Below are 72,089 nucleotides of genomic sequence, written 5' to 3' on the forward strand. Positions count from 1 at the left end.
TTGTTTTGAGCTTCTGGTACCCCCAGGTGTCTGCTCATCAATATATATTTGTATTATCTACCTTTAATAAATGTCCAAAACATTTGGTAATTTTGCATTGCATTTCATCTCAGTCATCACTTGTAGCCATTGTCAAAAATTGTGACTCAAAATTTTGCTTTCATGATCAGTCAGATAAGTCATTCCAGCCCACATCTTAACATCCATTGTAACTGTTCTACTAATTAATCTATGATGAAGGTATGTTAGTTGAGCAATAGGAGACCTCAGTCCATTTTAAACAAATGTATAATGATCAGTTCAGTGAACACATTTAAAAGCAAGCTACAACTGATGTCAAGTAGGCTGCAACACTGACTTGCTGAACTTTCCTCACATGCAGTCAGAACTTCAGCGTCAGGGCAAAGATTTTGTGCAGAGTGACAGTGCACGTTATGAGGAGCAAGTTCAGACAATCTTGTCAGAATTTGAGAGGCGATTTAATGACTTTGCATCCATCGAGCCTGCTGTTGCCAGCTATATGTGTTTTCCATTCAGTTCAAATATCGACGTGGATAGTATTGCCTCAAAATTAGTATTACTGTTCCACCTGGAGAGCTCTGCTGTTGAGGATGAGATTCTCACTTTGCTAAATTACATTGAAATCAAATCCAGGGCAACACATGGCAAGAATGGAGAGTTCTGGAATCTACTGCTAGGAGGGAAGTATCACAACCTAAAAAGATGTGCACTGAGTTTGACAGCACTTAATACGTTTTTCATTTGACGTATTCTAGGTTCTATAGCTTTGTTTACATCTACCTGGTAGGCAAGGGACAAGTTGAACCCATTGAACATCGTTGTCTGCAGCTGCCTCTCAGTACATCTCTGTATTTCAGGAATGTCAACATTTCAGGCATCAATAAAGGTGATGATGAAACGTTATCCCATTGTTCAATATTTGATAGCCTGTCACAGGAACGTTATTTCGCTAAAATCGCCCTGATTTGGTGCATTGATCTGTAGCCTATCGATAACGTTATGGGAGAACCTGCAGCCTATGGTAGCCTAACTTTTTTTCTCTGTTCAAAACTCGGTTTACACGAAGACGATAGACTTTCTTAGAAGCTGTGAAATTTGGCCAGAAAGGAACATGTCTTCCCTCTGAAAGTTGACACAAAATCAAACAATATTTGATCATTTAACTTGAATTGAACAGCGACAGGTTTTGGTAGGCAGTAGACTCAGCAGACGTTAAAACGGTAGCCTACATAGCCAGCGTCAGTCAGCATTAACATTAATGTCGTTAAAGTCATGAATCCTGTAACATATTATAACATATTGTAACGTTTTGATAGCGAACCACACAGTTGTCCAATCAAAAGGTTTATTCACTGGGAACGAGAGCCGGAACACAGCTAGACCAAGACCAAGACACAGAACACAATGCAAACAGGGCAGGTCAAGCACGCACACACACTACACATACAGGGGAGGACGCAGCCTCCCACACAAAAAGGATCACACACGAGGGAGAACTAAAAGGGAAACATGTCACAATAAAGACGCTAACATTACACTTATAACTTAGGAGAATAACGACATAAACCCCCCAAATGTTCACCCTCGTGTCCCAGCATGCCTTTCGCTGGAGAACGCTAACACAGTCTTTATGCGCCGACGTTACACAGCTCCCCCAACAAGCCATTGCCGTCCTCGGCAATGCCCACGAGGTAGCCACATGCTAACGTCGGCGCCCGCCACTCAGTTCAGTGCGACAGTTCCGCCAACTCACGTGGGGTGCACGCGCCGCAGGAGCTCACTCAACGGGGCGCCACGCTGCTAGCAATCCAGTTCGGGCGTGCTAGCAGCCACGTGGCCGACCCGCTCGTCACCAGCTCCCTCTCAGCAGCCGCCCTCAGGCTACACTTTCCGCGGCGTGTCACCACGGCACTCCTCCTCTCCAGACGGGGCCCTAGGTGGCCTTACAACCGTCGACACTGTACCAAGCACCGGGGTTCGAGGGGGGCCAGATGAAGCTGCACCAACGCCACTCCGCTCCGTCGAGTCGCCGACCGGGACAGACAGGCACCGACTCCACAGCAACCGGACCGCGCTGAGCTCTCCCGCTGCAGCTACCGTCTTCGGCGTCCCTCCTCGTGTTGCCATCTCGCAGAGCCGTACTGCTCTGTTCCCGGCCCGTTCCACTCCTTCGCGGCCTCGGCGAAGGCACGACCCCCGAGATGGTCGTGCTATCGAACTCCACACAACGAACTTTTTTTCTTTTTTAAAAGGCGCCAGCCAACAGGCCAACTAGAACTAGCGCCTAGCACTGCACGGTGCCCCTCACACGCACCCAAAAGTTAAAGCACACACCAAAACAGTCACACACTAGAGGGCCCTTCCGTCGAAGCTGCCCCACCGTCGTGAGTTCGCTGCCCTCAGCGGCTCCGCCAACCGTCCATCGTCTAGGAACCTCTTCCTCGCCGCACTCCCTCTCTGCTCACGCGTCGCGGCTCGCCGTGGAGTCAGCGCCCAGGCCATCGCCGTCCTCTCCGCGAACGCTTCTTCAGGCTCCCCTTCCGGCAAGAACTTCTCCCATGGCCGCAGGCAGCTCCAACCGAAAGCTCCTCTCCTCCGTCGGCAGTAGCGATAGAAGGCCCCGAGCTTTTTAGTAGCCCTTACAAGGACTCTCTCTGCATCCTCTTGCGTGGGCCTCCACCCAGTGATGAGGTCTCCCGCTCCCAGCTGCTCCCGCTGAGTGGAGGCCATGCTCGAAAGTCGCTTCTGACACCAATGTAATGTTTTGATAACGAACCACACAGTTGTCCAATCAAAAGGTTTATTCACTGGGAATGAGAGCCGGAACACAGCTAGACCAAGACCAAGACACAGAACACAATGCAAACAGGGCAGGTCAAGCACGCACACACACTACACATACAGGGGAGGACGCAGCCTCCCACACAAAAAGGATCACACACGAGGGAGAACTAAAAGGGAAACATGTCACAATAAAGACGCTAACATTACACTTATAACTTAGGAGAATAACGACATAAACCCCCCAAATGTTCACCCTCGTGTCCCAGCATGCCTTTCGCTGGAGAACGCTAACACAGTCTTTATGCGCCGACGTTACAATATATAGTGCGGCAGGTTAAGTCCATATTCCAGGACAATCGTTCACTTTGTGATACAAGCACCAAAATTGGCATGAATAATCACTAGAACCTACTTTTTGAGGAAAGCACATTAGCCACCTGAAAAACCAACATGGCGGCCATTTTTCAAGATGGCCGCCATATCAAATGTAAGAAAAACGTTTTTGCTGTAGAACTTTAATGGCTGGACGTATTTACATGATCTAGGCATCAATTTGTATGTATTTTAACATGGCAAAATAAATGGTGCAAAGAAAGAAATCTATTTCAAGGCTAGTTCCCAAGATGGCGGTCAGAAATAGTTGGACTGCACTTGAAAATTGTTTATCAAAGCTCACTCTCGAATATCGTTGATCCTCTTTCTCACTCGAATATCATTTATTCTCTCTCTCAAATATCGATCAAGGCCATACTTCTTTAAGTTGGGAAGACTGGTGTGAGAAGAGGCAGATGAAGAGTCCACAGTTTCAATTCTGGGAGCTTGTGATGTCAATGCAATTGGTGATCTCTTTGATCAGGTCTTTCAGAAAAGCAAACTTCACTTTGTATTGTCAATCATTGTCTGCACTCATCCCCTTCCTCTTTGCAAACAATAATGTCAACTATGCTAGATGGCTTTCCATACACCTTAGAGACATGGTCTCTTTACAAGACATCCTCAGTTGGCCAATGAATTTCAGCAAGGGAACTTTGTCGTCCACAAGACCCACAAAGAGTTTTCTGGATTGGCTTTTGATCAAGCCCATGAACAGGCCAATGCAATTGTCAAAGGTGATGGTGGTGCCAGAAGTTGTTTGGTGTGATGAAGGACTTGGGCAACCCTTTTTAGGAATCCAGAGATCTTCTCACGCTAGAGTCAAAAGCCATTGCACACCCTAGTGCCGCTGAGCTTGTTGGCCCTCATCTTGAGAAAGGTAAGGTTTCTTTCAAAGACTTTTTCAATGGTTTGGGTGATTAGGCTTCCTTCTACAAAACAATTAAAAAGAACAACACTGACTTCTTTTGCCAAGAGTCAGACTCAGGTACAGGTGACTGTAAGAAGCAAATTCTTTAAGCATGAAAACCGGTCTTTCCCTGCATCATTGAGCGGATCCGGGAAACTCCACATTGGTCAGAAGTCGAAGCTTGTCAACATTCTGGAAACTCTTATTTCTCCTCCAGACAAAGGATGAGTCTTCTCTTGTTTATTCATTGTCTCCAAAGGCATCAGTGACATTTGAAGAATATGCTGTTTAAGAGGTTATTCCAAAGATACATGCCTATCAAAGTATGCTAGTACAGACATCGTATTTGACGTCTACTGCAATTCCAGTCTGAAGGCTGAAACACGATCAAAATGAGGCAGGGCGGCAGACGTAGAGTGTCTGACAAAACCAAAGTACCACCTAACTGGAAAAGCTTCCTGCGAGACAATGACAAAAAGACTGAACTTTTTGGGTTTCTAGCTTACCTAATAGTGACCTGCTGTCCAGACAATGTGGTGATTGTGACCAAAGAAGAAAATGTTCTTTGCATAAACCTGACAGCCTGGAAGGCGTAAGTCCTTGTAACAATGAAGAGGCTGATACTAGAATCTTTCTGCATGCCCTTCATGCAGTTGCGTGTAACCTGGGTTGTGTTGAACCTGCGTGATTCAGCCCTGCACACGCCCGGACTCGAACCTGCGAACAGCAGCACCTTGGATTTGAAGTCGAGCGTGCTGACAATTGAGCTAAAAGCCCAGGCTACTAACTCGCATGCCAGCAGCACTCTTGAGGCGTCGGGGAGTGAGGTTTCCTAACGTTCCACACACACAGCTAAGGTAGCTGGCGTCCGTTACATGCGCAACAGAAGAAATCTGTGTTGATTAAGGCCTGTGACACGGATATTCTTGCTATTGCACTCAGTGTTTTTGGGACTTTACGGGATGCAGGCTTTGAGGAGCTGTGGATTGAATTTGGTCATGGTAAGTCTGTCAGATGGCATGCTTTTTGTCCATTCCCTCACTGGTTGTGATGTTGTGTTAGCCTTTCGTGGTAGAGGCAAATGGACTGCCTGGCAATCCTGAGAAGTGTGCCCTGAAGTGTCTAATGTCTTTGAGAAGCTCAGTCAATACCCACCAGTAACAGATGATGTGGATCTCAGCACACTTGAAGTTTGTCATAGCAATGTACAGAACAGCACTGCTGATGGAGTTGATGAAACAAGACTTGACCTGTTTGCACGGAAGCAGAGGTCCTATGATGCTATTCCACCAACAAGGACATCTCTTGCTAAGCATGTGAAGTGTGCAACCTATCAAGCTGTCTGTATCTGGCGTCAGGCAAGTATATATCAAATGAATATGGAGAGTCCTGCCAATTGGGGTTGGAGGAAAGAAGGTGACATTTGGCAAGTAGTGTGGATGACACTCCCACCAATTGCTGCGAGCTGTCAACAATTGACTAAATGTGTCAAGATTGAATGTCTGGGAAGATGTAAATGCTACTGCATTAGTCTTGAGTGTAATCCGTTGTGTGCCTGCAAATGCAATGATTAAATTAATTTGTAATGCAGACATTCTGATATGGCTAGCTACAGAGCAGAGACATCACTAGACGTTACTGGAGCTCTCTGTTTCCCACACATTTCCTGTTAGTCTTTGTTGTTATATTGAGGTAATATATATATATATATATATATATTTAATATATATATTAACAGAGGCGAACTGAGCTAGCATGCTAGTTGCACGTTTAAATCCTCACACCCCTAACCTTAAGAACGCTTCTAACCACTGAGTTGGAAGCCTGGGCTTTAAGCTCAGTGGTTAGAGCGTTCGACTCCCATGCCTGCCGGTGTGTGTTGAGGTGGCGGGTTCGAGGGCCGTGAGCGGCGGACAAATTATGACCTCTGTTACAGTGGTGCCGTAGACCCGGATTATGGGAGTGAGGATTTAGGGAGGTGAGTGTAACGAAGGCGAACTGAGCTAGCATGCTAGTTGCGTGTGTAAATCCTCACACCCCTAACCTTAAGAACGCTTCTAACCGCTGAGTTGGAAGCCTGGGATTTTAGCTCAGTGGTTAGAGCAGTGGTCCCCAAACTACGGCCCGCGGGCGGGATACGGCCCGCCACCTCATTTTGGGTGGCCCCCCAAAACATGTCTGTGGTATATAGCATCTGGCCCGCACGGGAGTACGACATGTCAAACTATAACCTCCGTAATTTCCCCCATTCATTCTCTATGGCGAGTCTTAACAGTACACGTGTAATACTCTTTTTGTCCACTGGTGGTTGTTTTGGCGCTGTTTCGCGTTTACCATCGAAAACGGAATGAAATGTAGGCCTATACCTGCAAACAATGTAAGAGGCCTATGCTGACTGCATCAGTGCTCAAAGTATTCTAAAAGTTTATCAATTAATTGTTAATAACTAACTAACTCCTATTCAAGTCATATTTCTGGGACTTATTCACTCGTTAAAATGTTCATCCAAATTCACAATTCACAAAGTTCTCATCAGGTGAGTGAAAGTTAGAATGGTGGTCATTCCAGATGTTTTTGGCAGCATTTCATAAAACTCTCATAGTTTGAGAACTTTAAATTATTTATAGGATATTGCTTGTTCACAACTTGAGCTGTGTATGCAAAGACACAGAGTTCAGAGTTCACACATTTTAAATAAAATATACTTTTGGGACTCCCTGCTAATACTTTTGGGAATGCTATAGTCTTTTTATTAGTATTATTTCATTTGAGCTACATTTTACATGGCATGATGGCAATATAAACACAGCTAACAATGGTATTAAATTGCAGTAGCCTATGATTAAATGTAATGGAATATTCAACTAAGGTAGACTGTTGTTGTTCACAGCACTAATCTATTTATGTTTACTGATATACTCCGAGTCTCTGGCCCTCTCTTAGAGCCAGGCATAATGAGCTGGCCCTCGGAAGAAAAAGTTTGGGGACCACTGGGTTAGAGCGTTCGACTCCCATGCCGGTGTGTGTTGAGGTGGCGGGTTTGAGGGCCGTGAGCGATGGACGAAATACGACCTCTGTTACATATATTTAAACAAACACATGCACTAACTTAGCCCTCCTGCCCCTGCTGAAGGTCAGTTTAAACTAGTGATCATTTCCCAACCCAGCCCTGTCTTTCTTTCCTGCTAATTTCCTGTAGCTGCTAATATAATTAAAGTACATATATATATTAAACTGAAAAAAGAACATGCACTTACTTAGTCCTCCTGCCCCTGCTGAACATGCACTTACTCAGCCCCCTGCCCCTGCTGAAGTAACCTAACCAACATATGTTTTATTAACAAAAAACAATTTAATTATGCTAAAATTAGTACTAAAATGTGCTATGATTCCCATTAATTGCGTCTATCTTCACAATTTAACAAATTTTTTGACATTTTATCGTAGAATTGGAAAGTCCAGACCTAAGATCATTAAAATGTGATTATCCAATCCTAATCCAAGTCAAAAACCAAGTATAATGGCTTTCAATGGTGGCCATCTTGGAAAATGGCAGCCATATTGGATTTTTTTGTGTGGCTAATGTGCTTTTTGGATAAAGTGGGTCCCAAAGAATATTTGTGCCAAATTTGATGCTTGTATCACAAAGTGAACGATTATTTCACTAATCTGCCGCACTAAACAGCGATGACTCATTCGAAGACGATCTGCATGGATATATAACCACCCAGAAAAACTCAGAATGTGAGTGATAAAGTTCATTAATTGTATGAAACTTTTTTACTAGTTCATTGCAGCATCGGCTATATTAGGCTGTTATGCTAGCTCAGCCCATATGCTGTTATTTTAGTCATGTGGACTTGATTAAACGGGTAAAGATAATTCATAAACTGCTTATTTCTTACATGACTGAAGCATGTAGCCTAGGTTCAACAGTGTTTGAGGTTGCTGTGGTAAGTTCAGCTCAAAAATCAGTTTATTTTGACATACGGGAGTTAGCCTAACTGAGCTGTAGGCTATAGCACATAAGCCTATTCTGTTTTCATTTATTTTGTGATTATATAATCAAATGACACTCATGATAACTTGAAATAGAAGGACAGAAGATTGGTGACTGATGTCCACAAGCACGAATTTCACGAGACAAATTAGAACAAACTGTTCCAGTAAAAATAATCTTGCCATGTTTAAAATGCTGCACTTTTTCCCTTCATAGCCTATCTCTGGCAATTCATTTTTGGATGACTGTAGATAGTTGTATTTTAGCCTACATCTTCGTAGACAGTAGGCTACACCATTAGGCCATCTTGAGAATAAAACACTTCACAGCTGCTAACGATCATCCTCCACAACCATGAGGATAGGTAGGCTAAACGGTTGTTCATCGCCTTTTTGCTTCTTATTGTAAAACCAACTGTTAGGGCCTACACAAGTGGTCGGCATCCCGGTCAATATTTGATATTAAAATTTCAATTTTGAAGCTATTTGTAGCCTATGCAACCCGACTGTTGTAGGCTTGCCTACCACTCTCTGCAGTGCCTTGCCTACCATTCTTGCCTACCACTCTAGTTGTAAACAAACGGTCACATGACGTAGGTGCAAAACCTTAATACATTAAAATTCCATTTAACTTGACGGCCCATTCTAGCTGAAATCGCATTGGTAAAACAGGCTACCACGTTCAGCTAAAATGGGCCACGCATTTTTTGTAATTTTATTTCAATATTTTAAGATTTTCTACAACAATATAGCCATTTTTAAGAAGATACACTTGATTGAAAGATATTTTGTGAGTTAAAAGATGTAGTAGGCCTATAATATGCACGTACAAATAGACATGCTATAGGCATATCATGGGCTAGCATAGGCTAGCTTAGCATAGCATATCATAGGCTAGTCACACACACTCTCCTCAAAGTAAGTTGAGTGTATATAAGATGTATTCAAAATGTATTTAATTATATTGCAGAGAAAATGGCCAGGAGAAGTGGACTGTTATCAACTGGCCCATCTAACATGCGGCCCATTTTACCTGATTGTGATCTGTTTTGCCCAGAAGGAGGCATCTGACATTTAAACACTTCTAAAAAATATATCTATTGACAAAATGAACCACTGTTACCATAGAATTATAGCCAACAAGTACATTTAGTGAAACAAAACTGTTTTGGGGTTTTACATTTATGTTTATTATTATTTGTATGGCTCTTTCTAAATTTTGCTAAAAAGTGGCCCAATTTACCGGAGTTCACCCTACACACTGGACTCTGTTTTTACAAAGTTATTTTATTATTTGTTACTGTAAGCTTATACTATGTACTGATTACTGAAGTATCACACCTACACACAGGACTCAAAAAAAAATCTCCTGTTTTACAATGCAGCCCACTGTGGGCTGCCATGAGATGTATTTATGCTTACACTTTCAGTTGAGATTTATATGTTCATGTTCTTGTTTACTATGAAATGAAACAAGGACGTCAAGGGAGGGATCAACAAACCCAGGACATGAGTTTACATTACTATATTATCTGGATTATTTTTGTGTTTGTTGTGTGCATATTAAATATTATGTAAGTACCGGTACTGCTTATGGTTTTATATTTGGCTTGGTAGACTTCAGGATACTGCCAACTTTAAAAGTAGATCTTGGTTCAACAAAGGTTGGGCACCCCTGTTTTAAAGTTTTTGAATTGATCAAGCTGTGCACATAGACAATGGTTATCAGAGGTTTTCCTGATCCAATACAAAGAGTTTCTTTACAGAAACAGGTTTGGTTTAGATGCAGTGCTATCTGAGGTCCAAAAGACCACAGCCATCCAATATTGTTTTTCAGCTCTATCCCCCTTGTTTGCAAAGATTTCTCTGGATTCTCTAAATGTTTTATGTCCTCTAGATGAACTTGACAAATACTTCACAATGTCATGTTAAGAAGCAATAGAATTACACTGTTTCATAATTTGTGCACACAGGTTTACATAGAGTGATGAATACCCATATTCACTCCTACAGTAAGAGACCCTGCATCTCTGGGATGCTTTTTCATGCCCAATCGTGTTGCCAGCTACCATAATTAGTTGTGAAACTAATTTTCCCTCTTTCTGTTGTCTTTATCATTACACAACTTTTACACAGCATTTTGTTACTCCCGTCGCAACTTTTTCTGAAACATGTTGCTTGTATCAAATTCAATATTCACATATATTTTCCATGAAATAGTCAGATTTGTCATTTTCAACATTTGATGTTGTCCGTGTCCTTTTTGAAACTAAATATGAGTTGCAATTCAGTTTATCAGATTATTACATTCTGTTTTTATTCACATTGTACACAACGTCCCAGCTTTTTCTGATATGGGGTTCTATGACCAGTGCAGTCATAGATACGCATCATAAGTTAGTATATACTTTATATTTATTTTCTTATCGATGAGGTCAATAAGGAAGAGGAGTCGGAGTACATCAGTCAGTCAGGGTGCTGATAACCATCTGCCTATTAGAAGGGTCACTAAGTCATTAACGTTTAGTCATTAACAGCTCTCAGTTTTTGTCTCTATAGCCTTAATTATGTACCCATCCATAAATTTTGGTGCCAATCAATACTGCCACACCACCTCCATTATACACTTCCTTATACAGTAGATGGGCACATGGAAGTACAATAAATCAACATGTCACTTATTAAATAGTGATACCCTGCAATGTCCTAGCAAAGGCACAAAGACACAAACGTATACATATGAGACCTATTAAAACTCACCATTTTATTATGATAATGTTATTTTGATATGTCAAAATTACAAGTGTGTGATGGAACATAAAAACAGTTACAAACATATGTATGCATATTTACATGACATTTATGAAAAGTAACACGCTACATCTGTAATAAAAAGAAAATACAACTATGATATGAGTTATTGACTATAAATTTTACATCGTATAGTTGGTATTTTCAAAAAAAGGGTGATAGAAGTACCTAGAATGCATATAAACCGTTATAACCGGAAATCAGCACTGTTAAAGTTTAGATGAACATTACAATGGATGTGAGGCACTTGTTGAGGTTGTCAGGGTGTGAGAATGAGCAGACAGCACTGCAAAGAAAAAGAAAAGATGCAGAAAAAGAAACAAAAAATCAGGCAGTGTTTATAGAAGAATTATCAGAAGAGTACCATTTATACTGCATTTTTTTTTTCCAAAAACACAAATGTTTTTTTTCCACTACCAAGAACTAACCACGGGATAGTTACATCATCAAGCGCTGGAAGGAGAAGAAAGAAGCTTAGCTACATACATCAGTGCACCCAAGCATCAGAGAAACTGGATAAAGAAACAACTCAACTGCTATGAAAAGTAAATTCTTTTTCATAAACAATACACTCAAGAAACATGTTTATATATGCATTTCTTTTCTGTTTTTTTTTTTTTTTTAAACCCAGACAAGTCAAGAATGTATGTCTTTCTGCATTCCATAGTTATGCACAGTTTCCAAGATTGAAGGAAGATAGACTACTGTATAGCAGCAAAGTGGTTAAAAACTGAAGTCATGTTTATGCAAAGTTAACGGATAGGTTTATAATAAAGACAAAATAAAAAAAGAAGACATGAAAAATCCAAACAAAAGTAGACATCTTGCATATAAAATACAGTACACGACATGGAGTTGCACTGTGCTAGATAATGCAGAATGAAACTTTGTGGCATTAAATACAGATTCTGTATAAATATTGGTAGTCCTATGGGTGTCCTACGTTTAGCTTCTCAGCCAGCAAGTTTTGTTATGGTTGCTTAAACCTTGGTTTAGGGTGGATGAAATATGAAAAGCAGTCCAATTCAATCTGGTGCAAAACAAAAGGCATGGGGAAAATGTATGCTCAGAGATGGGTGCACATACAAAACAAACATATCTAGACAGACAAAACAAAAACAAAGAGACAGATTTGTGATCTCAGGTTATATGGTATCAGAGAACTAGGTAATGTTTTAACAGTCTGAATTCTGTATTTTATTTTTTAATATATATATTTTTACCCTCAACATAATAAAATTAGTGATTGTTTCTAGCAGCTTCATATATCAAACTTTTTAAAAGTGGAACTGCCACTGCTGTACCCCTCAGTGTCCCCTTCCCACCGCTCTCAATACAAAACTAGAAAGAAACTCTATTTAAAAGCTTACTCCTCTTCTTCAGCTCCCTCTACTTTTCAATGTGAAATAATACTAAAAGGTGACCTATGTACATAGTGCTGTCAATGTCAGCTACAGTAATATACTGACAGCAGTGATAAATACAACTCTATCTTAAAAATTTAGACTGGGATTATTATTACGGTTTAAATATAGTGTTACTTATTTACATTACAAAAAAAAAAAAGAGAGTTTGGTACCTGGGGTAACTTTTAAAGTGTCATGTTACTGACTGCGAAAGAGGTTTCTTTTCTTTAAGTGATCATAGTTGCATAGAAAGTAAAGAATGTTGTTGCTTAGGACTGAAGGGGTCTGAAAATAGCAATTTGGATTTCCCCATGCGCAAGTTTTTAAAGAGTCATGGTCGCTTCTACTGTTGTGCAGTCAAGAACAGAAAAATTCTAGAGTGAAGATAAGCTCTGCTGGTAAATGCATCAACGGTGCTAATGCATCAGTGGGTTTTGCTCCTGGAGTTGTGTACTGGAGGCTGCAACGAGGTTCACAGAGTTCACATTTAAAGCTTTTAGGCGATCATGAAAACGGCATGCCAAAATCATAGACCTGTCTACTGCACTAATGAAAGAATACCATTATGATCAGAAAATGGTAGCGACATTTCTGAACCAAGGATTACTTTAAGATTACTAGAATAATATAGTTCTATTTAAATGTACAAAATTGAATTACTTAATGATTCTTCTTTTTAAAGATTTTGCCGCTTCAAAGATTTTTCATTAAACAAAAGCCAAATAGCTTTTTGCCATCTGTTGCATGATGCTTGCATGAACTCCAATATGCTTCCATCACTTGTAATATATCTTACAGCTCCAGTGCAAAACTAGGTGGTAAATGTTTGTATTCCAAACACTTTTGGGATAAACTTAATTTAAATTAGAGATAATGGGATTTTATTTGTCACTGAACTATTCCTTTACATTACGATTCTATTACTGGGAGAACATCCATTACTGAAAATGTTTTCACTTATGCGTTAGACCTCTGGTAATCTATACATAACACAGACCAATCTCATTGGATTTTTTTCCTCATCCATTTTGTGTAACTGTACATGACAGTTGAGAGGGGTACTTTTAGAGAGGTTCTCAGGAGTGAAACTGTTGTCCCTACACACAAGGGTTCCCACACCCGAGTCATCATTATGCTTTATGTGTGTGTGTGTGGGTGGGTGGGTGGTGGGGGGTTCTGTATGACACACAGTCAAACACAACTCACATATCACAAAAGAAGTGCAACACACATAAACTAGACATGGAAAAATTAACGTTCCGAAGTACTGGGTGACTCAACAGTGGGGTTCAGGAGATGCATTATATAAGGCTATACACATTTCAAACTAAGAAATGTTTGTTTAAAATTACAGTTGTTTATTCTTCGTAATGTGTATGGTATATTATTGTTAGGTGCACAACCAGGCACAGACAAACCATGAAGGTGTCCACAACGGCATGGAGTACTTAGATTCTCCATTTCAATCTAGGTGCTTTGATGAGGGGAGATTAGACTACTTAGAAGATCTACCATCAGCATGGCTAATGCTGAGGGAGCAACAATAGCCAGATTCTCTCACATAAGCCTAATTGTAAGTGCCTCTTTTACAACAAAGGGTGTGTGAGGGTCTCCTCATCTTCACCCAAACAATAACAATGACAAATAAAAAATAATAATAATTACTCCTACAAACAATTTGTTCAAATGAAAATCTAAAATTAAAAACTTGCTGGTTGAGCCAACTTTTTGTTTGGAAATGGTCTCTGAGCACAAAAGCTGAGGGAGAAAACAAAATGTTGTTTCATTCTGAAACGCACGCGCAACGGGGCAAACAACACTGACAGCACGGGGCAAACAACACCAGGAGAGCTGCAGCTGGGAGGTTGGTCTTGTGAATATTGGGCAACGGGGCACTATCTTCATTCCTGACAGTAGGACATAACTTTTTTTCTTTTTTTTATATCCCCCTTAGTCTTCTGAGGGAGGTGACCAATGTGTTACCAGTTTCCCTTCAGGATTAAATAATCCAATCATACTCCACTGGAATGCAAGTAAATGGTCCAAAACTATGTTGTCAATACGGGGATGGAAGTCCATTCGACATCTAAGAACCGTCAAAAAGCTATTTCAGACGACACCCTTCAAAAACAATGGTGTTACTGTACTTGAACGGTCATTGAAAAAGGCGAAACAAGGAAACGTATGTACATCCACCATAGACATAAGAAAGGATAAAACATCTCTGCACAGCTAAAACACAAGAAGGGACTTCCTGTTAATGTATCACTAGAAGCCATTTGGGTTACCTTATATGGAAGGGAAAAAAAACATACCTAGTGCACTTTTTCTTCTGTCTAAATGATTACACTGTCAGCGAATGCTTAAGTCAGAAAAGAAAGGCCACGGTTATCCAACTGCAAAGTCACAAGAAAAAGCAAGAACAAATCCCTTTTAGCATTTTAACTCATACAGTATATTTTTCTGTAAGCACAACTGGGTACGGAGTTCCATTTTTTGTAATTATCTTCATATGTTATGTTTTTTGATCTCTGTACAAAAAGGAAAAAATGACAGTATTCCTTCACGAAGATACACATTACTTTCATGAGTCTGAAATGGTGGCCTGTTTGTTTCCATGTTCAAGTTTATGCAAGTGTGGATGTTGAATGAGTGTGTGTAAGCCTGTGTGTGTGTGTGTTTGTGTGTGTGTTCAGAAATATCTCCACATCTGGTAATCCTGGAGCTTCTCCATTGCGCGTTGAAAGCCTCCGTTGACACAAAGAGCCTTCCAGATCCACTGAAGCCTTTCCTGTTGGGGCTTCCGCTGCGCCCCCCAAACAAATCTCTAAAAGCCTTCCCGACGGCCTGGAGCGGGAGAGAGGAGACCCCTCTCCCTCAACCCGTTTTTTTCCAAGGCCAACGGGGAGCAAAGAGGGACAAACTACAAAGATGCTGACGTTTTTTTGCTCTTCCGCACCACTCAGTCCTTTTTGTCGTTTGTTTTTTCCTAAATTCCGAGAAACAAAATCCTCCGTGGTTGCATCGTTGTTTTTTTTTTTTTATAATTCCCATAGGTGGGCACGTGGCGACTTTCCGCGCGGGAGGGGGGGGGGGGGCAAATGTTGTTGCCGCTCAGCCGGCCGCCTTGTGCTTGCCGCCGCAGCAGTGGCACGCCTCGCCGCAGTGGTGGCACAGGCGCAGCGGCAGGTAGCAGCACATACACGGCGCCACCAGCGAGAGCGCCAACAGCGCCGCCCAGCGCAGGCAGAACTGCTCGTCGGACGTGTCGCACGAGCAAGGGTCCGAGAAGTCGCCCTCAGAGTCGGACATGCAGTGGTAGAGCAGGCTCTCGGCGCACAGCATGCAGCTGACGCGGTGGATGCACTGCCGGATGGGGTCCGGTGCGTCCGGGCACTGGCCCCGCCGGTTGTCCTGCCGGTTGAACATCTCGCGGCAGTAGAGGCAGCGCGAGCGCTCGCCCTCCTCCCGGCGCCGCCGTGACGCCTTGCCCTTGAGCAGCGGCGACGGCTGTTGCGTCTTCACTGGCTCCTTGTGCCCGTGGCCGCCCCCGATGCCGCCCACCCCGCCGAGGCCTCCCCCCACGCTGCCCAGGGAGCCCTCTGGGTACAGGTAGGAGCAGGGCTTGGACTCGTGCTCGTCACGCTCAGCTTCCTGCCTCCACACCACCGGGTGGCGATAGTCCTCGTAGCCCCGGATCAGCACGTCCTTGCGGGGGTTGATGCGCACAATCTCCTCCTCATCTGGGTGGAAGGTGACGTGGCGCTGGGAGCTGAAGGAGACCTGGAGTGTGAGAGAGAGAGAGAGAGAGAGAGAGAGAGAGAGAGAGAGAGAGAGAGAGAGAGAGAGAGAGAGAGAGAGAGAGAGAGAGAGAGAGAGAGACTCTGAGCTGATGGTGCAGTGCAGACCGATTTGCAGAAGACACCCACACAATGATGCTATGAACATATGGCCATAACTCATCGCAGAACAATAACAAAGCTTTTTCCCCGCAGGGGCCTTTTCTTCTAGCAACACAGAAGATCTTAAATGTAGCTAGAGGTAGGGATTTACATTTAAGACATTCAACAAGTAATCTGAGAATAGATAAACAAGCTTAAGTGCTTTTGAAACTGTGCCCAATTATTATTTACATGGCCTACTTTTTAAGACTAGCCTACACAAACACTTCCTGATAAGAGTTGGATCGACACGTTTTAATACAGTCTACTCTAAACCAACAGAAAAATGCTCTTCAGCATGAGCAGGATGGAGAGCCTTGTGAGGAGGGACATCAGACCTGGGGTGGCAGGTAGCGGCGGTGGGAGGTGGGGAATTCATCGAAGGGCTGGGTGCGCACGTAACAGCCGCGGAGCTCGCTGGGCATCATGCCCCCGTGGGGTGAGAAGGGCTCCTTCATGGGGCTGCAGATGGAGGGTGGCTCTGTGGGCACCTGCAGCACGCACAATCAAACAAACAAACAAACACACAAACACCCAGTGAGAAGTGTGAAATCACTACACTTCAGACAGAACACACATTATTGTAGCTAAACCTATTACTACAAATTACTAATATACTACCCGGATATATTTGTGAGTATTTTTATGTTTTGTTAACATTTTACTATGAAAGATTCCACACCCCACTTTACTAAACCAAACAAAAGCAGCACAAACAAATAAACACACTCAAACGGAATAATGAGGAAAGGGCAAACATCTACAGCAGTCAGGTCAGGGAAAGCTAGGTACCAACACTATCAGGGTCAAATTCTTCTTTATAGGAAAGTTCTACTCATGTCTAACTTCAATGAGCACTGAATTGCTTACACAAAGCTGGAAAAAAGGCTAATGATGAGCGTATTTGAGATGAAGCCTTCTGCTGCCCACTCCCTAACTGTCCACAAGGTGGAGCTCTGTGCCTAGGAAACACGTGTGCTGCTGGATGACTCCACACCTTCTGTGTGAAGAACTTTCGAGTTCATGTCGTCCTTGCACACGTTCCTAGCATTTCTTTTTCCTTTTTTTCCCTTCTCCGCCTTTCTGTGGGTGGGTGGCAGAACTAGGGAGCTGTGACTGATGTACACCGAGAACCTTTGAACGTGCCAAATGCAAGAATCCATCACTCCCGACACCAGCGCATTCCTCCCAGTGACAAATCCCTTCTTCACCAGCTCCCAGACATCATTATTCTATAATACAGACTTTATCTAAATATGGCTGAAAGGACGAGAAAGGTCAAATTACGCACGCCTCCTAATATTCTGATATTTCATGGCACAGATGAAGGGAGGGATAGTGAGGAACTAAAAAGGAGATCAAATGCAAGAAATTAATTTTGTGCTTGCACATGTGCACACACAATATGATTTTGAATATGTAACCTTGATGCATAGAGAAGATGTTAAGAGTTGACTGCACTTGACCAGTGCAGTCAACTTTTTGACTGCAACTTTTTATGGTGGATACCGGTCAACACACACACCTACCCACCATCCTTCCTGACCAAATGTTCACTATGTCAATGACAACATGGGTCAGTGATGACTGCCTTACAGGTGAGGCATCCGGCATCATGAAGGACACCCATCTATAGATTGTCCACTTAGTTTCTGTGCCGACTTCTCTCGTGCTGCACCAGCGCTAGCTAGCATCAGAGGGAGGCCCTGTGTGTAAACATGTGCCAAACGGCTTTGTCTTTGCCCCCTCGCGCCGTATCTCTCGCACGCAAACACATGCAAACCTACTTGCGCACGTGTACGTGCACACTTTCACCCTTTCTATCTTTCTTTCGCCCCATCACACACACACACACACACACAGACGCCCACGCCACCCACGTCCTGGCTTCTTTGCGCTCCGTGTGGAGGAGGCTGCTGGCACTGGTTCGTCGATGCCGTGCTTTGTGTGTGTGTGTGTGTGTGTGTGTGTGTGTGTGTGTGTGTGTGTGTAGTAGCCCACGCCAGTGTTTTTAACGCACAGCGGAAATCTGGTTTGCTCCCAGCTGCTGCTACAGTAATTACTGTCCTGTGGTTGCTAAGAGATGCTTCCTTCGACTTCTTTTTTTTCACTCTCCTATCTCTCCCTCCCCCTTTTTTTTTCTTCGTTCTCTTTTCCCCCCACTCCGTCGTTCTCTGCCATTACTCCGTATACGTATCTCTATTCCCACCTATTCTGGAATGCAGCATGCCGTGTGAGTGTGCGTCACAGACAGAGCAGAGAGCATGGGGGAAGAGAGAGAGAGAGAGAGAGAGAGAGAGAGAGAGAGAGAGAGAGAGAGAGAGAGAGAGAGAGAGAGAGAGAGAGAGAGAGAGAGAGAGAGAGAGAGAGAGAGAGAGAGAGAGAGAGAGAGAGAGAGAGAGAGAGAGACAGACAGACAGAGAGAGAACGCACAAAAAAGAAAGGGAAACGTATGGACACGGAGTTAAAGCGAGAGCATGTGTGAATGAGCACATGAGTGAGTGAGGGAGAGCGTGGCCAATGAGTCTGCCGGGACAATGTCATAAACCAGATCCAGCTGGAGAAACGTTGCCCAGAACTTAAAAAGCCAGATGACAGCTGTGTGTGAGTGTGTGTGTGTGTGCGCGCGCAAATGTGTAGGAGTTTAGGGAGAAAAAAAGAGAGGGGGGGGGGGTGTATTAAAATGGGAAACAGACTTGGAGCTCTTCTAGCAGTCCAGATTTTTGCATGGTCCTACCCCTATATCAGGCAGATAGCGGTGAATGTGGACGCTCAAAAATAGCCAGCTTGTGGCTAACAGCTAACAACTCACAGCTAGCATCCTGGACATTATGGAGAAGAGTAGAGAGGCAGTCCAAAGCCCACAGAGCCTGGACACTCACACAACTAGCCACACTTAAGCCTCAATCCTATGACAACAGGTTGTGAAGTAGTTGAGCAGATGTGAATCTGTGGTCACACAGGAAGAGACATGAAAATAGAGAAGTGATTCAGGCTAAAATTCTCTCTTTTCTGTGAAAGACAAAGAGGCAAGTTAGAGGGGTATTGCATGTGTGTGGTTTACAGGATTTGCCTTTTTGATGAAACTGTTGAGACTGATAAGACCGGCATAAACACAAGCTTAACTTTGGCTCACCACTTCCTAAACAGGGTTTAGAACATCCAGCTTAAAAATCCCTCAAAGGTTCAAAAAAACACAGGTCTTGACTGCGCCAATTAAAATGATCACTACCTCCCAAATCACGAATGGATGATGTCTTTACAACATCCAGAACGACAGAAAGAGTAGCAAAGGAGTTTGTGAGAGGAGAGAGAGAAAGCGCTGAAGCCAACAGGGCCCCTTGGCTGCAGTTAAGATGGCTGCAATCACACAGGGAAGAGAAGGGAAGAGCGAGACTCAACGCTCCTGTTCCCAGTGGTCCAACCTTCTGGCTGCTCCGTTGGTTCACATGTGTGGGGCTATCGCAGGCATTCACACAACTCTGTGGCATTCCTGCTAAATAGCCCATGTGTGGCTCTTTCAGGCCAAAAAAATCGGCTGCTGGTGAATTTATCCAGCAGCTCATGGAGTTCCATGGGAGAAGCGTTCCTTCCCCCTTACTCGCGCTCTCTCTCCCTCACATTAGACTAGATTGTGGGCTCACTCTCCTCTCTCTGTGCAACTTGGCAGCAGAAGAAATGGCTTTATCAGAGAGCATCAATGCCAAAACGGTGTCAGAAACAGGCACTGTGTTGCACAGTGACATGTTAAATCACTGTGTGTGCATGTGTGCTTTTATGTGAGTGTGTGTGTGCGCGCCCTTGATGGTGTGGTGTGTGTGTGTGTGTGTGTGGGGGGGGGGCTTAGGTCACTGCTGGGCTGTGGGTGTTGAGCAGGAGGAAGACTGTGGTCTGCAGTCACAAGGAGACGGCAGGATGTGGGTCTTGGTGTGTGTGTGTGTGTGCGTGAGTGTGCGCGGGGTGGGAGTTATTTGAGCCTTTGCTGCTCCAGAGCTGCAGCTGGACTGTGAGACAATGTGTGTGCGAGTATAAGTGTGTACGAGTGTGCATGTTGGAGGGGGTGGTAAGGCCACGGTTCCAGATGCCAGGGCACTAACGTCTCTGAGCTGTGAAAACGCATACCATACCTGGGCCTGGGTCAAATCAGATTACACAAGTCTCTCCCAGTGACCAAGACAATATGAGCATGAAGCTGCCAACCCTTTCAGTATGCCAAGTGATATGTTTTTTTTTTTTTTTTTTTTTAAATCACAATCTTCAGGAAAAAATGTTTCATGATCCATGTTTCATATACCATGAATGTGATCTGATTATTAGAAATGATAGAAATGAGAAAAAGAGGAACTAGGAAACCACAAACACCTTCACACTTCTAGAGGGCAAGATAAAAAAAGAAAGCCATTTTAATTAGTTTACGGTCGAATTTCGAGAAAAGGGCTTTGGCTTTGTGCCAGCTGGTGCTTGTGTCGTTTCGTGGTCTGCCTGTGTGCGGCTTTCGCTCTGAAACACTGCAGCGCTTCGGTGACTAAGTGTTTCGTCCGTTCCCAGGCCTGCAACCCTGCGTGCAGTCTGATGCCATGTCACCATGGCGACACTCTCGGCAGCTTTGCTGCCGCTGCCTCCCCCTGCCTGCTCTTCTGCCGCCTAGCAACAGTCGAGCCACTGGGCTTCCTGTATCATTGATCTCAGGTGATCTCCGCAGGAGCAGCTTTTCCCAGCGATGTCTCTGCGAGCTCTGTGAATGAAGAGAGCAGGAGGAGGGGGATGGCTACCGCTGCTGTTGCTAACTAACCAACACCCCCTCGCATTCACATTTTCTGTAATACATTCATCCATTTAGTACACTGCTTACATCTTTGCTTCATAAACACTGCTCATTGAGAAGTAAATCAAATTCCAGCCAGAATTACTGTACACCGATAAGGATCATACAGTGTTTATTTCAAAACAGGTCTTGTCCAAATGCCAAGGGTCAACACATTGCAACTGAATGTACTCCTCACATTCAATTGATATGCTAACAACTTGAACTATTATGGCAATTTCATTAGCACAGAATTGTGGTGAAAAACAAAAACAGATAGAAGGTTGTTATTTCGTACTAAGATGACAAGTGATGAACGTTTTTTGATGGTGCCTTAGTCCCTCTCCCCTGCATTGATTTGACATCTGTCTTTTAAATACAGCGGACAATGTGTGTCAAAGCTCAAATCACACTAAACCTCATGAGTTTACAAATAACAATATGACCAGGGTTTATGATAGCCAGTAATTGCTAGCTTTAAATATCCAGTAATAATGCTTATACCAAACTAAACAAAACAGAATGTATCCAATCATGTTTCATTTTCTTTGAAGCTTCAGGTTGAGCTCCACCCTACAGAGCCTTTAGCACCACATCAGAAGTGGCAACAAACTGAAAATCTCATTTGGATTGTCAGAAACATCAGAATCCAGCTAATCAAAATGGTTCTATTTCTACAAGGTGGTCTAATCTATTGGAAATATCAGCAGCTCTCCCGATTTGTTTGATAGAAAAATTCAGACATCTATCTATTTATATATTCACAAATTTAGCTGCCTATCTTATATACATTACAGTTGCATTTGTAACATAGATTGCTATTTAAACAACTAGATTACGGTACCCAAAAAGTTTTGGATATCGAGAACTCAACAGGACACACCAGATGCCAGACAAACTAGTTTGTGACACAACAGATCACAACAGCGTGTTTGTGTTCTGAAGGCCAAGGAGAGGCAATGTGCCTATGGCGCCAATGCACTGGTCAAACTGCAGTCTGAGAGCACTGGAAAACTAAAATGCAGCCAATTTACTCACAAGATACCAGGTTAAAGTGCCGCGCCAAGCACAATCTCACACTGTATCAGATATCCCCCACAAATCTTTGATCATCTTCATATTGAAATAAAAGCATGCACTATGGGACAGAAGCCAAGGGGATGAGTGGACTTCCCTTACTAAAGAGACCAATGGTTTAGTTTTACTTAAGGGACGTGGAGGATTGCAATGAAGTATTCTGTCAGTTCAGACTTATTTATCAAGTCCATGTATTGACCATCCTGTTGCTAACCATTTGGGCAAGAGCAAGGTAAAAGAGAGTAAATTATGAGAACTGTTTAAATTCAACTTTAATATCTCCAAGATTAAAGTAAATCTCCACATAGCACTTTGTATAGGCCTCTCTACACCTAATGTTGTGGCATATTAAAGTGTAATTCCAGCGAAAATTGACCCAAGGGTGTTTTTCTGCATTAAAATACATCAAATAAGTGGAGACCGTATTTTTTGTTGATCAACCATTACAGAGCTTGCTCCGGTATACACTATAGCCCCAAATAGCAAACAGTGGATTAGTTAAGGGCCATGAGCGAAACGCTTCCCAAATAGCATTTTTTAACCAGTAATATTGTTCAAAACAGCATCAAACCTCATCAGTAGCTTGCTCAGGGTCCCTACACATAAAACGAAGCACCAACAACGTAGTTAGCAAACCCAGAGTTTATTACAGAAGACTAAAAGAACACTTACCAACTGTCCCGTCCGACCAAGTCCGTATAAGGCATTTTCCTTCCGGCAATAAACGTCATGCTCCATATGAGATCTCAGTCTTCTGTGAGATTAAGTCTTCTGTAATAAACTCCGGGTTCGTTAACTACGTTGTTGGTGCTTCATTTTATGTTTAGGGACCTTGAGCAAGCTACTGACAAGGTTTGACGCTGTTTTGAACAATATTACTGGTTAAAAAAATGCTATTTGGGAAGCGTTTTGGTCATGGCCCTTAGCTAATCCAATGTTTGGTATTTGGGGCTATAGCGTATACCGGAGCCAGTTCTGTAGTGGTTGATCAACAGAAAATACTCCGTGGCCTATTTGATGTGTTTTAATGCAGAAAAACACCCTTGGGTCAAATTTCGCTGTAATTACACTTTAACATTTATTGGTGATTTTAAGTATTTGGGGCTCCAGTGACACAAAACCCAAAATAAAAAAATAAAAAGTTCTCTCATTGTCTCCATCTGCAGTGAGTTCCAGGCTAGACACACAAAGCCATAAGAGTCTAAAGCCTTACCTGTAGTCCATCTTCAGGAGTGTCTGAGTCGCTGTACACTGGACAACCTGTGGAGGAAAACATGCACAGAGTTAGACATGACTTTAGCTATTCACATTTAAATATTAGCATGGAAGAGCCTGCTATAAGGGACAATTACTCCATCAGACTAAATGAGAGACGGCTCAAGTGACTGACTCTGGAGACTCTGAGACCATTTCAATCTGCAGTAAATCACATTCCTCTCTGAGGGTGAGTGAGGGGAAAACTATCCCAACATTCTTAGTAACATTGCAAGCAGGCTGCACAGAGAAAAAGTTGCCTGTATTGTAGCATTTCATGTTCAGAGTTTAGGCCATGTTGACTGAGTGGATGGTTAGCAACAACAACAAAAAAGAGGCAGGGAGAGGGTCAGTGGGAATTTTGCTAGAAAAAGAAAAATAGAAAAAGGAAAATATCAGGGAAAAAACAGTTAGTGGTTTGTCTGCACAGATATGCCTCGAATTTTAGACCATATACTTGATCTTGTGCATTGGCAGATAAAGTAGTGAATGAGGGGGGAGAGAAAAGAGAGAGACAGACAGACAAAAGAAGAGAAAGAACGAAAGGCTGAAAGATCGAGAATGAGAGAGAGGCCAAGAGACAGAGCAAGACAAAAAGCAGTAGGAATAGAGAGAAAATGAGTGAGAGTGAAGGAAAGGGAGGGGTAGAGAGAGAGAGAGAGAGAGAGAGAGAGAGAGAGAGAGAGAGAGAGAGAGAGAGAGAGAGAGAGAGAGAGAGAGAGAGAGAGAGGCTTCAGCTTCAGGCTCCCTGCAGCACGACTCCTCCAATGCCAAGCCACTGTTCTGGATGAGCCATGTGCGCCGTTGCCGTGGTAACAGAGCCGTGCATAGCTGACACACACTGCGGGTCCGGGCAGCGGTGCGATGCAACAGGAATACAGAGGAACCTGCTCACTCTCTCGCGTTCTCCCTCCCTCCCTCTCTCCCTTTTTCTCTAGCTCGCGCGCTCGGGCAGCATTACACAACACGCCCGTGCCTTAACTACTCAAGAGACGGACACTGGTTGCCTGGCTGGCCCGCAGCTCTATGCTGAGGCGCTTCAATGTGGCCACTTCAGCGGACTTGGCCCTCGGGAAAAAAAATATCACAACAGAAACGCCACATTGACAAAGTCCAGAGGATAAAATGTTCACTCCAAAACAACCCCCTCAGCACACATTTTTTAGAACTAAAAGCTGTTCAAAGTCAAACATCCCTCCTAGTGCAGATTACACAAACTAAGATTTTGGAGCTAACTAGGAAAAGAACTCCTAAAAATAGGCTGTTTGTGGTATAGAGTCTGAACTCCAAACAAATGTCGTAAGTAGACATAAATGTGTGCTAAATATCTATCTATTTATTTACAAGGATGTAGAAACATTTGTTTTCAACACTAAGAGTAATTGGCCATCCCACCACAACAAGATTGAAGATGACCTCAAATGTCCCAAGTCTCCTGTCCAGCTGATGTGATATCCATTTCAAACAAAAGGGCAGCATCATCAGGTCCAAAGTGTGAGTGTAGAGGAGTCCATGGCCTGGCCAGATGTTGTGCAACATCGGTGTGGTGCAGGGGGTCTGCTGAGCAGGCTGTTTCCATGCTAACCACTAGCCTCACTGTTTCACTTTCCTACTCTCAATGCTGTGAGCACCTGACAGTCCCATGACATACTCTTTCCCTTTCCATGTTCTTCTGTTGATCGTTCAACTGATGGGCAACATCCCAGACATTGATATAGTCCAGTGGTCTCAAACTCCTGGCACACAAGACAGCCCCTTGGTCAATTTGGATTTCTAAAGAGATTCAGCCTGCACATCAATTTTGTGTTCCGCTAAGCTACTGAACTGACGAAAAAATATTCTAAAGCACCATTACACCACCAAACCTAAAAGAGCAGCTTATGAGAAAATAGACAACAACGTCTCTCAGTAGAATTTTTCCCCAGAGCCAGAAAAGAATGTGATACAGTTGTGAAGCTATAATATGGAAAGCAAAGCCATAGCCAAATTAATTTAATGAGGAACACTTTCTGAAAGACTGAAAGTTACTGTTGCAGGTTGTGGATATTCTGCCCAGAAAAGGCATGTTATTTAGAAAGTAAACATCAGTCTCCAATAACCATGACAACAATGGCAGAACATACAGTACAAATTGATGGACAGGTGTGCACTAAAGCAAGAGTTGCTAACATTCATTCACTTAATAAAAGAGACATAGGCTAATGTCAAACCTATACTAAGCTTTGCTAGGCACAGGGTCATTATAGGTCTCAAGATAGACAGAAAGACAAGTACAACAAGCCTAGATCAAAATTAAATTATTGAAACATCCAATAGCCTGCATTGGTGCCAGTAAACAACTGACAAAGTTAAATGTTTTGCCATCCTAAAAATTCAACCTGTTTGGTATTTGTAACTACCCGAAAAGAGATTCCCAATACTTTGAATCCCAAAACTGAGGCTTTGTATGACTTCGGGGGGACAGCTTTCTTCACTCTTGCCAGCCCAGTCTAAAGATGCCATTTTCATAGATCACAGACTTATTTCCGTCTAACATATGCAGAAGATGTAGCCTCATGAAGATTGCGGCCCCAATCAAACAATTACCCTTCATATCCTCTTGCCTAACTTGGGACTTTGTTGCTTAGTGTAGATTGACAGAATGACTGTGCGTCCCTGGTACCAGAGACCATAGGAAACGTTACTTAGAAGTTTAACATGGTAAAGACCCACCTTGCTTAATGTCCTCCAGGGCTCGGCGTATACCCCTGTCGAAGGCTCGCGCGTCAGCCGGACTCTGAAAGGTCAGGCCAAACTTCTTGTTGTCAATCCGCCAGTGGTGGAAGATGGGATTGACTTTGTTGTAGACCAAGTCCCTCTTGATGTTACACTCCAGCACAATCTGAACATAAAAAGGGACATGAGGCTTACACTTGGGCCTTTTCATGATCAGAGTCACCACTCAGTTATTGGAGATGGAATACAAAAAACATGTGGCTGACACATTGTAGATTACAGTAAAGGTATAATTTCATTAATATGTTAAAAAAAAGACAGCAGTCTGTGCAATGGTACTGATACTTTCATTGTGACGCCTGAATTCTAAATTTGGAATTCAGCATTTGGAAGTCCTCCATATGCCACACTACTAAGGAATATTAATTGTTAAGTCTCAGGCAATGGTATGGGGCCTATGAAAGCAGTCAAAGCCTGCGTTCAAAAGCCCATTATTAATAAAGACCTTTCAATTGGCTCCAGGCCTTCCTATGAGCAGATGAAATGAAACCAGAGATGCCTATTAGTCTTTGGGGCTTAGTGTGCGAGTGTGCTTGGTGAGTGTGTGTGCCTGTGGTGTCGGTATGCAGTTCAATGTGTATGTGCATGTGTGTGTATGTATAGCATTCTCAAATAGAGCAAAACAACCCCTGTGTAGCTTTCTCCTCAGAGTAAAGCATGTCATTCAAAGCAAAGTTCCCTCCCTTTTTGACGTTGACGCACAACATACTTTTGCATTTGTCATAATTCAAACCCAAACAAGGAGCAACTAAGCCCAAAGCCCCAGAGGGGGTGGCTTTCAAACAGGGCCTCCAGAGCATTTCTAACTTCAAAAGCCGGAGGTGTCAGGAGGTTGGCTAACCCCTCAAATAAACTGACTGTAAGTGGATTAGGGCCAGTAAATGCCCTAATGCAAGGGCTAGGCCAATCTGCTTGTAATGTGAGCTGGTTAGTCCTCTGGGCGCGCGCACACACACACACACACACACACACACACACACACACACACACACACACACACACACAATCGCCATGCTAATCTGCGTCGCCCGCTAAGGCTAACTGTGCAGGTTAGCTGGGTACTGCAAACAGGGGCAGGTGCACGTGCACGCTAATAGTTTTGCTCTGGTGTTTTTGGAGTGTGTGTGTATGTGTGTGTGTGTGTGTTTGAGTGTGTGCATATGTAGCCTGTGTGGCTGGGTGAGTTGAGCCCTATGTTTACTCAGTCGCGCACAGGGCCGGGGTGTGTGGGGCGAGGCTGGGTAGTTTACGGGTGGGGTGGGGGGGGGATCTACCAGGCAGCCTGATTGTGAGGGCGAGACTGAGTGGAGCCAGGGAGAGTCAGGTGAGCACAGGCGCAGCAGAGGAGGAAGTATCCCCGTTACAGCATACGAGGACGACACTCTACACCGCATTCCACCAGGCGGGGAGAGCCACGGCGCAAAATGAGGAAGAGAAAGAGAGAGGGGTGGAAACACAACAGCAGAAACCCTGACTGGGGTGAACTAGACATGGTGTCCTTTGGAGGGTGTGTGTAAATAATGTATGTATGAATGTGTGTGTGTGTGTGTGTGTGTGTGTAAAAGAGGGAGCGAGAGAAGCAATGGAAAAGACAGATAGAGAGACTGTAGCTGAATGGGATTCCAGCTGAGTGTCCATAGCCGCTGTGTTCAGCACTGGGATGGAGGGGGGGGGCTCACCGAGATGAGTGATGGCCAGTGGACCCACAGTCGAATCATGGAAGCACAGGACCAGCAAGGACTCTCCCAGAAATCACAAGCATCCACAGCTCAAATGATCATTCTCTCTTTTTTCTTCTTTAACTTCCTTATTTCAATACCCGTTATGGTTGCATCGTTTAGTGCTCCAATCTGTGATGGACCCCCCCCCCCCCCCCATTTCCCATTAAAAGCTATTTGACATGTAGTAATTGTGTAGCCAATTAAGCTCGAGTCCTTAACATGGGAACATTAAGTGAGTGCAGGCACACTGGGAGGCTATATTTGGCACCAGCTGACTCATCAGTACACCCTGTACCGCATCGTTACACACGTGTAGGCAGATCGCCCCTCCGACACTGTTGTCATCAGCTCTCGCTCTCTCTGTCCCTCTCTTGCGCCGTCTTAGTCCTTGAGTCAGGGTCTGTCTTTGCATATTCAAGTCTTCTTGCTGGTCTCTTTTTTTTTGTATGTCTTTGCCTTTGTCCCTTCCATTATTTTGCTCATTCTCTCCTGTCTCTTTCACACTGTATCCTCTAATCTATGCCTGTGTGTGTGTGTGTGTGTGGTTGTTTTCCCTATCAGCAAAAAATGGAAGCATTTCTAAAGGAGAAAATGATCGTGATCATCTGAGCACATTCTCTTAGAGCTGGTTTGCAGCAAGACACCTCATGAGTAACCTCAGGCTCGGTAAATAAAGTGCATCCAGCATGTTACCACTAGTGTTCACGCGTGCCCTTTCTTCCTCCCTGGCCCTTGTTGCGTGACAGTTTTGAGTTTAGCTACAGTAGATGCTGTCCTAACTGGGAAGGCTAGTGGAGAGGCTAATCCCGTACACAGGGCTATGTTTGTAAAGGGTTACAATACATTTCCTGTGTCCTCTTCTGCAGCTCCACAACACTTAAATACTGCGGCAGAAGCAGGGACGAGGCAGTGAATCATCCTTTTTGAACTCCCCCGTGAGCCGTGCAGAACAGAAACGCAGTGAGCTCTATCGGGGGCTTGTGAGCGTAAAGAAACAGCTACTACCGGGTAAATCTAATCCAGGCCTGGATTCACCTCATGCGTCCAGCCAGCCCATGAGCAATCCTCAACCCCATGTACGCACATAAATGCAAGCAAGCAAGCAAGCAAGCAAGCAAGCACATACACAAACACACACACATTCTCACACACTCACATTCACACACAGGGAGTCTCGTTTGCTTGATGAGATCACGCTAGTTTACCCAGGAACTGGCAGCAATTCTCAGGTACCTGTGCTGTGGAAGAGAGCCAAAGGCTCACTTCCTCCGGGGGTTGAGGATATGACGCCAAAGCGTCACCCTTATGGCTGTGCAACTCCTCACCCAACAAGCACACTTTCGACTGGGTGTAGATCTAGAGTGGTGCCTGCATGTGTGAGGTAGGTCACGTGGGACAGCGTGCTGAGGTATGTGTGAAAGTTGTAGGCACGACTCAGCGCAGCTTACCGACTTGTCTTTGAGCCGCTCCCCCTGGATAAGGAAGTCGGCCCCACCGCCACTGCCATTTCCACCAGTACTCCCATTGCCGCTGCCGCTGCTGTCGTCAGTCCGACTGACTCTGTGGACAGTGACGCAGCTCAAGCCTCCACCCCCCAGGGGGAGCCACCCTCCGCTGGAGTCGTCCCGTGTCATCACCACTGCTCTCACACGTGCGTAACTGTCACTGTGGGGAGAAAGACGGAAAATATATATATATATAAATTATATATAGCGCATACAACAACTACATGCAAATGTGCACATGTCTAGGTTCACATGACAGTAAGAAGGATCGATGACTACTCTAAATGCCATATGAACACAATATAGTTTCCAGAGGGAAACATAAACCTCACACAATTTAGGCCTACATCTATTGTGCTCAACAAGACTTAAAAACATTGAGACATTTTTATTTTTTTATTATTAAGGAATGGTACGCAGGGGTCTTAAGCAACTAGTTTTGGCATCATAAACAAATGTATCTTGATATATGGCCATGTGAAAGACACACCAGTCGTTCTCACCAGCTGCTGAGGACTTGACCAACAGAATTGCCAAAATAGACTCATTAGCATGCTAACAAGCTTTTATCTGTGTGGTTGTTGGTGTTTGCATGGTTTTGCATACCTTTTAGATAGTTGCCTGGCTAGTTTTATACCAAACACTTTTTAGTGCTACGTTAAGCATGATTTCCAGCATTGTACTAAATTGCTGTATGACTGACTGGAGAATTTCACTCGTGTGCCACTGGAAAATGCTCAAAGTTCACAGCAAGCAGCCTTTTACAGATCCCCTAGTGACACATTAAGGAAGGTGGGCAGAGAAAGGAGGGGGGATTTGACCTCTGAAGACATCCTATGCAACGTGCCACTAATGTTACATCAGCTGCTTTTTTATCTTGTAGAAAATTGATGGTGACAGCAGGATGCACCCCCCCCCCCCCCTCTTCCGTGGCCAAACCGGTCAGAGAAGCGCTAATTAGGGAGGTCAATAACTCAGAGGATAGTTTCCAATAGTGTGCTCAACCATGTGAGAAACTAATGCGAATGAAACAAACTAGCTTTTATGTAACATCAGCACAGTGGCACAGGGACGAGGTTCCCATCGGTTAGAAATTAACCTTGCTTATCCGCCTTTCTCTTATTCCTGTCCTATAAAAACTGCTACTTGTCTGGTGACTGTTTACCAACCTTCCGCTCAAGATCAATGGCCTGGTTAATAAAAACAGGGCAGTTGTTCTGGCCACCAAAGTCAAACAGGGTCACACAGCCTTAAAACACCCCAACGACAACAAAAAAATGAGACGGGTGTGGAGATAGTTAGTTTCTGACACTTCAGAATTGAAAATAGAGAGAAAAATAAATATCCATTCAAACTGTTTCAGTCTTAATCTATTTTGCTACAACATAGGTGTGCATCAGTGACAGTGTCTTTAATGCCACGTTGTCCACAGTTTTGAACAGGACACCATTTCCAATGTTTCCCAAATCTTAGCTAGACTGAGTGTGGATCAGAGCAGCTAAATAAAAAAATGAAAAAAGTAGTAAATTAAAATACTATCGATGAAAGCATCATTCTTTAAATTCATTCTGAAATGTGCTAAGCCTCTCCTGGAGCTGACAGCATGTTCCTTCACATTCTTCCTTTTCAGGTGGTCGAAGAGATTTGTCATTTTACCTCCGGAAGTCTCAACTTTTTCCCAAAAAAGTTCACAGATAAATTTGCTTAGAGAAATATGTGACTGTGGCCGAACTATTGCCCCACTACTTACTATTTTCTGGCACCGGCTCCTCAGCCTATGAATGACACGTGACATAATTTGCCCATTAGATGGCTATGCTGGCCATCATTCTGTTGGTTTGTCAACACACCATGTGTCCACTAAATGTTTATGTGACGCTTGAATACATTAGGAAGCCGTAAAATGTCACAATCTTGCCTGAAAAATAGATTGTGGACGTCTGCATGTCCAATTGCCACACTCTCTTGTGACTCATTGTTATGCTCCACTGTATGAACGAAGGAAAAAGATGGACAGATAAAAAAGTCAGGCCTTTTTTTGCTTTGGGACTCTTTTCTTGTTTAGTAAGCAAAAGATCCACTCTCATATCCCCCTTGCAGAGAGAAGTTCACCTCAGGGGAGAAGGGCTGAGGGAGGGGGGAGGGGTCACTTCCTCCTCGAGACCTCTCACGCCTGCAGTTTCTGACCGACGTGCCTGAAGTCACAGAGACATGAGAACAGGGCGGGAGAGTCGGCGCCGGGAGCCTCGAAGGTAAGGCTTGGCTGGGTCTCCACACACCAGCGAACACAAACACTCCCCTCCCCACCAAAAAAAAAACAAAAAAACAAACATACCACATACAGCCAGTCTAACAAGAGAAGCTGTCACTCACACAGCAGGGGAGCAGCAGAGATGCTGCTCAGCCATGACCAAGGAACAATGACCATGACCTGGCTGCTTTAAACATGCGCATGTAGATATGTGCATACACACACACACACACACACATTGCTAAGCATTCAATCACAAAAAAAATTACCAACCCAAATACATGAAAGGGTTCCCCTACTTTACCATTCTCTATATGCCCTTGTGTAGCTGACGCAAACACATTAGGGGAGGGGGGGGGGGAACAATAATCCTGTGACTCCAACTGAGTCTCCATATTGTGCGCTTCCTGGTTTTGGCATCCACCATCTTTGACGTCAGACTGGAGGTTTATCAAATCATCATGGTGGGACAGTCGCTTCTTGTGCCTTAAAATAGCCCGATTTCCAAGCACACACGTGAGCATCTGTGGCCTCACTGGTGGCTCGACACGGACAAGACCGCGAGCTGACAGATTAGGGAGCGGTGGGATGCTCGTGCGCTGACGTCACACACACAGGGGTTTCGTTCTCTTTGCATCCAAGTCACCATGACAATGTCTAAAACCCTGTTACTTCCATATTAAAGAAATGAAGCTGAGGCACAAAAATAACCAGCGTGTCACACCTACCCTCCATTATGGCCCTTGTTTTCCATTTTGGCAAACCGAGATCCCCTCTTTAACTGATATGCCACCATCTGTGGTGCCCTGCAGCCTGGCTGCGAGAGTGGGCTCCATCTACTCAATCTACTGGTACCAAGGTACCCACACATTTATTGTACATTGCTCTGCAATCTGCTCTGGAAAACCTATTGATTAAATGTAAGGACCTATATGACTTTAGACTAATATCTTCTTGAGAGCTCCTTTGCATCCTGGGAATGGTGGAGGCTTTCCTGCTTTAAATTCATCCCAGGAAAGAATGAATTCGTAGGAGACAAAAGGTTTGGGAGCCGTGGCCCCCGGTCCTCACTGAGAGAGCACAGTCCAGTGGTCACACAGCCACAGGCCGGAAGCAGGATCAGCTGGTTGGGAAAGCTGAGGGTCAGGGCCCGAAGGGGAGGAGGGACCAAAGCCCCCCGGCATCCCCTCCCTTCCCCCATGTCAAATTATCCTAAGTTAGTCTGCTGGAAGACTGACTTCATTTCCGAAGGGGAGGGACAGATGAAAACAAAGGAGTGGGAGATGTGTGTGTGTGTGTGTGTGTGTGTGTGTGTGTGTGAGTGTGTGTGTGTGAGTGAAAGAGAGTGTGCTTGGGGGGTGGAGAGTGTAGGCTGTTGTCATTCATGTTCAATGCCAAAAACAGTTCAGTGGAAGTTGCCAGTCTTGCCAAAATATATCACAAGAAGGATAGGGGAAAAAAAACACACCAATATTTCATTGGACCGATACAGTCAATGATGCTTAACCCTTACCGTCCTGTTGGACACAGAAAAAAAAAGCATTTACACCTTTACTCAGAGTCCAAGAGTTTACAGAGATGACCATGCAACAGCCACCAACTGCCTTCTGTCTAGTTGTATACAGGATAAAAGCACTATCCAGGTGCCTTTTCAGGATGTAAATGTAAATCAGGCTACTCTGCCAAGTATACAAGGAATTTGATCTCTGCATTTATCCCATCCGTGAATTAGTGAAGCACACACTAACCCGGAGCAGTAAGCTGCCTTGCTACAGCGGCACTCAGGGAGCAGTGAGGGGTTAGGTGCCTTGCTCAAGGGCACTTCAGCCGTTTCTACTGGTCGGGGGTCGAACCGGCAACCCTCCGGTTACAAGCCAGAAGCCCTAACCAGTAGGCCACGACTGGATTATGTGCTTCAGGGGTTTGAGCATGGCTACATTAGCTTAGTCTCCTTAGCTGCTACACTGGGGTGCAGGAAACCTGAGGAGACATGGACCTTGCTGGACCTTGCACTGTGTTTGTAATGGTGGGATGAGTGGCAGTAGGATGTGGCTTGAGCGCTGATTTCTCGCCAAGTCAACCCCTCCTCCTGGACCCTCTCGCTATACCACCCTCCCGTCCCTACCTTCCACACACAATGGCTGCTTCTCTGCTGAAATTTCACGTTACTGGATCCCCGAGCCCGGAGTTTTGTGCTCTCACAATGTCCAGGCAGTGGAGCATGTAGCCGGAGAGACACGCTCTGCAAGCTAAGGCTAGAGAAACCTCCCCTGGTCATTACCATCTCAAAAGAAATGGGCAAGGGGGTGTGGAGTGGGAGAGCGGGTTATGCTGCTCCTTTCCACCATTCTCTCCTTCACCCATCCAGGGGAGGCCCGTCAGGCTCCAGTGGGGTCCTTAACTTTAGAAACAAACATTTCTTTTTTGGAGGATGAGGAAAAAGGACATATTTTTGATGGCACAAAAGGGGAGAAGGCAAGTACTTCAGGCATAAAACTAGCCATTCTGCACCATGTTCACAGTATGGACGCAGCACCAATATTCAAGACACAAAGAATAGCCTACATTAAGACAAGACACAGTGAAGGAATGAAATGTGTGAGCTAATCACAATTTAGCTAGGCTAATCAGATTACCAATAATCTAGGGGATCTGTCCACCAGATCATACTCTATCCCCCAAACAAACAAGCAACATAAGGCTTGTTTATGTAAATGATAGGCAAACTGTCAGTATGAAACATGCTAAACAAATTTACAGGGAGATTATCCTAACACTAACAATTTGACAAAAGTCCAAGATAACTACATTTGTGACTATATGACATCAACAACAAATTATTTAAACAAATGGCTGCTATATGGGCCTAGAAAACATATATATTCTAAACAACTAAAGCCAACCTACACAACCAAGGCTACATTACACTTGAACAAACAATAATTCCATCCATCTTCAAGTTCATCTCTGCCTAACCCACCTTAGGAATGAACGAAAAACAATATCCAAAATTCACTAACCGAGTAGGCTTTCCCACCGTTTATACTTTCAGTGCTCAAGGATGACCTTACCAGTTACTTTAAATAATAGCCTCCGCAGTCATGGTTTTGGAAATTGAACCCCTGGTTTGCAGTCCCTCCAAGTCACAATCAACCAGCTGCAGCACTGAAGGCCTTTCCAAGCTGCAGAGCATAGGTCCATGGTTGACTTGTACCCCCAATCCCTGTCCCATCCTACAGAAATACTTGCACCAGGACCAGGTTGCCAGTTAGGTAATTAGGTATCACCATCATTCTGCAACTGTTAAATGGGCTTTGGGAGAGGAGAGCTTGATTTGTTTTAAAAGCAATGAGGATTTCTGTGATGCCTTGTGTAGAGATGTACCTACACCGATGGCCGATGACTCATTTCCAGCTCACGAGTTTCCATCTTGAGCAGTGCAGGCGACACCAAGCAAGGCTGTGTGAGAGTCAGCTTCAGACAGAGACATGGAGCAACCAGCTAAAGAAGCATCTCCAGTAAATGATATATATATATATATCATCTAAAACACAAGGTAGGCTTTCTGAGGGTTCTCTCCGAATAGTAAACAATCGCCTTATGCTAAAATTGACCCACGTTGCCAAAAGATTTCCTTTTATTTCTACGCAACCAAGTTGATTATTTACAGCTGCCACCACACATACATGAAGTGACTTTGTCTGATTGCAGGCAGAATTCAGAACATGGAAAATACATGCGTGTGTGTATACATAAATGTGAGAGAAAATTAGCACAGGATGTAGGCTGCTTGAATACACTGCCACACAGAGCAATAGGAATGGGATGAGATAATCCACAGGGACCTTGGATTGTAATGCCTAAATTTAAGAAGACAAAATAAACACCGAGTTTCTCCTCTACACCAATGCTAATCCTGCGAGTGTTCGATTTAAAATGGTTCTGGTACGCCATGGCACCACTGTAAATCTAGGTCTCCCATCTGCATATCAAATGCAGAAATGAACCATTCTGAAGACATCAATCATGCCACATATTGAGATGATCTTAATTTCCACCGCAAGCATTTGGAAAATTAAAACCTTGCGCTGCAATTACAGGAAAGAGAGCGAAAAAAAATGAGAAGAGGAACCGCAGATTTGGACTGCAACAGCAACGCTGGGAGGCTTTGATGTGAAGAGTCTCCAGGGACCCTGCTCTTGTTGGAAGGAAGGAAAAAAGGAAAGAAGGAGAGAACTCAAAGCAGGAGGAAAGAGGAGAGAGATGAGGGCTTGCTGGGTGAGCCACCATTACAAGTCAGTGCTTTAGGGGGCTGGGGCACAGACACACATACAATCACAGCTCCCCTTATAGAATCATCTGGCTGAAACCCCTGAGATAAGACATACTTCCTGGCCTAACATTATAATGGAGATGACACAGCACAACTTGGTTCCTCAAACTAAAGCAAGGACCACAAAAGCTTCAGGCCATCTTGTTCTGAAAACACAGGGCTTTACACACATACACACATGCATACAAACACATGCACACACCCCTTAAATCCTCATGGTTTCAAAGAGTTGGGGAAACTCAAAGACACAGGGCTTGGGGTTTACATCTGTACCCTGTTATGTTTGTGGCCTCGTGGGGGTGGCTGTGGGGTGCAGCCATTCTCACAGCAGCAGTCGTATACTCTACCCCATATGCCCCAAACAAAACCATGCCTTCATCAAACAGTTTGCAACATTTCTGAAGTAATCTGCATCTCTACTGTGTCCATTTTTGACAGCTATGAAAGAATGACAAATATATCTAACCTAAGTATGAATTTGAAGGAGGGTTAAAGGGGAGAAAAATAAACAATGCCTTATTATGGGTAACACATGAAAGCTTGGGTGGTCAACAATCTTCCCCTAGGGCTGTATTCTTTTTACCCAGACCATCATGTTGCATCAAGAACAGGAAATGAATGAGTCAAAGCCTTTCGATTTTGATTTTGCTACCAAGCTGTACCCGATTCAATATCATGAGCTAATACTGCAGAGGATTGGGGCTTTAAAAAAAATGTCTCACTACAGAAATACCAAAGGGAAGTGAGAGCAACAACGTAGGAACTAGGCTAGCTGAAGGTGTGTATAATTTAGCACTGACCATGGGAAGCAGTACCGATTTCACATGGTCAACGGAACAATGCATCTCACAGGGAACAGTTGCATGCCTGAACAGGCATTTCCATCTAAAACAGGCAATTTCTTCAACAGAACCTCAGAATCTCCAATTATAAACTAATCTAAAACCACTTTTAGTTTTTTCAGAGGTTTACAAACAGGACTTGAAAAACAAGGAGCTGGTGACGCCACCACAGGGTTGAATATTAATGGGACAATCTCTGTCATTTTGTCACGGATGTTAATTTTTGTAAATTGTACACATTGTTACCACCTGTACGACAGAGATAATAATCTACACCAAAGATTAAAATCAACATGTATTCTGATTAGTGTTGTCACGATACCAAAATTAATGTTTCGATACCGATACCAAGTCAAGAATTGCGATTTGCGATACTTCTTCGATACTTTTTTAAAAATTTATTTGATTTGGGGGCCCCACCACCTTGACATCATCATCAGTAATATTGAATATACTGTATCATTCACACCAGTGGCCATCCCAGATTCTGCTTGACTCTCTCCACACAAACACACATGGAAAATGATGGCTTATGTCATATTTCATATATTCTGCTGGTGGTGTGTAGGTCTAATTGAGTGCACATTGATGATGTGTAGGTGTAATTGAGTGCCTGTCACTTTAAGAGATACGTGAGAGTAATTGACCTTCTCTCTCACGGTTTTAGTCTAGTGAATAAAAGTTGCACATAGCGCATAAGGATATGTGAATGCAATTAATTATGTTTTTTATGTCATTAGATAAAATAAATGTTCAAAAAAATGTACAAGTCGAAGAAAATCTTTCTGGGATCATAGAAGAGATAAGTGTCTTGCAATGTTTATTAATGATTTTAGCGAGCACTATTGTCAAACATGACCTAGCGGGATAGTTAGCAAGGATCTCTCTTCAGATGTAAAAGTTTGCCATGGTTGCTTAGCCTATTTCTAAATTACATTGAACCCAAATAGTAGGCCTAAATGACCAAAATCCCACAGCTTAGGTAGGTTAGCAACACAAACTTGAGAGATGCAAGTGAACAAATCAACTTGATATTAGCCTATTATTATGTGTTACCATAGCATCACTTGAACTAGCAGCCATCTTTCGCTGTTTCTAGCACGACAGCTGCACTTACGTGTGTGAGGAGAAAAGACGCACAGCCACAGGTTAGGTGAGGAGGCGCTAGAAGCATGCCTTGTGCACACGCATGTTACTTCAAAAGAACACGGTCATTCTCAAAAGTATCGATACTAATAAAATTAGGCATCGTGACATTTTTAATTTCAGGGTATTGCGATACTTTTGTAGTATCGGTGCACCGTGCAACACTAATTCTGATGTTACTGCATTTCTGCTAGTAACAAACTCAACCTTTGATTCCAACTAACTGCCAACAACTTTTGGTTTGTTCTGGTTTTCTACCTTAGCTAATTTGTCACAGCTTGTTTTATAACATTAAAGATATTTACATTTGGGTCATTCTGTGAGGCTTTCATTCAACAAATGTAACATTCAGTGCACTGTGTCCACATAGCAGTTACTGGAAGTAACAAAAGTACCTACTGCAGATTAAGTACTAAAATGTCCCTTGAAATAGGTTCCTGAAAACAATACCGTCTGCAGTTCCTGTGTTGGAAACATACGAATAGTCCCTAATGTCATCATATAGGCCTCTGATCCTCAATTAGCTCCACCTAGGGATGGACATTTCAAGGCCTAGGTCTAATTTTGTAATAATCATGCACTGTAACACATCACAAAATAAGTTAGAGGACAGAGGCTACAGGCATATTAAAAGCAGAGTGAAATTAATATTATACTTCACCTGCACCTAGTTAGTTTCTTAATGATCCTAATGAACCATCACACGGACAGTTCCATGTTTGGCTAAGCAGGGTTAATCTCCCGGTACTGAAATCTGTATATTGGAATGGATGGGCTAGATATTTCGGATGTAAACCCTTGCCCTTGCTTTCAAGTATACCTACTTGTTTTTGTTTTTCAAAAGCATTAATATTGCCTGATTAATCTTGCAAAGACATACTTCCATTTATGGTAGATTTATGGTAGCATTTTGGGTCTTTATTCCTACCACTGTTTGGAGTCCATATCTGAAAGGCTCCATTTGGAGGGCTAGATGACCACTATCCCTCAAATCCCCAAAAGAAATGGGACACACTAGGGGCCTTTCTAGTACCTACCTACTCCCCCTTGGTTATGGCGTGCATTTGGGTCGGAATCACCCTCACAGCTAAATAAAGTTCCCTTGATCAGCACGTAAGGTATAATTTCGCACTCCACTTTGAGACAAACTTCATTCTGCCTGGCAACAACAGGTTCTGACATAACCATGGATTTGTTTACACAGGTGTACTCACATTTAAACGGAACACACATTTGTATTAAGCGTTCTCCATGACGTGCCACATTAATTGACGCACACCCGTCAAGGGGGCATCGGTGTTCACTTGGCGTCGGAGGGCTTATAACACACTACCATTTAAAGAAGCCCTATGCAGGTCTGGTTATTCCTTCGCTGTTTCTGGGTTTTCGCCTGATTTGGGCTCGCATTTTTCACGACATAGCTCCACCTGCAGCTTCGGTAGCAAGTGACTGCTACGCTAAACCCCCACTAGCTAACGAGCTAGCCATCAATAAACCAAGCTAAACACATAGGGCTCACAATAAAACGGTCGAGCAAACACATTGTTCAAGAGACTATCAAATCACATTACAAAAATGAAGTTCACCCAAGGGTAGGCTACTTACAATTTCAACAGCAACAAAGCCAAGTCCATTTTGCAGTCTTCTTAGAAACTACAATCTGACTACATTTTCGAGTATTTCCGCCGAGTTACATCCGGATGTGTTCGGACCGCGACCAGAAAGTTGCATATTCGGTTTTTCCGCGGAGAAGCACAAACGACCCAAAAAGTGTTGTAGAACCATCAGAACGGCTCTCAACCTGCATAATTAAGGTCATTTTTGCTCAAATTGTTTGTTTACTTTAACAGTAATTGGTTTCGTATTGTCCTTAATATGGCGGACCATCCACATGAAAGTGCCAACGGAGTGCAAGAGGCTAAGGAGTGGGCGAAGTATCTACTTTCGGAAAGGCCCTAGGTGTTCCCAATCTCAATAACACACAATGATCCATCAGTTTACCGGCACTGTATGAATAAGGCTGATATGTGGTTTCTTGCTTGCTGGCTTGATCTGTGCACCACTATCACTTATGTGGGCAAAAATGCTGTCCATCATGGATGTAATGTGATCAGTGTATTCCATCTGAATGCATGCCACAATTCTACAATGTTATCCATTTTACTCCCTGAAATCAATCCATAAGGGTTATAAACATTCTATATGTTGGATTGATATTGCCCCTTGAATCAGTGGTGGGCACAAAGAGCAGAGTTTTTTTTTAACCATAATCTCCATTGTGCACAGGACCATATGCATAACATCAGAGTAAAAACTTTAGTTTTTATAGAATTAATACAACATAACAAAATATGCATCAAACCAATCACGATACTCAAGATCACATCAAGGCATTCAGTATGAAAACAAGGAAACACGTCTGCTCCCTTACAGACATACTTCTGACATGTGCATTTAGAGGCTATAAAATATGTCCCAGGTGTCCCTTTAAATTCAACTGATGTAACTGCAGCAGTGCCATTCTGCTAACTGGCTGGCTAATGAAGCCAACATTTCCCAAACAAATTGCAGGGTAAGATGTGAAGGTCACAGAATATGGCAAAACATGCAAGTTGTGGTGAACCTTTCAACATAAGCAAATGTGCCAAAGGCAATCCACATCCTCACGAAACAACTAATTAGGGCAGTGTGGCTTACTCTGGTTCCCAGAATCCCAGAATTTGCTATGCTGGGTGTACTGCAAGCTACATCTTCCCCAGCTAAAAGTTCCCCCTGTACTTCCACATTGGATTTTTGCATAACAGTTAAAGTTAAGAGACACATACACCCCTACCACCACAACACACTCTTCCAACACAAATACTAGGCTAACTGCCATATGAAACATGTGCTCTGTATCAGATAAAAAGCAAAATCTCACAACAATTTGTAACCTTGTAAACATCTCTATCTTTTTAGAAACCATAAATTCAGCACAGCTCAGTCAGCTAAATTTAAAGTCATTGCCAAAACCACCATCACAGGAAATACAGATGCTTAAATATAGATGTGTGAACACCAAGGGCATATGAAATTAGTGTTGCGGGGAGATATGGTTTGGTTACAGTACACAGCTCAAACACACCACTCAAATATGAAAATAAAAACAGCTCTGGGTTAGTTTAAGGCATCTGTTACATCTAGCTAACAATTTACTCTAAATAAAAACTGCTGGACCTTTTCAAAGCCCCATCAATAGGACAGATTACACATTTCCTAGATCAGGTTCACACAATTCTGGCCTAGTCTAGGTCATACATTCTGTATTTGAGATTTTAAAAAAATGGATATCAAAATACACGATTTGAAATTCTGAATGAAAAATTTAAACACTACTATTTTAAATGATTCATTAATGTATCCACACGGTCAGATTAGGCTAATGTTTTGTCATTGATCATAAATCCTCATGACAAATGCAAAAGAAAATCCAGAAAAAGCAGCACGCAGAGCAACTGGTCTAGGCCCTAATTGATCAGTGATCTAAGGTAGAACAACCCTCACCTTACCACACAACAATTTCACAATAAGGTGAGCATAAAACATAGCATGTGTCACTCCTATCATTCAACATCACTTGGGACAATGGGCATTTAAAACTCTTTATCTCAAATTAGCCTCAATTTGTTTGTACACCACAACAATTATGATGTAAACTGTAACTGACTGTAAAGGCTCAACACCTTTTTCAAAACACAAATATATTTTGTAAACCATGCACAGGATTATTCATATTAGCCACTGTAAATGTGTTTATTTTGTTTATCCATTTCAGCAATCTTTTCCAAGAGGAAACACCCTCCTTTTCTCATCGCATCAATCTCCTTTTCAGACAATAGCAATACTTATTCCTGATAAAGAATCTATGCGCCTAATACTGGAGATACATCAACAAACATCAAGACATGGAAAATAAAACAGAGCGACGATAGCCTGTCAGCAAAGCGATAACAATCCTTGCAAATGGGGTTTCATAGGACATCACTGCAAAAACAGAAGAAAACGAGCAGACAATGTCCACCTTCCCATGAGAAGGAAGGAAAAATAATCAAAATGGCATCTTCAAAGCCCATTAAAAACATCTTGCTTCTTTGTGCATGGCTTTGTCATCAGGAGCATGTGCTGTTCTTGGGTGTTACATAAAAGGGCTACCCATGCGGGTGGAGGGTGGGTGGGGGGCATCATTTGAGCATCAATATGCAAATGTCTCATCTCTACCGTTTTCAAATATAAATGAAAAAAGCTCCAACACTACTTTCAGATCTACTGGTTTAGTTACAAAAGGACAAAGCAGCTACTATACCAGATGCTCATGAGTCATACAGGAAATAATGCCACCAGGAACATATAGGACATATTCAAGGACAAAGAAACTGTTCACTGAAGTAAATTAGACTGATATGCAGAGAAAGAATGGCTACGTGAAGGAATGGTCGTTTACTTTGTCATAGGGCGAAGAATGAACCAGCTCATTCAAGTCTATCGTGGCCTGTAAAACATTGAGCTTCATGAATTACAGCGACAAAAAACCTGCCAACAGTATACAAATACTCAAGGAGTGGTAGTCGATCTACAAGATTAAGCTGAAGATTCTTTGTGCAATCCTGCGGGCGGTGCATAGACACACGCCACTGTACAGCTAGCTGTGAATGGGCAGCCAGGTACTTTATGAATGGAGGCGGTCACGTGACAACAGCACCTCCCGAGCAGATATTTCTCAGTGACTGTCAACAAGCGCACGCAAGCGATCACCCCATTAAAACAACATGGATTTACAGCGATAAATAAACCGATTGCGAAATAATATGTCGCCTTTCTACTTCCCCTTTCGTAAGGGATCACTAAACTAGCAAATCTTTCGATTCATATTGCGAGCAAGAGTGATTTTTTATCATTTTTATGAATGAAGATTGTGATATGCAAATTAGTGTGATTGAGAAAAAATGGCGTCTTCAGCTTTTTTGAGTCAAACATTGCAGTAACCATATTTTAGCAATGAACTGATTGATTGAGAAACATTGCTAGAAGCATCTGTCAATTTGAAGGAGAACAAACGTTATGGTGACGTTAGATTAAGAATACATTAAGATGGCGTTACATACAATCTTCCAGCACCAATAGACAAGGGTAAACTCTTGCTAGTGATTACAACATTTTATATGATTTCCAAGTCTTCAGAATTTTTTTTCTTAATATATAAGCTTTACAGTAAACGTTGCTTTTTAACGTCCTATGAAAGGGTCTTCAGAGACAATGCATCTATTTCCCCATATTAAAGGAAGGGACTAGCCTATGTGGGCTAAACTATGGCGATTTACTTATTGCTCGTTTAGTTCCAGTATTAAAACATATAACAAATAACACTTTATGGCCTAATCAAATATGGAGTTTAACATAAGACACTGCATCACGCAAAAATAATCATCATCATCTAATTACGTGACAAACTGGATAAAGTTAGGATATGACCCTTCCGTTTCAGTAACCTAGGTTTGAAATTGGGGAAAAAGAGAATAAAATCCGTGGTTGTCTCAAAGTAACTTAGAGGAATAGCAGCTCAGGCTAAGACCCTAAATGGAATTACAAAATCAAAGGCCCAGAATTATGACCTGATTGTCAGTTCTCCATAGTCATAATGATAGTAGCCTAAGCTTGATGGATGTGACAGAAAGAGAACTGCAGCAAAATTGTTGTTAGCGTTACACAGACATAAGAATGCTATTTGACCAGATCATCATATCTTTACAAGAAAATAATATAGTTCTACCCTAAAAGGAGGCACATATTAGAATTAGACATATTGACATTTTCCTGCAGCATAGCCTACCTCAAACGACTTTCTTGGCTAACTTTGTTACATTGAAATCATGACAAGATACATGTTAGCCGGACCCCAATATTCTAACGTTACGCACAACGTTAGGCTATAGAAAATGTCACACTACTTACTCGTTTGGATTTGTCGACTCTTCGCTCATTTTTTTCTCACGGGGATCCAAATACTGGAAATAGCATCGACGACGCAGTCACAGCGGAGAAATTATCCGCAAAAATAACCATTTTTTTTTTTTCGAAGAAAAAGCCAGTTATTCGAAATAAATATAGGGTCTACAATGATGCATGCCGTGTAGCTCTCAGAGGAAAGCGAAGAACTGAAATTAGAACGGGAAAGGCAACCGCTGATTCATTGTATGTTCCACAGAAGTAAAATCCGACTGCAATGAAATAACCATTTTCACCATTGTCCTCTGCCACGACGATAAACAAATTCCAATACGGTCAATCAGTTACAATTGCAGATGAAATTCGACATCAGGCTCGTAATTCTTGTTCCAGCTAGCCATCGAGCTATTCCCTCTGCAACTTCTTGGGGACAACACTTGAAAAAGGCAGCAGCGTTTCTCCGAGCAATTTGTCAGAACTGTCCAGACGAGGCTTCCAGGGATCGTAAGGTGTTTGGACAACTATCCTATTTTGATACACCAAACGTTATCACGAGAACAGAGATAGGAGATTTCCTAATTGGAAGTTCTGAGCATCTATCTCACACGAACTCCATTTTCAACTCGGGCAATGCATATAGCCTATCTAAAAACTGGGCGGAAGCGTTGACCTCAGCTCTAGAATAAAATCCTTCCGCGAATAGCTCGAAAAGCAGAACAGCTCCAATCTTTCAGATATCACACGTGCTCTAACGTGAGATACCTCGATCAACAGTAAAGCACGTTTATTTATTATCATATAAAAATTAACCATGCAATACCAGCAAAAACGTTTTTTTCCGCTCAGTTGTTTCAAAATAGTCCCGGCACTTCCCAAAAGAAGTTTCCCCTCAATAAGGCTAAGTGGATTGATACATAGAAGAGGGAAGAGCCTGTGTGATAGCACGCACCGTTGAGGGGGGAAAAATCTGCAAGACAGGACATAGAAAAAAACTTCCCCAAACACTGGTCCGTCCTACCTCAAACATCCCGAATTAAGACCATATGAGGAATATTTAAGATATTTGTCAACCAAGTTTAAAAGATGATAGGAAATAAATTCGAGGAAGACTGAGCTCACACTGGTGGCTATAGCACGTGGAATTACATCATATTGCTTGTCGCTAGGTACACAGTGAGGATTCTGGTGTGTGTGTATAGAGAGAGAGAGGCATGGGGTATGAGTGTTGGGAAGATGGACTTTAAATGCTGGAAGAATCATCACTGTGGATCAAATATGGGTGTAAAATAAACATGTATGATGCATACTAGCTATATTCAATGAATAAGTGCCATGAAAAGGTCTCATCTAGGCCTAGTGTAGGTTGCTACAGGCCTGTTAATGCAGCTGCAACGCTTTCAGCATATTTCCAGCACATGTAGGCCTATAAAAAACATTAAAGTCAGACAGGGCTACAATATGTAGTGGTGGTAAAAATGTTTAATCTTAGGGTGCATTAACACTAGACCGTTTGGTCCGGACCCGAATTCGTTTGGACAGATGGTTCGATGATTTTTGCTAATGTGAATGCAGATTACCGAACCCGGGTGCGGACCAGGGTCCACTAGAAATTAGGGGTCTGGGGTACACGATATTAGTAAAAAGAAGCTAGTGTTTATGACATAAACGGACCCAGGTCCGCAAACAAAAATGTAATGTGAACGGAGACCAGCTGGGTCAGAGCTAGGGGGGAGTAATCACACTCGGGTTTGGTCCAGTTAAATGGACCCAGTGTGAATGTGCCCTTAACCCTCCTGTTATCCTTGGGGTCAATTTGACCCCAAGCAACGTTTAACATCATAAAATATATGGTTAACTTTTTTTTTTTTGCTTCATGTTTCATGACTTTTCCTCAATTGAAGGGTACAACAGAGTAAGCATGAAATGTGTACAATAATGTTTTCAATGTCCTGTACAAATATTTTGTACATTGGTGTTCCTTGGGGTCAGTTTGACCCCAGCTGTATGAAACAAAAGATACATGAATATTTGACACATTATGAATATTATTATTGTAATAGTATGAGAACATATTGTTATTATCATTATTACATATACAAGTACATATTACATATAAGTCATTTTGTCAGGACTGTAATAGTCAAAAGGTGAAGCAACAGCAAGCCTTTATTGCCAATATTGCCAGCCAGGGTTCCAAGGTTCATAAAGGGGGTGGGATTTTTTTGTAGGGCTTTTTGATGGTAGTTATTACACTCTTGTTAAGTACCTGTCACAATAAACTGGGTAACAATATGAACTAGAAACGCAATTCCCAAGGAATTACCAGTGCATGAAAATGCAAAAGTTGTAATGTAAAATATCCTGTATAGTTAAAATAGATAATACAGAGCTGGTTACTGCGGTGATCCTAGAACAGACATGGTGGTTGCATAGCTTAATAAAAGTTGATAGTTTAAAAGTAGACTGTTTAAAAGTTGAATGTAGATAGTTTAAAAGTTTTTGATAGACAGCTAGTTTAATAGATAGATAGTTTACAAAAAAAAGTAGACCGTTTTAGCCTAGAAAGCTAGACGTAGAAATTACATTTGCTGCCAGGGCTAGTCTGGCAACTCTCCGTTGGCTTGTGAGCTCCAGAAATCGAAACTCAATCAGGCCAATGAAATCGAGTAGAGTCGTTAGGTGGGCTTAACATAATGATTGATGGCAGAGTTGCAACGGTTTGGCTTGAATTCCCTGCTACTTGAAAACAAATAAGATGGATGTTGCTGTTGGCGAACAGTGTGACACGAGTTAAGCTTTTATTAAGTTGGAAAATGTTTGAACTAGCCAATTAGCTCCACTGGTGGAAAACGCATGGGACTTATAGCGCTGCCGCTGTCCTATTGCGTGCAGAGGGAATTTGAAAGACAACTGATTATCCCGCCCCTCAGACTGAGCACTGCGAACAGTGAGTGCCCAGACCCTACATTTTAATGTGGGTCTGGCTTGTCAGGCTAAGACCGTTTAAAAGTTGAAGGTAAATAGTTTAAAAGTTGTTGACAGACTGGAAGTTTAATGAATGTTGATATTCAAATAGTTTAATGGCTGTGTATAGGTAGATATTTGACGATAACTGAAAGTTGGAATGGCTCTAATGTTTTCTAGCAGTTTTGCTAAAAATGCTAAGTATGTTAGCAATGCTAACATGCTAACCATACTACTTAGCAAACTTAGCTAATGTTTTCTAGCAGTTTTGCTAAAAATGCTAATTATGTTAGCAATGCTAACATGCTAACCATGTTACTTAGCTAATGTTTTCTAGCAGTTTTGCTAAACATGCTAACTATGTTAGCAATGCTAACATGATAACCATGTTACTTAGCTAATGTTTTCTAGCAGTTTTGCTAAAAATGCTAACTATGTTAGCAATGCTAACAAGCTAACCATGCTACTTAGCTAACTTAGCTAATGTTTTCTAGTATTTTTGCTAAACATGCTAACTATGCTAGCAATGCTAACATGCTAACCATGCTACTTCAGTAACTTAGCTAATGTTTTCTAGCAGTTTTGCTAAAAATGTTAATATGCTAACAATGCTAACTAGCTACAGTGGGTAGGAGTCATAGTTGATGACAAGTGTTGACATAGTTGATGACAAGTTAAAAGTTGTTGATAGACAGCTAGTTTAATAGATAGATAGTTTAATGATAGTTTAAAAGTAGACCGTTTAAAAGTTGAATTGTTAAATTGTTTAACAGTGGATTATTGTAGTGAGGAATTTTATTTTGAAACAGTTTTGGGCAGAGGAAACAGTTGAATAGGATGTGTAGTCTTAATTGACACAGATTGTATGCTTAAAGCCTGAGGCTGCAGGTGGCATAGGATTCTAATTGCTTAATGGCCGTATTATGATGTCACAATCGGCAATGTTAAATCTATGGGGATTTTTAAAACGTTTTTCTTTAATAGTTTAAAAAGTATAAAAGTTGAAAAGTTGAAAAGACATAGCAGCTTGGTCCGTTTGAAGACCTACGTTACAAAGTTTGAATGAAGTTTCTAAGTTAAACTGTTCAAGAGAAATTGCGTACGGAAAAAGTGGTAAGCGGAATAATAATAACTAGAAAACGCAATTCCAGGGAATTACCAGTGCATGAAAATGCAAAACATATGGTGTGAAATATATTGTTAAAACAGATGATGTGCTAATTGGCAACCAACATGATGAGGTTTAATATAGTTGAAATGACTGAACTAGGTAGATGAGGTTTAATATAGTTGGAATGACTGAACGGTTAAATAGGTGGATAGTGTAAAAGGTTAAATTATTTGCTAGGTAGATGAGGTTTAATATAGTTGGAATGACTGAACTAGGTAGATGAGGTTTAATATAGTTGGACTGACTGAACAGTCAAATAGGTGGATAGTGTAAAAGGTTAGCCTGAGAAACTGATAGGGTGCAGGTGGCCTGGCCACCTGGCCTAGGATTCTAATTGCTTAACGGCAGTCTTAATAGAGCCATATTGTATGCTTAAAGCCTGAGACAGAGTATATAGTTTAAAAGTTAAATGTAGATAGTGTAATGGATGTTGATAGACAGAAAGTTGAATGGATGTTGATAGGCAGATTGTTTAATGGATGTTGATGGATAGTTTAATGGGTGGATGAGTGAATGGTTTGAAGAGGATGAATGGATAGAAAGTTGGATGAAATGTGTTTTATATCCTTGTAGAATGTAGACACAGAGAGAGTTGGTCTAGTTCAGTAGAAAGCAGTTGATACAGGTGCAATCAGTTGAACTGATTCTTTGATGGGGCCTAGATGAGCAGCTGGAAGATGATACAGGTGCAAATCAAGTTAATTAGTCCATTGTGATGTCATCAGCCCATGTTAAGTCTATGGGGAAATTTTGAGTAGTTTTTAATTAATAGTTTAAAAAGTATAAAAGTTACAAAGATGAAAAATACAAAGCCCACATGTCCTAAGTAAGACCTACGCAATGCAGTTTGAATGAAGTTTCTACGTTAAACGGTTGAAGCTGCATTAACTGCGTTAGAAGAAGAAGAATAAGAAGAAGAAGCCTAGGAAGAACAGTACAGTGCATTTTCATGCACTGTAATAAGAAGTTGTTGCTGCCTAGGAAGAACAGTACAGTGCATTTTCATGCACTGTAATTATAATCATTTTCTGAGGGTTTATTTAGCTGGGGTCAAACTGACCCCAAGGATAAAGCATGTCGGTAAGATTTGAGGGTAACACAAGGGTTAAGCTATATGAAAACCTGGGCAGGGCTACTAGATAGATAGATAGATAGATAGATAGATAGATAGATAGATAGATAGATACTTTATTGATCCCTAGGGGAAATTCAAGGTCACAGTAGCATAAAGACATACACACACACATTCACTAACAGCAGAAAAAGTAATTAAAAGTATATAATGTAAAAAAAAACACAACTAAGCAATAAGGACTGTAGAAGATAAAGAATATACTAAATATACTAAAATACAAATTATACTAAATAAAACTTAATCTAAATCAATTCTAAAAAACAGTATCCACATAGTGGGTCATTAATCAATCAGGTGCGCTTGCAATGACTGAAGCAGGGACTGAGCCTGTGGTCCTCTGTGCATAAGGTAAGGTGCTCTTTGTGAATGAGTGTCATGGTGATGGTGCAAATGAGTCAAACAGTGCAACAGTGCAAGAATAAAGTCTATATATCTATGTATAAATAACTATATTAAGAAAGGTATAAGTGTGGTCACAGTTCGGCTGTGGCATGGAGGGAGGGGTTGTGCATGTGTGCTAATAAAGCACGCAAACAGTGAGGCAGAAGACAATGGTAAAGTGGCTAGTGGACAGACAGTTCAAGACATGGAGGTGGTGAAGAGGCAGACAGACTATGCGGAGAAGTCTATTTCTCCTCTTCCCTTAAGTGATGCATTGAACAGTTCAATGGCCCTGGGGATGAATGACTTCCTCAGTCTGTCCTTAGGTACTATTCAACTATTCAAAAGTTCTGTACTATTCAACCATTGCAAAACTGAAAGATCCTGAGATGTTTTCAGTTTATACCATAATCCCCGGTGAAATCAGCGGTTGCGCAGGAAGTCACATTTGTTTATGTTTATGTATATTTAAAATGATTAGCAGATGCTTTTGTCAAAAACAACATTATATTGTTTATATTATATTATGTACATTATATTTTAACCAAGGACCAAATTAAACAGGCCTACATGGGGGCGGGCTATACATGGTAATGCATTTCATTTTTCTTTTGGATTAAAGTACAACCTGATTCATTGATTATTGGGCAACATGTGTACCGGTATGTATGTCCTATGCACCACAGCCACTTTAGTTTAATGTGAAACAGTTAGTTTCTGTAGATTTTACTCATTAACATCTTTCATTTATATCTTTCATGTGATAAAAGTGATAGTGCCATTTTGCCGGCCACATGGCCGCGGTTATCACATGAAATGTATTTTTACTACAGCAAAGTAGTGTTTAAAAAACTGCGGTTAATACACTTTTTTTTGTTTAGCATAATACACTGTCCGTTTTATACATGATGCACCTAAATTATTCCATAACAGTCCACAAAGTTTTACAGAAAATCCATAGCCTCTTATTTTTAGATTATCTTCGATAAATTAAGAATATGATAATAAAGGACATTATGAATGATTGTTTAACAATAGCTACCATGTTAGAGACAGCATGTAAAGTTCTAACTGTTGTTTCTTCACCTTGTGTTTAGCAGGAGGTACACTTTTTGGTGTCTAGGCCTACAGTTGGCCTATAGCCTGTGATTTCCAATACCCACAAAGGTAGGCTATGAGAGCAATTTTTTTTTTAAACACATGAAAGATTTGTGTAGGCTATATTAACAGAAGTTGTAGAAAGGATATGTCAGTGGATGAGTCCAGCATATGTTAGTGTTCCATACTCTGTATGTTGTATGCACAGCAGCCAGTAGGGAGGTTATGTAAGAGTAATGCGATTGGATTTCTTTGCTATGTGGAATGGAGAGAGATCAGGCTAAATGATTCTGCTTGGTTGTCATAGTGACAGTATGTTGTGTGAGAAGTTTCTTTGTGTTCCACTGGCTCAAATACAGTTTGTGCCTCAGCCTTAGTTGCATCAAGCATTGCCGGCTATCTTCAATCAGCATGTATACATCGGCCTAAATGGTTCAATTACGTATGTTTTGGTAATGTGTTTCGACTTTTATTTGTACTTTTGTAGGCTAATGTCTTAAGGATACAGCAGCTGTATTCAATGCCAGATAGGCATCAGATGCTAGAAAAGTATAGGCCTAATTGCCAACAAGGTTGATCAAGTAGGCCCACTACTGTCATTTTGCTATTAATGCATATTATGGAAAAGAAAGTAAGGTTAGTGAGTAGGCCTAAATAATGGAAAAAATGTATCTATAGTTAAATTTATCTTTAACTATATTGGAAGGCTATGTAATGACATTATACACTCTCTCTTTAAGTCGTTTTTATTAGTTCTTCAAATTTACTGTGAGATGACTGATTCCAATGGATCCGACTCAGTATGGCTCTGGTTTTCTATTTTAGAAAATAATTTCCTGATCAAGCCCACAAGCCCATAAAGTGTCCCTTGTCTCATTTTTGTGTAACAGAACAACAATGACCATCTTTGAGATTTCAAAACAACATGCCTCTATCCTTTGGAGTATTCAAAGTTCAGGAAGTCAGTCAGCTTTCTCATCTCACAAATATGGATGTCTCAGTGCATTTCCTGTGTTGATCACTCAGAAATGTGTACCGAACACAAGGGCAACAGGATGTTTAACTCAGAGGAGTCTCAAGCTCCCAAACTATGTACACTCAGGGTGATCCTTTAAATGTACATGACTTCAGAGATAGTCGTGTACTATTGACAGTGACTGTTGTCCCTTTACTGCAACACCCAAGTATGATACAGTATGTGAATAGCATTTTTTACCAGGGTATTCAGTAGTTGGATGGATTAGAGCACTTTTGGCCAAACTATATTCTCTCATGCTGTAATGCTGATTATGTTTAATCTACACACTTAACAACACCATCAGTGTATGTCTTTACTTTCTCACCTTATGAAAAGAGATTGTGTGTTTCCTCTTTCAGACTGATAGCCACACCCTGAGACTTGCTAATGAATTGAGGTAGGCAAAACCCTGTTGAATCCTTCTACACTGGCTGATAGTATTAGCGAGTGAGGAAAGGGAGATTACTGTAGACATCAGGGTCCTTTATGAACACCATACAATCTGTGGGTGTAGTCTGCCTTCACGTTACATCGTTGTCATGTGAGTTGATCCAAAGACAGCTGTACACTGGCTAATGTGAACACACGAAAATTAGGAAACTTCTCTACTGCTATTTTCTAAAAACAAAATCAGTCATAACCATATGAAATGTTTAAACAGCAATCAATGGCTTGACCTTCCTCTGTAAGTACAGTTAAATGAGTACACAAAGCAGCTTTTGTCAAAGAGTAGGGTGAAAACAATTGGAACAGCGTAGCACCATCACACCACCCTCCTTCTGTAGATATCATTCAAAGACTCGTCTTCATATTCATAACCTTACACATTTTCTCTCATGAGACACAGTTTGGGTGGTAATTGTCAAAGGTCATTTCTCAAGAGCTATGGAAACACCTTTGTTGGACAAGACCAGGCAAATCATTCCCATGTCTAACTGAGATCCTTCCTGCCTTGCAAGACAGTCCTTTTCCTTTTAGTGATGTGCCTTTATACAACGTGTATAACAAAGACTCCGGCTACTCATTTTGAAGGGTGGAGTTGGTGCAAGGTGCTGTTTATAGCATCGTCACCTGATTGCAACAACAAATGCCTATGATTAGACCCGGTCCAGTCACGGAAGCGGGTGGCTGTCAGGCATGCTAATTGCAGGTTGACAAGAAGCAATGCAAGGGTGTAGTAGCTTGGGGGAACACATGGCCATTGGGTACGATTCACAGACTCTCGCAACGCACTGTGCACAAGGAACAGGTCCGTCAATGTAGTTGCACTGCGCTGTAATTCATTCGAATCTCTATCTGCTAGCATGTGACTAAATGTTTATGAATCTGAAGTAGACTTGTGCCTCCAGGAAAAGTACATTGCCTTGAATGACCCAGCGCTGATGATAGAACAACAATGGGCAAAATGTATTGGAATGCCAGCAGTGGTCTCATGATGGCAAGGTTATGGGTTCAAACTGGGGGTATGGTGCTGTTTTCAGACCTCCTGGTAGACCCTTTGTGTGTCCTCCAAGAGTAACCACACCACCATGTTTTATCATTTCAATTTTAATAGCTTTATGCTATGTGTTATTCATTAAAGCAGGTATTGTATTAAAATTGGTGCAGACTCTTAGGGTTTTTCAGAAAACTAAGATGAAGAGAATGAGCAGGTTATGTGTGGCCATGCAAGAGCTACTGAGAAGACATGGATATTCTTAACACAAGAGCGATTCATCCCCCATCAAGGTGGAACACAATGGAGCTCTTTGGTGGCGAGGGCTGGGGAGACCGGAGGAAATAGCTAATCCCTTGTGAGGGAGTGTCCATCTGGGAGGCGTGACTTGTGTTCCCTCTAATTAATGGAAGCCATGGGATGAAAGGGATTAATGCACAGGTGGCAGAGGAAGTCGCTGATTACTGTTTTCCACCATTCCTGAGACTGCCAGTAATGGTCATCTCCCTGAGAGTGTGTGTGTGTGTGTGGGAGAAAGAGAGAGAGAGAACTGTTTGGAGTTTGGAACTCTGAAGTATGCTATTGCTTACAGATGTGTGTAGCTCTTGGATCAATTCAACATTTATTTGTATTCATATTCTGAAAAAAGAAAATTGTAACGTTACACAAAAAGGAGACAGAGACTGAGAGAGACGACAGAATAATAAAATGCTTAGGAAGTTTATTTTCCTCTAAAAGTTCGCTGAAACAATACGACTGCCATATTAAAGCGAAGCATCTTTAAACTATTTAACGTGATTTCTCAATATCTGGGTTGTTCTTTTTCCCCCTCTGACTAAATGGAATTGTCTGATTGTTTTGCCCCCATGGTAACCATTAAACTCTAGAAATACTCCTCTCTGAGAGAATAGTATTAAGTGCGGAAAAAGAAGTTTCTCTTTAGTCTATGTGCTGCCCCATTGACACACCCCAGCTCCAGTCTTTCTTGGGAGGCAGTAACAATGCATCCCCCCTTTCTCCTCCATGTCTGTGTGATCCGCTTCTAATCTTCCTCGCCTCATCTGGAAGCCACCGGCAGCCCCTCTCATGAAGAGCTGCATTGTGCCCAGATTATTTGATTGTTTTCAGATGTCGGAGCGTCCTACACAAAAGGGAAGGACAGGGTCCTTTCCAAAAAAGCTTCCCAAAAAACCCCTCTGCACAGACGCCGGACTGGGATGGGGAGGGGAACGGGGGTGGGGGGGGGGGGGGGGGGCGTGGGATTGGAGTGGGGCGGGGGGAAGTCTGGGGTGTGTGTGTGGGGGGGGGGGGAGTCTGGGGGTCTGTAAGGGCTTGGGGAACGGACATACAACTCAGGAAGTGACCCCTGCGATGAGAGATTACAAACAATGTCCTCTCTCAACTTCTGCAGTGCTGGAACGTACCACTGCTGCGCCGCTCAAAGGGGGTTGCTCGTGACTGCCTCGGCTTTCCCCCTGCTACTTCGATTAAAAGCGGGGGGATCGCTCGGCACTCCACTGATGAAAAGTGGCCATATGGAAACGGGGGAGTGGGTGGGGGGTACGTGGGTGTATGTGTGGGTGGTGGTGGGGGTGGTTGTTGGCCTGGTCCCCTTTGCAGACGTGAGTAAAAGGGAGGGGGTGGAGGGAGGAGTTGGAAGCGTGAAGGGAAGGTTTAGTCCAGCAGGCTGCAGAATAATGGGCCTGATTCAGGCTTTTCAATCACAGAGTCTCGTGCCTGTGAAATAGCATGTACCAGTGGACCTTCTTCTGAGTGTGTTTGTGTGTATGTGCACTTGTGTACGTCTGCATGCCTCTTGTGTGTGTGTACGGTATGTATGTATGTATATGTGAGTGCGTACGTATGCATGTGTGTGTGTGTGTGAGACGAGTAGTGTGGAGGGGAAGAGGCTGGACACGCTGAATGGCGCTTTTGTTTTCAGGCCGCTGTGGCTTTTTCACATTGGGCAAACCCTGCAGATACAACTGCCTCGGCATGAGAGGAGCATTGAAATGAGCTCTCTCGCTCTCTCTAACACACAAACACACGCTTCTCCCTCTCCCCCTCCACCCCCATCCTCTTCTCTCCTTCATCCCCTCCTCCTCTAACTTCAGTCACTTGTGGCACTCTTGTGTGCATGCGTGTGTGTGTGTGTGTGTGGACTGTGCTCACTCCGTATCCTCTGCATTTAGCTGTCGGAGCAGATGCTGAGCAAAGCTGGTAAGGACAGAACAGAAAGACCTGGATGGTGCCCACGACCGATCCGCCGATCCACCCACCCATCCGCTCTGTCCGTGTGTGAGTCACACAAGCAGAGCTGCGGCATCGAAAGAACTTCAAAAATGAAGCCTCTCTCTCTCTGGCTTCCACTGCACATCCAGCAGCCAGCAGCAGGCTTTAAATAGCCGCACCTTTTCCACACACAAAAAGGATGAAAATCCATATATTAGAAAGGATTGAATCATACATAAGTTAAAGCCATAGAGAGCAGATTCTTATGCAAATCTTTGTCTGAGGAACGCTGAAACTGAACAATGGCAGTTTGTACCTACAAACCATGTGTGTGCGTGTGTTTACATTTATTCATGAAGGCTTTTGGGTGTGTCCTAGAATTATCTGAATTGAAGTGATCATGTGTTTATATACGTGTGTGTGCGCTTGTATCTTTGTCCAGTTTGCAGACTGTGTATCTGAAGTGTGTTTGTTCATGTTTGTACAAGTTTTTGTGTGTGTGTGTGCTTAGCTAGTTAGTGTGTGTGTGTCTGTTTGGGTACACCGTATGTGTCAATGTGTTTCCTTTCAGAGTGTGTATGACTGTCTGTGTTTGTGTTCAGTGTGGTATGCACCTGGCCTGACAGGCAGGCAGAAGAATGCTTCAGGCTCAAGGCCCGCCCAGGAAGACAGGCTGGAATGTGGCCCAAGCCTTCCTCACTCTTCACTGCACAGAAACCTGTGTGTGTGTGTGTGCAACCATCACAATCAGGCCCACGTGTGTGAACTTCCCCCCTTGCCAGCAGGGCTTGGGTCAGCAAGCAGCCGTAGGAGCAATGTGCACCTGTGTGTGTGTGTGTGTGTATCTGTGTTAGTTTGTGTGTGTATGTGCCTTATACCAGAGGTGTTTTATCATGTGTGTATGTGTGCATGTGCGTGTGTGTGTGCATGTGTCTGTGGTTGTTTGAAAGAGGGAGAAAAAACTGGATTACAACCTGAGAGCATTTAATTTGTCCCTTGAACTGGAACCTATGTAATTTTCACTGCTTCACAAATTGTTATTAAAAAGTTCTATGGTGCTGTGAATTTCACCCATCAAAGTAAGCACACTTCTGGCTGCAAAGACAGCAATCCTCTTCCACTTTCATGTCACGAATACTGAGGCTTTTAGCCTACATAACCCACAGGTTGATACCATGAATAGCACCTCCAACCACGGATGTGTTTGTGTGTCAATATCAACAAAAGACAAGCATGTCTTTGCCAAGATCTTATCTTGAAAAGTACTATTTACACGGGATATGTTGTTGTGTGCCAACAGGGTGAACTGACAAGACCTGACTGTGCTTGAAGACAGAAAAAAAAAATTCTTTGGTCGCCACAACAAATAAAAGCTCCTCTCTTTAGTGATGTTGGAAGACTGAAGTTGTTTACAAATTAAGTTGTTTGGTATGTGATGACAAATCAGCAAAAAGTAAATGAAAATCCCACAAAAGAACAGCGTGTGCTCAGAAAATTGCTGAGATGCAGTTCCTCATCCTACAAACCTACATTTGGACCTCTATTTCAAACAGGAAGAAACCAACAGGTTTGTCTACAAAGCAGTTATCTTGCATTGCAAGGGAGAGAGAGTAATTTCTCTAAACAAGAGCCGGGGAGGTGTTGAATCAATAATCTTTCTTATGTGTCATATACAAGAAGTGATATTAAAATGATGCTGAATATTTCAATCTTGTTCCACCAATCTGTACATAGATTCTCAGCAGTATGGTCTTTCCATGAAATAATCAAGTTCATCGTTTTTTGCATGGCCAGTTGTAATGTAATAGGCCGTACAGTATTGACTTGACTTGACTTGCACATAGCCTTTGCTTCTGAGAGCCTGAACTGAAATGTCAAGCCAACACATGCGCATGCCCAGATGGCATGAAAAGCTTTCCTTAACATCCTCCTCACATGTGGGAGGTTGTGTGTGTGTGTGTGTGTGTGTCTGCATGTGTGGGTGGGTGTGGGTGAGCGCTTGGTGGCGGTGGCGTGTTTGGAGGCCGTCAGCACTTCCTGTTCCTCTGCTGCAGTGAGCCGCCCCACAGGACGCCCTCCAGCCCCAGCTTAACACACATAGCACAGATCAAAGAGCTAATTAGCCAACCTGGGAAACTTAGGGGAAGTTTGGCTTCCATGGTTTATGTGGCTGACACGAACACACACACACACACACACACACACACACAAACTGCATGCAAGTACAGACATGTGCATGCAAAGGCAAGGCACATAAACACAGAGACGTATTCCCATACAAACTCAAAGAAAACAAAAAAAAACATGCCAGATAAGTGAAATGAAACTACAAACTGTCAGGGAGTAATTAGTCCATTGCCTCTGGAAAATCAACCATGTTTCAAGGTCAAGGCAAAGCAGATTCAGTGATTCCTACCCCCTCCCAACTGTTCTCTATGACATTAGATTCACCCGACAACCCAGGTTAAGTAACTAGATAGATGTGCAGCGCTGTGAGTTTGATGTATATTTGAAGGGGAACATTAGGAACCACATCTGACAATGTCCTCCATGTATAATCTCTCCAGAGTGGGTTGCAGGAAGGAGAGCTTTTAAACCTTTTATGAAATAAGTGCTGCTTGGAGAGACACAGAGATAGAGCCTACGATCTCATCATAGTGCTGTCTTTCAGAGCCAATTTGCAGCATGCCTGTCTTGGGACTCACAGAGCCAACTGAGTTCTGCTTTGTCTTTCATTGGTATCTCTTGCACACTGGCTTGGGATATCAGGATCTGTTTTCACAAACAGTTACAAATAGTTGGGTAACTGTCTGTTTATTTGAGTTGGGCACAAGGCAGTTAAGTGACCACAACCCCATGGGAACTCAACTCTGGGACCTGTTGCACTGACTTTCAAGTGTGGCCAGAAAGCTAAGGCAAAACCCTCCCTTTCACATTTAAAGCAGCCTGTCCACCCCAAGGATTGGCAATAGTCTGACCAACTGAAAAGTGTGGGGTGCGGATAGGGGACAATCCCCACGTTTTAAAGAAACTTTGAATATGAAAATGATACTAACATATCATGTGAGGCAGACCAGCTAAGTAATCAAAAGACTTTTGTATTATGGATGCTGATTAACATTCAGTACTATGGAGATAAATGTGAACTGCTTTGTTGTTTTATGGTTTCTATCACCACCTGCTGGTGAAAAGAAATAAATTCTTTATCAATCATGTGAATGGGAAATTCCTTCACACACAAGATAACAAGGAATCAGAAACACAGCTTCCTTAATCACTCTTACGTGGATGTTCCTTGTGGCCTAATGTGAAAGAAGAACTATTTAATCACAAACAAGCAAACACCAGGAGTCATGGCGACACAGTCATGGCGAAACATTGGCCCATGTTTTTTTTAAGAGGCATGCAAGTCAATATGAATGTTGTCAATATGTTACCACACTGATTGATCAAAAAAACTGCATACAAACACTTGACACCAAAGGTTCTAAAGTGTCACAATGTGATATAGAGACAATAAATTAGAGATAAATTAGAGATTGTCTAGTGGTAGGATATGTTCTGACCTAATTTGCTGACACACTATATATATATTTCACAAATTTTAAAATATAATATAACAAAGCGCTACTGATGAGAACAACTGCTGATGATAGGTTGCACTCCCAGTCCCTTGCGCTTCTGAGGAAAGATACAACCAATCGACTTATCAATTAGGCAAAAGAATAAACACAAGTCACATGCACCTAAATCACCACCTGTTCTGGGACTGAGTATTAGTCCATCTCTCCAAACTGGGCATGTGGTGAAGACAAGTGTCTTTTGAGTACGCTATAAGAGAGACATGTGGTTTGGAGGGCCTCCAGTATTGATTAATAATGCATGGCTGGATTGAGCTCATTATCTCTGCTGATCTGATCCGCTCCGTGGGGCTGTTGTCTGCCTTAGTGAGTTTCGTCTGCATTCTAATCTACACTACCCTGAAGTGTCTCAGAGGGTTTGAGATTGGAAGTATTTTCTAGCACACTCCCTTGGTCAGGATGAATCTCCACATAGATGTCTAGACCAAGAAACCATACTTTCTCTGCTTTCCCAGTATACAGTCCGTCATGTTAGTTGCTGATATATTTGTGTACTGTAGTCTGTACATACTGTGCAGGTTTTAGCTGAACTGACCTTATAGGTCACAGGTTTTTTTTAATTAGATTATGTTACTTTGTCATGACAGAGTGTGATTTTACACATAATTCACTGAGTAGATGGAGAACAAAAAAGACAAAGAGGCCGGTAGAGAAGCCGTAAAGACGCGTTACTTTAGTCAGAAAAGACCCAGCAAAGTAGGACAGCAGGATCATACTCTCAGCCTGCAGATGAAGTCATAGAACCACGTCATTTGTTTTAAATATTTAACTAGTGTTGATAGTATGGACTGAATCAGTACCACTGGCACTGAAGACAATTTCATAGGGAAGGAGCAATGTCACTTTCAGCAGTGTGGACTATCGGTGGCCTATTAACACACACTTGGAACTCTGTCTGTTGTTATGCAGCCATAACACACACTCATGGCCAAGTGTGTATATCTATGAGCAGACATGCGTTTATTAAGTTATGAAACATCATGGCAAAGGAAAAAAGAACAACAATCTCTGACCAAACCCTTCATGGTGGAAGAATAGCTTCAGCTGGTCCTAATGGTTGGGTAGGCTAATCACATTCTAGTTGTGTCATTCTTTTTTATTCATAAATCTATTGCTTTGTAACCCAATTTACATAAAAATGACAAAGAAAAATGTTACCCTTAATTTCTCCCAAACTATTCAAATTCCCCTCGAGGCTATACAACAGCTGTTGAGACAGCTTCAAAAACTCCCGTAGATTTTAAATGTTCAACTTCCCCATGTTCTCAGAATGAAACTGAGAGGTTAAAGAAAGTCCTGGGTACCCAATCATATTGAAAGGGAGAATAATAGCTTGGTCTATGTATAATTATGTCCTCAAAAAGGCTCACATTAGGAACAGCTCCAGCAAAATAACTAAATAAAATTGTGGTTTAAAACTGACAAGCAAACAGCTATGCCCACCAGACAGTTGATGATAACAGGGCCATCTGGTGGAGAAGCTGGATAATGCATGCATTGTCATGCCCTGAAAAGGACCTGTGAGTGCAACACACAGTTGAAATCAGAAGTCCACCGAAGCAGTAACTATCCCAAAGTTGATGAGACACATTGAAATTTTAAAGGCAGGGTATACAATTTACATGTACTTCAGAACCATTATCTGTTATATCTCTTATTTAAATGTAATCTTGAATATAACTGCTATCCTGATTCCTACATATACTGTAGTGGCAGAGATGATGCGCCTCCACCCAATCCATTGATAATACATAGCATAGCCTATAATATTGCGTTTTGGGTGAAGAATATACATTTAAACTGACTTAAAGGCTACCGTGGTGGAAATTCTACAGATTAAAGATTAATATTTATCTTAGTTTTGAACCTGTTTTCCAAGGTCAGCCTATATGAACAAATAAGTAAGCCCGAGATTTTCTAATGAGGAGACAGAGCACTCAAAAAATCCTCCATAGAAAGCATGGGGTTAGTTCGTAATGTCAATATGGCAGTTGTCTACACATATCCTGCCCCTTCCACAGCCAAAAGTCGACATGTAAATAGTGAATACATCGTGCCAATCATGTGATGTGAATACATTGTACCAATCATGTGTTGTGATCTCGCCATTAGAGCAAGGTTGGTGTTATGAAGCCTTGCGTCCACGTAGTTCTCCCCGAAATACTATAGATTCCCGATAAGTGTCCAAAATGCGCTGCAATATGGCCACCAAGTGGGCCTGGCTCTTTGGCGTTGTGGTCAAGCCGCAGGGTTAGTACCCTGGCGACCCAGGTTCAAGACTGCGTGGGGTCTCTGCTCTCTCTTGAATTTCCCCTTGGGGATCAATATCTATCTGACTTGCCTAAAAGGACTTTGAGTAAGCTAGATTACCAGAAATTTAAAAATGATTATTGACAAATGAAATGTAGCCCAAAAGTCTCTGTGGGTTTGCAGGTGTGCTTGTTCATGTGCTACTATATGTCATTAACCACAGTACTGTTCAAACTACAAGGTGTGGTGTAAACTTATAGTACTATTGTGGTTGGAGAGCTTTAGGAAACAGTTGTACTTTAGCTGCAATATATTTTACCAATACATCGTACCATATAAATTCAATGCTTAGTTCTATGCTGAGTGGGGAACTTACTCCTAGTCTCCACCTGTTTGACCTGCTGTCAGCCAGGGGTTAGTTTCCATAAAAAAACCCCACAAAAGTCATTGCTGAACCACCTTGGTTTAACACAACCTTCACTCAAACAACCTAACAACTATTTCTAGAAAGTGTCCTAGTTTGGTAAAAAAATTGCATTGCAAGTTCAAACCACTGTAGTGGCAACAAAATTGTTGATGATGTCATGTTGAGCATCTGGTGATTTATTATTTACAATAATTACTATGAATGAACAACTAACTTATAGTTATGTTGTGTCCCAATATTTTTTCTAATTACATCCTCTGTTCACGTGCAGTGGCTCTGTGGTAAGAAAGTAGGTGAATTAAAAATTCCACTCATTCACTACATAGCCTAGTCACTGTCAGTGAGTGATATATATTTATGGGGGTATATTTGTCCCATACAAATTTGTAAATGCCGTTTGTAATTTAAAAAAATATACTTTGGATGTGTTTGCATAAAATGTAATTTGTAAATCTGCAGTTCTGCGTGTGAAGTGTTGCTTGCGCATTTGTGGATCGCCGATTTCACGCATTCAACATGTGAAATGTCGTCAATTTTGAGACATTCTTTTCACACTGATCCGGGGTGCGTTTCCCGTACAACTACGGAAGTGCATCGTTCAACTAACCAACACAAAAATTACAACTGTTTCTCAAAATGGTCATACTAACATAGTACTTTCTAAGTTGGAACCATGTTTTTGGAGCATGTCCGACTGTGTCGGTTATAGTTGAATGCATGAAGTCTAAATGGTAGGCCCCCTATAGGAAATTTTACACTGACTGTGATCATTTATAATAATAGCCTAATGTCACAGCATAGCATAACCTATTGAAATAGCCTTAACATATTATATGATCAGCTTTATAAATTGAAATATTTACTGAAACACACTGAAAACCTAGGCCTATATTCCTCTGAAATACTGACACATTTGTCATGATATTGTACAGCAACAGAGAATAGACGCATGCCCTGTAAGTTCTGAGTGCACTTGTGGTTGTAGGTTCGCGACTGACTTCTTTTAGAAATTCACAATGGTAGGCCTAAACTATGCTTAGGCCACCTACCTTTGGTCTACGGTAGCCTAGTTCTGTGGTCCAGTGGAGAGGGATGCTGATGTATCGGGAATAACTGTCAAATTGTGCGAATTGATACTTTTGTTGCCCATTAAATTCATGCCCATTAAAGGCAGTGCATTTGTGCCACTTGTTATGTTTGTGTTCATTGTGACATTGTATTGCTACAACATACACATATTAGATGTAGGCCTAATTTGAAATGAACAGTTCATGAAATGACTCATCCATTGTACTTCTGCAGTTCTGTGTTGAATCACAACCACAAAATGAGAGAAGTTCACACACACACACAAACAGTATTACTGTAGGTGTTGTTGCTGCTGAGATAGTAGCAAAGTCTATACTGTTGTTTTTAAAAGCATGTCTATATTCCCTGAGTGCCATCAACCCATCAAAATTCCATCAACCCTCTATGATAACACACTTTTTCAGTTTGCAGACACAAGCATGGTTACCAAAATAAGCTTGAATTCTTAGACCTACACAGGTAACTATGAGGCTATTGCATATTGTTTGAAGTAGAATAACGCCATCTAGCACAAAATAAGATGGATGATGTAATTGTAATTATAAAACATCTCTATTGACCCTTTCCCCTTAATATAAAATAAAATCAATTAAGGATAACTGCCACACAATGTGAACATTTTATGTTCCGCTCACAGATGTAGACACATGTGTCCACCAATGACAACTGCCAATCAATTAATTCCAAGCAGTCCATGGGCCATTTCCTGTTCCTCATAAAAGGTGTGGCTACATGTGAGGCCTTTACACAAGATGGCAGCTCTAGTTCTCCAATTGAATTATCGTCGTCGGAGGTGAAGAAGTGAGGTGGTGTATATGAATGTCCACATTAGCACTACTTTCAACCATGGAGGTATACATAACTGGAGAGAGTGACTAATTCCCACCCCCATTCATTTCAATGGCCCATGCTAGGCTAGCTACTTCAGCCAAAATAGTTTGAAATGGACTGCAGCCATCTTTAGGAAAATGCCGTTTCATGGGTGCTGGTTTCCGGCACCAGCTAGAATTAGCCTATTAGGTTCCACGTTACAGACGGAGACAACGTAAGGTACAACGATATGTCGTTGATGAAGACTGGATATTCCCTCAGAGGAAAAGAAGTTATTCGGAAATGCGCCTCAGAAATGTATTTTCTTGCTTGGGATAACATTTTGGTAGCCTGACGTTGTCATACTCAAATTCTAGTCAGAATATGAGTCTGATACTGCTCCATTGGGACGTAATTATGGGGCGTGTTTCAACCGATACAGGGGGGGAATATCTCTGCACTCAACTGGATAGACCTAACCAATCAGAGCAACAAAATAGCTTACCGTGAGGTGTAGGAAGAAAACACATGAACCATCCTTCTGCTCCTATATCCCCTCCATTTTTAAAAATAATTCTGTTGAACAGTGATATGCTACCAACATGTTAAACAGCTGGGAAAGGCTGTCGCAAATCCCTCGAACAGGTGGTCAATCAGAGATTTCAAACGAACGAGGGAACATGTCGCAATGCAACAGCGCTGTTTTCCCTTGATGAAAGTGAAACCAGTTTTCCCACATCTCAACTTTGGCCAAAGTTTTCAGAAATAATCGTTTTCAGTGATACAAACTCATTAAATAATATGAATTTTCCATATGGGGTCTTAAAAGCCATGTATCCTTTTAGCCACAGAGTTTTTGTTTCAAATATAAGCCTAATCTAAGCGTGCTCAGATGACGTGATAGACCAGGCGCTGTTGCTCACCTGTCCATCATCGTAAAGCCTGATTTGATTGGTCCGCCCGATTTAGGGCGAGCATACTTGCCCCACAATGCCAGACCGAACTTCCCGTGGGGAGGGACTCATTTCGGAATGGCACCCAGGCTAACATTTTGGGGATGGTGGAGTAGAAGTTTGCCACTTGAAGCCATAGACATTTATTTTGTTTTAAATCACAATGTGGAGACATAGGTTACATCAGCGGTTCCCAAACTTTCCCCCCCGCGTCCCACCGCCTACATTCCGACTCGGCTCGTGTACCCCCACCATCCGACACATAAACACATAAAAACGCATTCTATAACCCCCCCCCCCCCCCCCGCCCCGCGTTGACAATATTTGTCCGTTTCCCGGTTTTAGGGGTGTGCATTTGGTCAGTTAAAAAGTTACATCCACATACAATATCTTATAATAGGCCTACAACAACGCCTGACTTAGGCTACCTTTAGTTTGTTAAATGTAAAGCCTAGCTTAATGTTACCTTTCTTGCCCATCTGAAATAACTCCTAGCTTTGCTCCTTCCCTCCTTTCTGTTTTTGTTGTTTTCAAAAACCTGTTATATCCGCGAAACTTTCCCCCCACGGACCATCCAACGCATTCAAAAGTAACGCATTCTATTAGCTATTCCAGGAGTCATGTTTAATAAGCTGCCCTTTTTTGATGAACACATACAGAGTTTATAAATTATATCCTTTAATTTCATGTTTCCATATCATTATGACCTGATTCGGAATTGTGTATTTATTCATGAATTAATCACAAAAGATTTAAAATTTTAATTTTACACCTGTCCGCCATAGCCCTTTTCATCTCGCGTACCCCCTAGAAGCAGCTCGCGTACCACCGGGGGTACGCGTACCACAGTTTGGGAATCCCTGGGTTACATGATCCCGACTCTGTGTTGTCATGGACTACAGGTAGGAACAGCCTGTGCGTATTAAAAGTTTTCATAGCCTACACAACACAGTGAGTGAGTAGGCTATTAATTGGATATAGGTCATTGCTATGCATCAGTTACCTTGTCAACCCACAAATTATAGTAGCCTAATATGACAATATTTACTTTAAAGTCTGGTATAATACAGCCTAAACCATGTAGGCATTAAGTCAAGTATCAGTAGCTTTAATCCAAGTAGGTGCCCAACACTAAACTCGTGCATGAGCTGTCATCTACCAATCAGCATGTAAAAACTGGTGCCGGAAGTTGCAACCATGTAACGCCATGTTTTAAAAAATGTCGGTGGCCAAATGCCATGCTAATTGGCTGAAGCTAACCCTCCAAATCCTGACTCCCTGCTTTCAACTCCCTCGATATCCTTTCAGATGATGCCATCATACGGAAATACCAGCTGTCTAGAGGGGAAATCGAGGAGCTGATTGAATTTACCCGACCACACCTGGTTAGGGCTACCAGGCGCACCTTTACCTTGTCACCAACAGTTCAGTTTCTGGTGGCACTGCGTTTATACGCGACTGGTAGCTTTTTGGAGGTGCTGGGGGATGGCTTTGGGCTGAGCAAGGCATCTGTCAGCAGAGCCGTGACAGCAGTCACACAGATTCTGTTTCAGCTCACTGGGGGACTTTTCCATCTTCTCCTGATGACATCGCCCACGTCAGCAGAAGCTTTTATGCTATCGCTGGCATCCCGAGGGTGATCGGAGCCATTAATAGGACCCTCATCCGCATCAGGAGCCCAACAGAGAATGAGCCAGCCTACATTTGCCTTAAGGGTTATCCAGCCTTTAATGTGCAGGTAGTTTATGACCCCCGAGTCTTCCCGGACATCGTGGTGAAGTGGCCAGAGAGCACACACCACTACTTCGTCTGGGCCAACTCTGCACTCTGCCAGGTGGCAGAAGGTGGTGGGTTTGAGGCATGCTGGCTCCTCGGGGACTGTGGTTACCCTTTGCGCCCCTTTCACCTGTCCCCCGGGAGTCCAGCAGCGAGGCAGAGGAGGGATTCAACAACGCCCACAGCCAGACCTGTGTTGTTGTGGAGAGGGCCCTGGGCATGTGGGAGCAGCGCTTCAGGTGTCAGCAACTCTGCTGGTGGCCTGAAGCTCCATCATGCAAAGTTGTGCGGTGTAGTAGTCGTGACCGCACTTCAAGACAACATCCTGTTGCCGGGTGATGAGATGTTGGTGGAGTTGGTAGACGGTAGCAATCCAGCTCCTGCTAAAAAGTCGACGGCCTGGAAGTGCGGCGGGAGATGCACAAATGTTTGGACACTAAACATTAATTTCCTCCACTATTCCCTGCTCCATCTGCCTTTTGGCTCTTACTTTTGTAGGCCTGTTACGACCCTGTGGGTCTTGTTGCATATTCTTTGTGTTTGTTGCTTCTGTTGTGTGTCTTGCAGGCAGATTGGCGCAGCTGAGTGGTGGTGTGAACCCATTGGACGTCAGGATAGCCCGTCCCTTTAAAAGTGGCTGACGTCATTCAGAGCTCTCTCGCTCTTGCTCGTTTTCGGATCACTTTCGTTGCCACCGTCACTGCTGCACTTCGCTGCCACTAGGGCCAGCCTCGGGCCTTGCCCGTACAACCACCGTCATTTTTCCACTCCCTGGAGTGAGAGACCAGGAGTGAGCGCCTGGCCGCCGAGGCCTACTTTGTAGGCCTTGTTTTTCGTAGTGGCTTATCTAGACTGTTTTTCCATATAAGGGGCATAAGGGGACGACAGTAAGGGCCGCAACAGGGACCCGTGGAACGTGGGATTGATTCTCAGATTTCGGGGCAACTGAAGCCGGTAGGCAACAGGGTTCACCTTGCGCACTACCTTGAAGGGGCCAACATAACGAGGGGCAAGTTTGCGGTTCTCCACCCGCAGAGGAAGGTCCTTGGCGGACAACCAAACCCGCTGCCCAGGACGATAACTGTGGGCAGGCTGCCTGCGGCGGTTGGCCTGAGTCTGGTTGGCCCTGGACGTATGGAGGAGAGTCCTCCGGACCCTGTGCCAAGTCTTACGACACCGGAAGTGATCGACCGAGGGCACCCCGGCGTCGTCCTCCTGTTCAGGAAACAAGGGTCCTGGTTGAGCCTCTCAGTCTGGCCATTAGACTGGGGATGGAACCCGGAGGAGGCTGGCCGTGGCACGATCAGCTTGCAGAACGCCCGCCACACTAGGGAGGAGAACTGGGGCCCTCGGTCAGAGACGATGTCCTGTGGGAGTCCGAAGACTCGAAAAACATGGGTGAACATCAGTTTAGCAGTCTCAAGGGCAGAAGGGAGTTTACATAAAGGTATGAAACGACAGGCTTTTGAGAACCTGTCAACTACAACTAGAATGACAGCATTACCTTGAGAATCTGGAAGGCCCGTAATGAAGTCGACAGCCACATGAGACCAGGGACGCCGAGGAATGGGTAGAGGATGCAGGAGTCCCTGGGGATGCTGTTGTGGAATCTTGCTTCTGGTGCACACTTCACAAGACAGGACGTACAACCTCACTTCTTTCTCCATACCCGGCCACCAGAAGCGTCTCTTCAAGAAGTCAAGGGTCCTCCGAGCTCCTGGGTGAGCAGTGAGAGGGGACGAATGACCCCACTGGAGAACCTTGGCCGAGCTGAATGCGTAACGTACAAGAGGCCCGGTTGTCCAGTCCCAGGACTGGGGTCCTGGCGCTGAGCTCGTCGAACCGCCTCCTCCACACCCCAGCGGACAGGGGCCACAATCCGGGACACAGGAAAAACAGGGCCAACTTCACTCTCCCGGTCAATGGAAGAGAACTGTCTGGAGAGAGCGTCGGGTTTGGTGTTCTTCGAGCCAGGGCAGTACGACAGGGTGAAATCGAACCGACTGAAGAACAAGGCCCACCTTGCCTGTCGTGGATTAAGTCTCTTAGCTTGCTGGATCTAGGTTTTGGTGGTCTGTCCAAACCAGGAATGGATGGCGAGCTCCCTCCAGCCAGTGCCTCCACTCCTCAAGAGCCAGTTTCACAGCAAGCAATTCTCGGTCTCCCACATCATAGCGGGACTCTGCAGGACTCAGACGGTGGGAAAAGTACGCACAGGGGTGCAGCTTTCCCTCCGAGCGCTGAGAGAGGACAGCGCCGACGCCACTGTCTGAAGCATCTACCTCGACAATGAAGGGTTGTGATGGGTCAGGGAGGACTAGAATGGGTGCAGTACAGAAGCGGTGCTTGAGGTCTTTGAAAGCCTTCTCTGCCTGAGGAGACCAGGCAAAAGACCTAGCTGTCCTTTTGGTGAGATCAGAGATGGGCGCTGCCAAAGAAGTGAAGTTTCTGATGAACTTGCGGTAGAAGTTCACAAAGCCCAAAAAACGCTGAACCTCCTTCACTGATCCAGGAGCGGGCCAGTCCTGGACGGCCAGGGTCTTGGCTGGATCCATCTGAAGTTGTCCTGTCCGTACAGTAAAGCCCAGAAAGGAGACCTCTGGGACATGGAATTCACATTTCTGGGCTTTCACAAACAGACTGTTCTTCAGTAGCCTCTGAAGGACTTGGCGGACATGGTGGCGGTGCTCTTTCAAGGTCTTGGAGAATATCAAGATGTCGTCAAGGTAAACAAAAGCATATTTGTTGATCATCTCCCTCAGGACATCATTGATAAGGGCCATGAAGACTGCTGGTGCATTTGTAAGTCCAAAAGGCATCACTTGGTACTCATAGTGTCCTGATGGGGTGTTAAAGGCAGTCTTCCATTCGTCTCCTTGTCTGATACGAATGAGGTGGTACGCATTCCGCAAGTCCAACTTCGTGAAGACTGTAGCACCTTGGAGCAGGTTGAATGCGGTGGACATCAGCGGAAGGGGGTAGCGGTTGCGTACTGTTATCTACTGGCCCCGGTAGTCAATACATGGTCGCAATCCCCCATCTTTCTTGCTGACAAAGAAGAAACCCGCACCAGCAGGCGAGGTGGAGGGTCGGATGAACCCAGAGGCTAGGGAATCTTTGATGTATTCATCCATGGCCTTGCGCTCTGGCTGAGAAAGAGAAAACAGCCTGCCACGAGGCGGGGTAGCACCGGGAAGTAAGTCTATTGCACAGTCATAGGCACGGTGAGGAGGAAGAGTGGCAGCCCTACTCTTGCTAAAAACTTCCTTCAAATCCCAGTACTCTGGAGGTACTTGAGATAACTCGGTAAGATCAGGGGGCTCGGCAGGAGACACAGGAGAACTAGAGAGCAGACAAGAGGCATGGCATGTAGGGCCCCATTCCACAAACTGGCCTGTTGCCCAGTCTATGTGAGGGTTGTGGCGGGTAAGCCAAGGGAAGCCCAGAATTACAGGGAACTCAGGTGAATGAATCAGATGCAAGGATCTCTGTTGTAGCAGTTCAGAACCTCTGCTGGATTACCAGCCAAAGAAGCCTCTGCTGAGTCAGTCATGACTGAGTCTTTCTGTTAGGTGGGCTGGGACTGGAACCCTGGCTACTGGTCTAATCCAGTGACCACCCACTAGGCAAAACAGAGAAAAGTGCAGAGGGCCGACAACAAGGATCAAGTTCAATAAAGTTTAATTGGCAAATGTGGCCTATACATGACTACGCCACTCCCACTTATCTGAAAGGTGTGGAAGAACCTATTTGCCCACCAGACTAGAGACTTTCCCCACGCTATCAATCAAAATGAAACAAGCTGGAGGCTGATGTGCAAAAGCGATACAGAAACAGTTTATTAATATTCACATTAAAATGTCATTTATTTTCTTGTCCATCATCAGTATATCAGGTCAAAGACTAAAACAATCGGTGATTATGGATCCACAGCCAATAGAGTTATAGGGAATATGGACAGCACACAGCTCTCAGTGTAAAACGGTGAACCACCTGTTAAACAAACAATTTATTTTATAAGTCTTAGAGGCTACAATTTCCACACCAAACGTGACAGCACAGCATTAACTTGTGTTTATCCACACTACAAATCACAGCATTTCCAATAAGAATCACAGCAGCCAAGTGGTCACCTTATCACATCCGAGAAGTGCCTGCTGTCCACCTCAGATCCCGAGTCAACGGATAGGCTAGAATTTACACACTATACAAATAAATTAATGTTCCACATAACAAGCAGGAGTAGGTTTCGTTGCTGATTACCTCGCCAAATTGCACAATGCCCAATCCCCAAAAAGAAGGGAAACCCTTTACAAATCCCCTTGTAAAAGGAGGAATTGCACTTCTGTCCCGACACTAATAAATTCATAAGCACGGCATGATACAAAAGCTAAAACACATGATAATTCACGGTATGGGATAACAGTGGCTGTGACGTCCTACAAAATCCGCAATCCTACAAGAGAAATTAAAACACACATTTATTCAGTCGTGCAGTCATAACTCCTTCACTCCCATTATGCGATATTACAGGCTACTATCACTCACACTTAATAATACTCACCAGTAATAAACCCAACACTCACAATCAACGGGCCTCGAGGCCAAAGGGCTTCTAATGTGCGCGGCTCCGTCACTGAAGCCAGACCCAGAGAAATCACGGGCTACACACAATAAACGCGCATTTAAGTCATTACCAAACTAGAACCTGGTGACAGCTTAGTAAACCAACGGGTAGCCTACCTACTTTTACGAGGAGATCCGCCCAAGCACACAAGCCAGTTTAGCATTCGCGATGCAACGCCAAAGTTGATCTGTTTAAGGGCCTACCATTTCAAAACACTTAAGTTATACGCACCTTAGTGGTTGGCGGTCTCAGCGAGAATCGTTCGAATTGCTTCTGTTCAGTCGCCAGTTAAGTTCTACAAAATAGCTTGTGGTCAAATCACATAATCCCCTTTTACGAGGCTCACATCACATCAAAGCACTTGGCAGGAATACATACCATTGATAAAGCCGGCGTTGGGTTTGCAAGTTGCCGCTGTTTCGGGCCACTCTCCAAAATCACTGCACGCCTGTGCACTAACCCAGCATGTACTCGCTGAAAATCTATGAGAACCAAATTTCAAATAAACACCATATATTGTGATACCACTAGCGACGTCTAACAGCAACACCAAACAATTCAAGCTTACCGCGTGTGGCTCTGAGGGGGGACTAGTTTAAGCACATGTGTGGTGTTTCTGGTGTATTGCTGTGTGCCTTTGCTGTGTAACAGTTGAACCTTTTATGATGTTTGCATGATATTTGCGTGGACTTCCATAACTGCCACCCTCAGATCTCCACTTTCCAAACTCTGTGTATTAATAAATCTTTTGCTTTGCTGGAATTCATGTCTCCACCGTGTAATTTTCGAACCTGTGAGCGCTGTCTCGGTTTAGAGGTACGATCTCTTAAAGGAGAATTCCGGTGTGATTTTGACCTAAAGTGTTTTGAAACATGATACCGAGTGTGAACGTATGTCTCATAGCCCATCTCGGCTTGTCCCCTGCACTCCGAAATCTGGCGCTAGTTAGCCGATGCTACCAACAAGGCGGTCAATGGTGGTGCCTCGGCATCGGCATAGCCATGCAAATAAATCACTGTTTTACACCATTTACGAGGCTCAATGTATCTCCACACTTCATTGGTAGACTTCAGAGGGCCCTGACATTTAAAACGAGACATTGAGAACTTTGAAAAAGCACTGGTAGTTTACTTACAAGACGGTTTATA

At 43.0% G+C, this 72,089-nt stretch overlaps 1 protein-coding gene across 1 annotated transcript; it reads right to left on the minus strand.

Annotated features, from left to right (window-relative positions):
* Positions 1 to 10,828: 10,828 nt before the first annotated feature.
* spred1 (sprouty related EVH1 domain containing 1) lies at positions 10,829 to 44,561 on the minus strand. The gene is made up of 6 exons (XM_076299539.1): positions 43,941 to 44,561; positions 29,324 to 29,540; positions 26,092 to 26,260; positions 23,339 to 23,385; positions 16,583 to 16,735; positions 10,829 to 16,086 (listed from the first exon to the last, which is right to left on the minus strand). Exons 1-6 carry the CDS (start codon positions 43,967 to 43,969, stop codon positions 15,418 to 15,420), a joined length of 1,284 nt encoding a protein of 427 aa, XP_076155654.1. The 5' UTR covers positions 43,970 to 44,561; the 3' UTR covers positions 10,829 to 15,417.
* Between the last annotated feature and the right edge of the window lie 27,528 nt (positions 44,562 to 72,089).

The sequence above is a fragment of the Alosa pseudoharengus genome, unplaced genomic scaffold (genome assembly GCF_046254945.1).
Source record: "Alosa pseudoharengus isolate Yale_2024_CS ecotype anadromous, Long Island Sound unplaced genomic scaffold, YU_APseudo_1.1 YU_APseudo_1.1_scf_22, whole genome shotgun sequence".
In the NCBI taxonomy this organism is placed as follows: Eukaryota; Metazoa; Chordata; class Actinopteri; order Clupeiformes; family Clupeidae; genus Alosa; species Alosa pseudoharengus.

Bases quoted from the DNA above. Each gene is read 5' to 3' on its own strand.
- spred1 (XM_076299539.1), bottom strand. From the start codon at position 43,969: ATGAGCGAAGAGTCGACAAATCCAAACGA. The intron at 26,261-29,323 runs GTAAGCTGCGCT...TTTTATGTTCAG, and splicing joins AGCGGCTCAAAGACAAGTCG to ATTGTGCTGGAGTGTAACAT. The intron at 16,087-16,582 runs GTCTGATGTCCC...CTCACACTCCAG, and splicing joins GCCGCTACCTGCCACCCCAG to GTCTCCTTCAGCTCCCAGCG.